This window comes from Gopherus flavomarginatus, chromosome 25 (genome assembly GCF_025201925.1).
Source record: "Gopherus flavomarginatus isolate rGopFla2 chromosome 25, rGopFla2.mat.asm, whole genome shotgun sequence".
Lineage (NCBI taxonomy): Eukaryota > Metazoa > Chordata > Testudines > Testudinidae > Gopherus > Gopherus flavomarginatus.
In genome coordinates, this window is record NC_066641.1 from 9,118,284 (window position 1) to 9,189,629 (window position 71,346).

Consider the following 71,346-nt stretch of genomic DNA (forward strand, 5'->3'; position numbering starts at 1 on the left):
CTGTCGGCGACTGGGGTGGCCAAAGATCCAGCCATCGTGGTCGCTGCAGAAGAAAATGCCACCCCCCAAATCTTAGCGCCCTAGGTGACTGTCTAGGTCACCTAAATGGTTGCACCGGCCCTGAAGGTAGGGGCCACGCTATGGCATCACCCAGTGTTTTCCTAAGGGGATGACAGCACTTCCTGCTTCCATCACCTCTGAAGTGCTCGAAGCACTTTGCAAAGGTGGGGCCCTGTCAGGAAAGTGGGAGGCAAAGTGACTTGGCCAGGGTCTCACTACGTGCCAGAGGCAGAATGACAGCCTGGCTCTCTGATTCCCAGTGCTGCACTCGATTCCCAGTCAGTCCTGCCCGTAGATACTAGACAGCTAGGGTGAAATCCTAGGCCCACTGCAATCAGTGATAAAACTGCCCTCGACATTCATAAAGATAAGATTTCACCCTTGGGCAGAGCTCAGGTATGTTCCCCTGTGTCCTAGGATATTAGGACTGTAAGCTCAGTGGGGCAGAGACTGTCTCTTACTAGGTGTATGGTTTCCCAGCTCCCGGACCTAGATTAAAGCCTGCTCAGCTCTGTGTACATGAGCTGCAGTCTGCAGGGTAGCCAGACCTATGTGTTTATTCAACACCTGGAACAACGGGTCCCTGATTTCCACAGGCGCTTCTGGTTGCTACTGTAACCCATGTAGTAATAATTCAATTCTTGGCATGTGCCTATTTTGATGGTTCTGCTCTGTGATTCCCTTGGGGATTGTTGGGGGAATCTCTGCCCTTTCTTGCCCACCCGCTTCAATCCCATTCTTTAGATTAGAACAAGCGGCCTCTTCAGAATGGAAGCAAAGATGGATGTAAAAGAGTTAACGGGTGAGTGGAGGAGGAAATATGCCTCTCTCTACGCTGCTATTTCACCACATCAATCCTGCCGTCCTCTGCACGGCCCCTGTGTTTATAAGACACTGAGCCGGCCTTTGGGGATGGAGTTTGACGTGAATTTGGCACGCTGCCGCCATGGCGGGCTTTGCGAGCGACCTGCTTTGCATTATTTGGGAATGTGCGTTCTCCTTCACATATGGCAGCCAGATTGTGCCCGGGGGCATGATGGGGAGGCCAGGCTGCTCTGCTCCAGCCTCTGACCCCCGTGCCCCATTTTCCTCTGGCAAAACCAGGTAATAGCCTCAGTGAGGAGAGGCAAAGCTGAGGCCCTTTCGCTTTTGATTACAAATTGCTTCCTATCGTCACCTGGGTGTCAGGAGCTGAGCTATGCCAGGTGCGTTCTGGAGACCAGGGGTGAATCGTGGCTGATGCCACTGCTTTCTGGGGCAGCTCGGAGTTGCTGTATATTCCATCTGAGTGTGCATGTGAGTCAGCGCTAATGTGCTGAGAGGGACCGACACAGACGCTTCGGCAAGATCCAGGAACAGAGGGAGCCAGCAGCAGGAACGAAAGCACAAGGGTATTGTGCTTTGGAAAACTCTGGCCCAAAGCCATGTTGCCAACTCATGCAATTTGCAGCAAAGCCTTGCCAAAGAAAGTTCTCTTCGTAAAGCCCCAGCACCTGGAGTCCTGCTATTTTTGAGAGAATCTCTGCTTTCGTTTAAAAAGAAAAAGGAAGTTTCTAGCTCTCCTGGAGGAGGAAATCTTGGAAATAGGATCCAAGTGCACCTTAAAAGCACAGGAATCAGAAGACAAAATGAACCTATAATGTCATTAAAAAAAAAAAAAACTCATGGGTTTTAAGTGGATCTCATGATATTTTTGGGCCTGACTCACGATTTTTGAACAGTTGAACTTAATGGTTTTGCAGAACCAAAGTGAGAAGGACTTGCCCAGAATAGGGCCCCATTTTATCCATCCCCTGCCCTCATTTCGAGCTGGCTAGGTAAGTCCTTAGGTAAGTGCATGCTATCTGAGCACCCCCTAATTAATAATGGAGTTTACCTCGTAAGGATGCTGAGAGAATTAAATAGAGAAGCATTATGCCCAGAGCAGATTAAGTGACTTGTCCAAGGTCACACAGGGAGTTGGTGGCTGAGCTAGGAATTAGACCCAGATATCTTGACGCCTGGCCCAGTGCAGCATCCACTAGAACATGTATCCTCAGAGAGGGGTCAGCTATGGTCCTGGCTTGGGCCCATCTCTGTCACTACCACCGCCTGGGCTGTGCACGGGGGGAGAAGGTTCTGTGATCTTTGCTTCTGGGATGGGTGAGGGGACTGGGCAAATTGGGTGGGTGCAGATGGAACTGGGGCATGCAGGGTGGCAGATGTCTAGAGAGAACGGTGCCATGAGCTGAGTTAAGGGACATGACAGGGGACATGACAGAGGACACAGCAACAGAAGCAGTGACCTCCCAGCCCTGTGAAGTCAAATGGGAGTTCTAACAGTGATGTCACTGGGGCTGGGATTTCACCTTTGTGCTGGTGGTAGGAAGAATGGACTAAGGATTACTGGCTAAGGCAGATTGGTAGAGTAGGATCTGGGGCTAATCATGAACAGAGAATGCCTTGATAGGGGTGAGTAGGGGAGAGCATGGACGGAAGAGGTACGCAAGGAGGCAGGTGATAGGAGGAATCTTCTGTTGATTTGGCATGAGACTGGGGACACAGAGCTTGGGAAGAGGCCGCGGTTGCAGATGATCTGATGTAGGGTGGCAGCAGGGAATGGGACAAGATTAAGGGGATCTGAGAAATCAGATCTCATCTGTAGCCTGGAAGTCTGGGTCAGGGAATGGAACATGGTGGTCTCAAGAGAGCAGAGGGATGATAGGGCACAGCTGGGGGGGATTTTGTTTGAGGCACAGAGTGGGGGGCTGATGGGTTTAGGAGCTGACAGGGTGCAGCGAATACCAGAGCGTCAATAAACCACTCCCCCAGCCTCCCTCTTTGCCCTCCCCTCCCGCCTGAATAAATTCCATCAGTCGCCTGCCACGAGGCTCGCTGGAGCTCATTACCGCACATGTGTGACTGAGCCAGGGGCCAATTTCTCGCTCCTCGGGGAGCAGTAAACAGCAGAAAGGAAGTTGTCCGAGTCCCTTTCCCCAGCCCCTCTCACCACAGCAATGGGAACCTCAGGCTCCTTTCCAGACCTTATTGTTAATATTTTTCCTCCTGCAATAACCATAAATCAGTTTCGTTTCCTGGGGTGGGGGGGGACATATTACACAGCCATTCCCACGCCTCAAGACCACCTTGCTGAGTCTCCTCCTAGCCCCCCATCTCTCCCAATCAGGGCTCTGCATCCAGGGAAGAGAAGCAGGAGGAAAGGATGCAGTGACCCCCACTTGGAGCCTTGCAGGTGGCGTTGTCACCTTGAAACTTGGGACAAAGAAAATCCAGATCACAGCCCAACCCAACTCATCCACCCGGACCTCTCAAAGACTCCCACCGCCTTCCTATGGGTTTAAGAGGAAGCAGGTTAAAATAATGAATCAACCACAGTTATTCACCATTTTGTTATTTGCCTTGTCAGGAGGAAGGTGCAAACGGAGGGGACTGACAGATCTATAATCTTGAGCTTCACCGCAACGCCCACCAAAGAGAGGGAACTGAGGCAGCTGACAATAAAATCAACTGCATTCAAGACTCCTCTTACATCCCTGGGAGCAGGGCTGCGTACATGCTTCTGTGAGTGAAACCCCACCCCCCCAAAACCTGTGTGCATAAATCCACACCAAAGCCCTGCAAACGCACGGGCAGTCCTACAGCCACATGGCTATAACCACTCTGCACCAAGCACTGCCTTTATTTGAAGGGCATATTTTTTGCTGTGGAGCCCGTGGCTTTTACCAAAGACCTTAGCTTTGCTCTAGGCATGGTAGTTGCTGAGCGTTGGGAATCTGGCCCTTATTTCAGTGGCTAAATGGGAGCAGAAAATCTGGCCTCTGTGGTGGGTGCTGAGCCCCTTTGAAAATCTGGCCCTGAGTTTTTTGGAAAACTGGATCATAACAAATAATAAACTTCGCTCTTATGTTTTTATCAGGTTAGTTCTATGCTCATTGACCTCAGTGGGGCCCTTGCTGGTCAAAGCACAGTGCAAATCTAAAGATGCCCCAAAATAATTTGGGTTGTGTCTATGTAGGCTTCTATTTCATAGCTAAAGACCAGCTGGAAGGTGTTTTGGGGGCAGGAAACATGTTTGTTTTCTCTTTCTTTCTTTCTCTCTTTCTTTCTTTCTTTCTTTCTTAAAGCATTAGAAATACAGGTCTTGTCTGCATTAGAAGATGCTTTGGGGACCAGCTAACTAGTGAAAATGTGAGCACCCACAAGACTGCAACCTGCGGGGCAGTATCTTCGTTCAGATGCTGATTCTGGCACGATCTCTTTAGCACTCATGTCCAATGAACCATTGGGAGAAAAGAAGTCTTTGTTAAAGAGTCCTCAACTCTGCTGCTTTAATTGAGGTGCATGTTCCCACAGTACACATCTGACACTCCCAGGCCATCCTCTCTCCAACTCAATGAAGACCAGACTTTATTCTGCTGATATTTCTAAGGTTAAAAATCAAGCAGGGGGAAAAAAATAAAATAAACAAACCCCCACCTTAAAAGGGACTTGAGAGGGTTTTTATCTTTCATAAACATGGGGGGAAAGGAACACAAGTCTCACTATTTAAAAATCATTTGAAGGTCACCTTCCACTAATTAATCCCAACAGCAATATCATCCTCACTGGGGAAACTGAGGCACAGACTGCTAAGGCAGCTTGACTGGCATTTCAGAGTAAACTCAGTGGTAGAACCACAATTAAAATCCAGGTGTTCCCAATTCAGCTAGACCAAAAAAGCCTCATCTTGAGAGACTGTCCAAGCAATAAAAACACAAAGTCGGGCAAGCACATACCACAGTCCCAAATCCCAGTGCGACACACAAGTGAGGACACAAGCCTACACACACAGAGTATGAAACACCCGTGTACTCACAGGTGCATGCTACCAATCACAACTACATGCTCACACGTCAATGAAGGCAAAGGCAATTGCACACAAAATACATCCAAGACACACCAGCGCTGTATGCTGTTTATTCACGGCTGAACAATACACCAGGATAATTGCCCACACAAGCACAGGTTCATTCACGGCCACACAGACACAACCTGTTGATGCTGGGCCAGATCAGTCAGCCACCCAAACCCCCACTGCGAGTCGCTGACACCAATCACAGCAAAAGGACTAATTGTGTGGTTCCATTACAGGACTATTTATTCACTGTAAGAATTTCTAATAAATTGGCATTTCTCCTATTACAGAGAAACCCGAGGGGCCGGGATAATAACAGGTATTAACAAGAGGAACGTGTTGGCTTTGTACAACAAAACATTATAAAAAGCAACAAAAATCTCCAAGATTATTAACTTTGGCTTAGTTTTTCCTCGTTAGGTTTGTCTCAGAATAGGAAGGTGAAGCATCGCTAAGTCCTTCTTTGCATACTGAACGCTTCAGCATGGAATTTGGTGATGCGCCGAGGTGCTTCTCCTACCTGGCCCTTAGGACCTGAGAGCGTAACTATTTTGCTCTGGTGCGAAGAAAGAGATTTCTGAGCTCAGTAGCGCCAGCTCTGCACACTGAATTGCACCCGGTTAAATGAAAATGCGACTTTAAACCAATTTAGTTTAAGTTGTGCAAAAACCAAACGTGGCCGCTCATCAAGCCATTTAAATCTAATTTCTAACGGTTGAATTTTTACTAGTAAATTTAACAACACAAGTAAAACTGGAAGCCAGTTTTAAGCTGAGCTGAGGGTATGTTTACACCATAGCCACGAAAACAGTATAGCTTTGAAATGGATTTTAATTATAAACCAGTGCCACTTCTGTGTGTGGACAGGCCATAAATCCAGAGGCGTCCCAATGCCAGTGGGTTTGCACATTCAGACAAACTCCGTTGGACTCCATTGGGATTTACATCAGGGAGACTGGGCTCAGAGTCTGGGACAAATTCTCCAAACTGGTTTTGCATGCGCAGTTGACAGCTAAGGCCATCAGCATTTGATGCAGCATGGAAATGGTTCGTCCTTGGAATGGGTCTTTCTGTCTTGTCTACAGAGAGATTTGCATGAACGCAGACGCTTCAGGGCTTAATTCATCCTCTGCTGAGCCTCCTCCTCCTTCTCCTGACAGCTCCACACCCTGCTTCTGACCTCTCTCACTTTCCCCGTGTCCCACTGGGATAGGGCAAGCAGAGGACTATATGGGTGAGATGGAGGCTGCTACTCAGGCAGGAGCCGCCGTGGCTACCACTGCTGAATCCCTCCCTGCCAAAGTGCTCATCCTTCCATGCCCATTGGAGCCATCACGCTGCTCTGAGCCTTCCCCCTCACACAGACGCCATCTCCCCGACTTCATGATGCCACAATGCTCCCTGATCTTTTCTGGATCCCACAGAGGCATCCCTTACACCTAACAGTCTCTCTTCCCCTCCTCCGTTAGAGATTCCCTGCCCCGCACCTCTTCTGCCAGGCTCCTTAGCTGCCTCATCTTTTCCTGTTGTCTTTGCAGAGCCAGCCCGATCTTTCCTTGTTTCCACACCGTGCCCTAAATAACCCCTGAGTCCTCCCTTGTTCCCACCGGAGGCAGGTGCTTTAAACCTCATGTGATCCTTGTACATGACCCTCGCTGACTTGCTTTGGATTCTGGCAGACATCTGGGCCATTTTTTTTTTTTTAGTTTCTCGCTGTAAGGGACAGGCTTTTGCGGGCGGGGGTGTAAATGAGAGCCTTGCTTTAAATTAACCCTTTAACCCTGAATGGAAGGAACACAATGTTTCTCCTACATGACTCCTAAGGATTTACGGGGGGGGGGTGGGTGTTGAATTATTTGGAGATCTGTGACTAATGAGGATGTTTTTGTTCTGTTCTCTGCTTTTAGGATTCACAGTGCAAATAATATAATCAAATACTGCTTTGTGGTGCTGAGTGACTTCTTTTTTAAGAAGGTGGAAGAACATTAACTCATAGAGTCCTGCTTAGACATCAGAACATATAAATCACTCCTCAGAGAGAGATAGCACAGGGTCTGTGTGGTTGCAGGGGAAGCAGGATGGTGATATGCTAGCCTGCGGCACAGGAGAACTGGATTTATTTCCCTTGTTCTTCTATACACTTCCTCTCTGATTTGACACAAGTCATTTAGTCTCCGTGGATCTCAGTTTCTCCATCTGTAAAGTGAGAATAATAGCACTTCCCTGCCTTAAAGAATGGGAGGTGATCAAATAAGAACATAAGAATGGCCCTATGGGGTCAGACCAAAAGTCCAGTGTCCTGTCTTCCAACAGTGGCCAATGCCAGGTGCACCACAGGGAATGAACAGAACAGGTAATCATCAAGTGATCCATCCCCTGTCGTTCATTCCCAGGTTCTGGCAAACAGAGGCTTGGGACACCATCCCTGCACAGATACCACAGTGATGGGAACCATATAAGTACTGCAGACATCTTCCACTGACTTTCAGTGTGTACTTTGCAAATCCCAGCCAAAACCCCAAGATAATCCTGTTTTCATGTAAGTTTCCCATGTGATTAAAAAATTGAGATAACCCAAAATATTGGAGCTCGTTGAAAATCTTCAGCTAAAGTTTTGTTTCAATGTTTTGTAGGACATTTTAAAACAAAACCTGAGAATTTTCATTTAATTCCTATTCAAATATAAATGTTCCCTTTGATGATAATAGAAATTTTCAATTCGTTTCGGTTTTGAACAATCGAAACAAAAATTGCCATCTCAAATGAAGCTAAATGAATATTTTTGTTCTGAAATTTCCCTTGAAAATGAAAATAAAATTTCATGAAAAACTAAATTGTTCTGTGATAACTTTAATTTCTGAGGAAAACCTAATTTTCTGGAGTTTGAAAAATTTAAACCAGCTCTACAACTTAGACATGAGTCTGCATTTGCTTTTCAGAGTTCTCGGCAACGCATTTTTGTCTGAAACACACCACAGGTATGTTACGACTATGATCACCTTCCACATATATAAGGCAACTAAAAAATTAAAGCTGTTACTTCATGTACAATATCTAAACACCACTGGGTTCTGTGAAGAATGCCTGATCTCTTATATAATGCTTCAGTGCTGGCATACAAAAAACATGAGTAATAAGGTCACTATTAACATTTTTTTTAAAAAAAAGCCCTTGCCTGTATTACTAATAATACCACAGAGATTGCTAAAGATAAAAATGTCTGATTCAAATGTGCTTTTTTACTATTTTTAGTCTTTCATCACTTGTTTATAGTTTGACCTAGACTGGTAAGTTTCAGTTTTTGCTTCTCATGCATTAGCCCAATGCTGCTGGCCAAGAGTTCTGCAAATGGCTTGTTATCTGGGGACACCTTAAAGGGGCCTGATTTTCAGGAAGGGCTGAGCACCCACCCTCTGAAAATCAGCCCCTTTTACGGTGTCCTCAGTTGGGTACCTGAAGTCACTAGTCACTTTTGAAAACTTTGGCCATTGTATTTACATTTTCAACCCCAAAGCAGGAGGGATTGGATCAAGATTTTCCGTTTTCCATTGTCTTTTTTTTTTCTTAAAATATCTGGGACATTTCTACTCATATTAAGTTTTCTAAAACTTAAAAAAAATGTACATCTAAACGGGCAACATTTTTCAGAAACGGAGGCCTAAATGATGCACTCCTAAGTCCATAGGTTTCAGAGTAGCAGCCGTGTTAGTCTGTAGCCACAAAAAGAACAGGAGTACTTGTGGCACCTTAGAGACTAACAAATTTATTTCAGCATGAGCTTTCATGAGCTACATCCGAAGAAGTGAGCTGTAGCTCACGAAAGCTCATGCTGAAAAAAAATTATTAGTCTCTAAGGTGCTACAAGTACATCTGTTCTTTTTGTCTAAGTCCATAGTTTGGCACCTGGTTAAGTGGCCTGATTTTCAGGGGTGCGCATTTCCCCACTGACCTCAGTTGCTGAGTGCTCAACCCTAAATCAGGCCATTTAATTACATGCCTACATATGGTCATCATGAGTGTGGGGTTTTCCAAAGCATCTTCAGTGACCTAGAAGCTCAACCCCCATTGAAAGCTGATAGGACTTGTACTCCTAAATCAATCAAAGGTATGAACGTAGCTGGGCATTTTTGTAAATCCCATTCTAGAAGCTCAATTCTTAACAAATTCCCACCCCCCCACAATCTTTTAAAGCACGATGGGTGAAATTTTCCAAAGGAGTTAAGTGCTCAACTTCCATTGACTTTCAATGGGATTTGGGTGCCATCTAATAACCATGGGTACATTTGAAAATTTCAACCTGTCCCTTTAAAATGGCCTGAGGTTCCATCCTGGATCTAATCTCTCCGCTTTCGTCAGTTTCGCATAGCCTTTCAACGCTGCCATCATCAGCAGTGTCATTAAAAAAAAGAAAGTGTGCGTCTGTCAATTTCCCTCTGTCATCTCTTTAAGGCCAGAATCAAGGTTATTATGCAAATACAAGGCTGGTAACGTAAAATTCAACCTGCAGCGCAGAGCCGCGAGCAAACGGATCTTTGCCACCACGCCGTCCGTCAGGAAGATGCTGAGAGGCCAGTCAGTTCATTGGCGCTGAATGGCACCAGTTATAACACCTATAGCTTTGTGGAAGAACAGGTAACAGCTAGACCCCATGCTAAGGCAGCGGTGAGCAGAAGCCTTGTGGAGAAAGCCAAGGCCTCCTGCACTTCAGCACTGTAATCCACTTCACACTTAGAAACATTTAGCAGTGCGTAAAACAAGACAATATTATTTATAATTCTTAGTTGTATCATTTAGGTCCCCCTCCCCTTTCTTCCTCAGTTAACAACAAGATTTCTGGCGGAGCTGGGAGGCAAACAGCAGGTCCTTCACTTATGTAGCTCAGTCTCTCAGATTTCCCTCTTCAGGGACAAGTTCGGCCCCTTTGGAGCAGAGCTGAACCTGGCCCATAGACTTCATTTTCTCTGTGAAATCATGAACAACACCAACACTCAGCTCCTGTAGGCCCTGAACCTGAACGCCTTCCTCCAACAGCGCGCCCATTGCTTTCCAAAGCAAAGCTATTTGCGCAAGAAGGCTAGAATCCAGCTGTTAATGAAGTAGCAGCTCATGTCGGATATACGACATGGACTTACTGGCTTGAGGGCTGGAGGAAGATGCCAGACCAGAGGCACAAAAAGAGGCAGGGTGAGGGGCTCCCTGCCATTTCTGCTACAATTCTTCACTAGCTACCAGTCAGATGAGATTTGATCCTGTGTTGTGAGGGCAGAAGCAGGGTAATATTCTAGAACTGGAGACATTTGAGGCCAGAATCGTACTTGCATTGAACAGTAGAGCTGGTCAGGAATTTGCCAAAGAAACATTTTTGTCCATTGGAAAATGCTGATTCTTTGAAATTGAAACTATTTTTTTTTCAGAAAAGGAACTAAAATTTTCTACCCACCATTTTTTGGGGGAGTGGGAGGGCGGTGGTGATGGTTCAAAATTGTCAATCTTTTATATTGACATTTTCTACCTGAAAAATCATAGTTTTCCAGTTCAAAGTGACTTTTCGCTTAAATTTTTAAGCTAATTCTAGTACCTCCCCCCCAAAAACCCTTAAAATAGTCAAAATTAAAACATGCTTCAAAATTATTGAAACAAAATATTTTGACCTGATCTGAATTTCTTTTGCCAGATTTTTTGATATGCGAGAAACATTGCCATTTAGACTTTTCCTCTCAATTTGGGATGAGAAAATGTTTCAATAACTTGAAAACTTTCATGGGACGGGAAAAATCATTCCCTAGCCAGCTGGGTTTGAATAGCTCCTTATTCAATGAGTCTTCATTGTTGCGGGTTTCCTGGGGAAGCAAGGAGCTATTCAGTGGGAGGAAATAGAATCCAGCCTTCTCCGAAGATCAAAGTGCTGTGAAACAATCTTCTAAGTCATCAAAACTTTTGCTACCAGTTATTGGTCCCTCAAAAGGAGCCAACTCAAGAACGACCTCGTCTCCAGCTTCTAACACTCCCAGGTGTGATCTGAAGTGTAAGTAACCGTTCCTCTCTGGTTGGGCTGATTACAACAGATGCAAGTTCTACAATCACATTCACATTCTGTATTTTTCTGCCTCCTTGCTCCACAGACGGTTGGTAACTTAAGAGTTCTTCCACCTTGGGGTCTCTTGCAGGGACACTTCATTTGTAGCTGCTGGACATCCCTCGAGAAACTTTACTGTTGGTCTGCAGATGTTGGAATGCTGCAGTCCAGGAGTCATCCACCCAAATCTGGAGTGAGGTATGATCACCAGTACTGTCCTTTATATTATTATTGCTCCTGTGCTGTCATTTCCCATCACCTACCAGCCATACTAGGAGTCCGATGGGTCCAGGAGGTAGACCTTCCACTCGGGCAAGGAGGAGGAAGCTTGCAATGCAGGGAAGTTCCGCAGCTCTGGGTGAGGTCTGCCAAACCTCTTAAGGGCTAGAACACTTTGCATAGTTCTCTTGACTTCCTGATGGCTGTCGACAGGTGTGGGAGCCCTTCAGGTGAAGGAAAGGCATTTTTCAAGTCACTCTTCCCATCAGGAGTGTTATATGAAAGGGAACCCTATGGACAGGGCTAAGCTACTCATACCACTTGGCTGCCAGCAACCCTGGGCTCCATTAGAACTTGCCTCTCCTAGGAATACATCTCAGGAACGGGTGGGAAACAGCTGAGTCCTATGATTTGCTGCTTTTTAGGGTCTTCTTCAAAGAAGGAACTTCTAACTGAGGAATGGGCCCAGCTGGTTTGGAAGGAGCAAGATCCACCCCCTCACTCCCCAACACCAGCGTTCACCCAAACCCATTTCTGAGCCTGGGGAAAACTCCATCAAACACACTCCCTGACCCCCTGTTCCTTTAGAAAGGGTGATGCAGCTGCCTCTCCACCTCCTGGGTCTTCCCTGGAAGCCTCAACCTACCCAAAGGAGCCTGTTCTTGGGATGTTTCCAGCTTTGCCAAGACTGAGAGGTTCAGATAATACAGTGAAGCCAGCTGAGCTTCTGGGCGCTTTTCCAAATCACCCTCCTACTCTTTCAAGTTATAGACTTTCCCTGCTTGTCTTTAACGGGACGTTCTGGCTTGCTGAACTTTCCAGACAGTTGCTTGGTAGTATCATACAGCTGTTTCATATTACTGCTGTTTGCTGCCTGCTCATCCACATACTCTTTCTTGTCCTTCCTGATATTCCTCTTAACTGCTCTGTGGGCTTCAGCATACTCTTTTTGAGCTTTGGCCTTTGCTGCTCTAGTCCTGCTGCTGTTGACTGCTGCCTTCTTCTTCTTTCTGTCTTCTTTCTTGATCAAGGTCTCTGCTGTGATCCACTCTTTCTGCTGGTGTTTCTTAATTCCAAGCACTTCCTGGCATACTGACCTAAGTGTCTCTCTCACTTTCTGCCATCTGTTTATTACACTGTCTTCCTCTTCCTCAGACCGATCCTGTAATACTGAAAACTTATTCTTCAGCGTCAGTCCAAATCTTCCTTGGTCTTATGGTCCTTCAGAAGGCTGATGTTGTACTTCACTCTTCTGTCTGACGTGTCTATCCAGTTCTTTTTCAGCTTCAGCTTCAATCTGGCCACCACTAAGTGATGGTCGGATGCCACATCTGCTCCTCTTCTAACTCTAACGTCCTGCAAGGATCTTCTAAACTTCTTGCTAATGCAGACGTGATCCATCTGATTTTCTGTCGTGCCTGCTGGTGATACCCAGGTACTCTTGTGGATCCGCTTGTGAGGAAAGATGCTACCTCCTATGACCAGGTTGTTAAGTGCACACAAATCCACAAAACTCTCTCCATTTTCACTCATCTCTCCCAGAGCGTGGGTTCCCATGACTTGTTCGTATCCTGTGTTGTCAGGTCCAATTTTAGCATTAAAGTCTCCCATAAGGATGATGATGTCTTTGTCTGGGAGAATCTCTAATATTTTCTGGAGTCTGTTGTAAAAATAATCTTTGTCCTCCTCTTCGCTGTCATTAGTTGGAGCATAGCACTGAACAACATTCATCTTAATCCTCTTCATTTTAGTTCTGAAGGATGCTGTGATGATCCTGGGACCATGTGCCTTCCAACCAATCAGTGCTCTCTGTGCTGCTTGGACAACATGAAGCCTACTCCCTGTGCGTGGGGTGCGTCGCTCTCCTCATGTCCTGAATACAGCAACAGCTCTCCTGTCAACAGTCGTCTCTGCCCCGCTTGCGTCCATCTTGTCTCGCTAATGCCTAATAGGGTCAGGTTGTTGCTCCTCATCTCTGCTGCAACCTGTGCTGTCTTTCCTGAGTCGTACATGGTCCTCACGTTCCATGTGCCTATGGTAATCCTCCTGGTTGCAAGAAGGGTAATAGGTTTAGTGGCTTCCTCACGGCTTTTATCACCCAGCGTCATGCATCTTCGAATTGAAGACCCTTCTTTTTCCAGGGTAAATGTCTCTTTTGTCTCTATTGTTGGCGTTTCTGTAGCAGGTTGATTTTTACGGGGTGGAGTTGCTAGCCCCACACCCAACCCTCCTCCTTTATCCTGACTTGGGACAGGCAGATGGCCCCAAAGGACTATAACAGGACTATAACAGGAATAGAACAACAGATGAACAGATGGGTGGAGCACTTTGAGGAACTCCTGAACAGACCAGCACCACCAAATCCACCAGATATCAACTCAGCTAACGAGGCCCTCCCAATTAATTGCGATAAACCAACCAGAGACGAGATCAGAAAAGCCATCACCATGAAGAAGAATAGGAAGGCGGCTGGACCTGATGACATCCCAGCAGAGGCCCTGAAAGCAGACCTGGATGCTTCAGTGGAAATGCTGTACCCCCTCTTTGAGAAGATACGGGAAGAAGAAGTGATTCCAGTAGACTGGAAAGAGGGATATCTCATCAAAATCCCCAAGAAAGGAGACCTTAGCAACTGTGCCAATTATAGAGGAATCACACTCCTGTCGGTACCAGGGAAGGTCTTTAACCAAGTCCTCTTAGAGAGAATGAAGGATGCTGTCGATCCACAGATATGAGATGAACAGGCAGCTTTCCGGCAGAACAGATCATGCACGGACCAGATAGCAATGCTTCGCATCATAGTCGAGCAGTCTATAGAGTGGAACTCCTCGTTGTACATCAGTTTTGTTGACTATGAGAAAGCGTTCGATAGCGTGGATCGAGAGACCCTTTGGAAGCTCCTTCGGCACTACAGCATCCCAGCAAAGGTGGTCAACCTGATCAAGAACTCATATGACAGTATATACTGTAGAGTGATCCAAGGAGGGCAGCTTACTAACAGCTTCCAGGTGCAAACTGGAGTCAGGCAAGGATGCTTGTTGTCACCACTTCTCTTTCTCTTTGTCAGCGATTGGATTATGAAGACATCCACCTACGAGCGTAGGAACGGAATCCAGTGGATGTTGTGGACCCAGCTTGATGACCTGGACTTTGCTGATGACCTTGCACTCCTTTCACACAGTAAACAGCAGATGTAAGAGAAGACCAACGTAGTGGCAGCCACGTCATCACAGGTTGGCCTCAACATTCACAAGGACAAGACCAAGATCCTTAGGATTAACTCCACCAGCAATGACCCAGTCACACTGAATGGAAGCCCCCTGGAAGAAGTGCAGTCCTTCACCTACCTAGGTAGCATCATCGACCAGCAGAGTGGCACAAACGCAGACATCAAAGTAAGGATTGATAAGGCAAGAGCAGCCTTCTTACAGTTCAAGAACATCTGGAGCTCTAGAAAGCTGTCTTTGGCAATAAAAATTTGACTGTTTAACTCCAATGTGAAATCAGTCCTATTGTATGGAGCTGAAACCTGGAGGACAACCAAAACAACCATCAGGAAGATCCAGACCTTCATAAATAGCTGCCTCAGAAGGATTCTCCAGATCTGCTGGCCAGACACCATCAGTAACATCCACCTCTTGGAGAGGACCTGTCAACTCCCAGCAGAGGAGGAAATCAGAAGGAGAAGGTGGGGTTGGATAGGACATACACTAAACAAGCAGCCAACTAACATCACCAGACAGGCATTGCAGTGGAACCCCCAAGGCAAGTGGAAAAGAGGCCGTCCAAGAAACACCTGGTGACGTGACCTTCAGGCTGATAGCAAAAAAATGGGCTATACCTGGAACCAGTTAGAACAAATGGCCCAGGATAGAGGACTCTGGAGATCTGTTGTTGGCGGCCCATACCCTGACTGGGGTGACGGGCATGAGTGAGTGAGTGACTCTTTCAAGCCTCATCTGTACCAGCTCAGATACTACAGTACTGATCATGCTCTAAGAACCCATATAGGATAAAATTGACTCCATCACTAAGGTCGCCCAGCCCCACTTTCCCCTTGCTCGTCGGCTGCTAATGTAGCAGCGTGATATGTTGTAGCCCATAGTGAGTGGCTCACTGATCCGAGGAAGGGCACAGAGCCTGTCTCCTAGTGTCTCACCGGTGCAATAAGGAGAGGTCTGGGATGACAGCAGCTGCTCCAGCTCTCCATGGCAGCACCAGGATTGATGGCTGACCTGCAGCGTGGTGGATGGCAATTGTTTTCTGCTTTCCCAGGCACCGTTAGCGGTTTGCTATTCTCCACTGGAATTTGGTGGCTCTAACAAAGGTGACGTCTGCCCAGGAGAGCTCAGTGCCTGGGAAGGTGCTGGCGATTGACCGCTGAGCACCTAGGGCAGGCAAATGACATTATTCCATAGGTAACTAGATTGTTTCTTAATGTGTTAGACAGTCTGGCTGCTAATGACCAAGGCAAACTCTTCCAAGAATGAGGCATGTGCGTGTCACGGAGGCACGTGGATCTCTTGCCAAAGCGCACGCTGTATGTTTCATGATTCACAGCATAGATTGTGCCTGCTAGAAACAAAGTCCCCTCACCCACTCCCAAGGACAGTGCAGAGGCACAAATGTGTCAGAAGCCCTTTTTCCCCCATGCTGCATCCTTGGGTAGCTCTTTCTAATTACATCCCTCTGCTCCCCACCCTCCATCCCAATGCTCTGTTAATAACATCTTCACTCAAATGTTAGCCCTGAAATCCACCCAGTTCTCTCTGAATTCAGTCGGGTCTGTCCTTCCTGGCTTGGCAGATGCAATTCAAAGGGAGAGCAACTGGTGACCAGGGGCAAACAGAAGGGGGTGGATATTGTGGGGGGCAGAGGAAGATCCTCAGAGGGGGAGTGGAAGAGAGGGAACGAAGCAGACAGAGAAAGAAAGAGGAGAGACCTGAGCAAGAGCAAACGCGGTCATTGTTGCAGCTACTGGAGACGTATTGTTGGGGTTCGAGGGGGTGCACAAGAGATTGTTCTGCTCATACAAGATGCTCCGAAGCCGTCAAGCGCTCCAAGGTCCCAGCAAGACCGAAGGAGGCCACAGCCCCCGGTGGCCTTTGCTCTATCCCTTCTGCTTTAGCATCGGCCAGTCCGCCAGGGGAAAGGGTGATGGAAAAAAGGAGACAATACTGAAAATAAGAGGTCAGTTCGTAAATAGCGGGGGACCCAGGCGGGAACCCCATTTCCTTCACATCTTCTCGCCGGCTGATATCTCCGTGGGGTCGCAGAGGGGCTGGCTGGGAGCGCCTCTCCAACCCCTCCCTTCACACCGGCGACGTGGCGGTTGACTCGCTGTACAAGCTCTCCACAATATCTCCCCGCTGGATTCGACGCAGGGCGGAATAAAGGGCGTCCATGGTGGCGCTGTCCTTGCTGGACCAGTCGGAGAGCAGGGCCCGGACAGGACACTCCTCCTGCGTGAAGGAGTCTATGTGATCCTCCTTGTAGCCCAGCTCCCCCGCCAGGTGACGCCAAGTGTCCTCTGGGGAGCTGTTCAGCAGTTTCTCCACCTCCTCTTGCTTGTTCGGCGGCAGGCTGGTATAGAGGTTCCCGTCTCCTTTCACAGCTGTGCAGGGAAGAGGAGGGACAGAGCAGGGTCACTACAGCCTTTGGGAGGTGAAACTGAACCAGGAGGGGTCAGAAAGCCCAGGAGAGCACCAGGATCGGGGGCGGGCAGCTTAGTGCTTCTTACACACTGGCAAACCGGGGGATGCCTGTGACTTGTACCCTCCTGTGTATCATTTCCCCAGTCTGGACTTGCAGCATCACCCCACTGTTTCAGTCCTGGGCTCCTCACTGCCCCCCTGTTCCAATCTGCAACCCTTGTCCAGCCACTCCTACCCCGATCCTGACCTGCAGCTCCCCTTCCCTGCCATACCATGTCTGACCCTCTCAGCTCCACCAGGGCTCCCCAGCCATGAACTGCAGACTCCTCCTTGCTCTCCCAGCCCCGGGCCCACCCTAGCGCAGCTTGGTGGATGAACCTTACCCTGCACCTGTGCAGTCTGTGTTGGTGGCTGTTGGTCATGAAGGCTCTGGCTGTCCACGGAGATCCCGCTGTCGCTGTGAAGCTTCTCTCCTTCCGGAGAGGGGGTCTGGTTGACAGGGCGGTTGTTGGCACCTTGTTTGTTCTGTTTGCAGCTGTTCCACCTGCAGATGGGACCAGCAAAGAAGAATGAAACAGCCAATTCTGCCGCATCCACCAGCCTCTTACCTGGATCTTATTGTAAGTCAGCCAGAGTCACAGAGCCTCATTCTCCCTGTCCTGCCCCTTTGTGCCCAGTCTGCCTTTGCAGTGCTGGTATAAATGTTGATACGAGGGCAAAGCAGCAGATAGCCAGACCCGCTGGCCTTAGAGATCCAGGCTCCAGCATCGTGACACTGATTACTATGATGTATTGCAGTAACACCTGGAAGCCTTAGTAATGAATCAAGACCCCCCACAGGGTGCTAGGTGCTGTACAATCCCAGAACAAAGAGACTCTCCTTGCCTCAAAGGACTGGCTGTCTAAGTCTCAGCGAGGTATAAATGAGGAGCGAGGGTATGGCTACCCTCCAGATGCACAGTGACAGTGCTGCAGCTGTAGCGCCATACTGTAGACACTTCCCACGCAGGTTCGTCCAACGATGCAGTTAATACACCTCTCTGAGAGATGGCACTTAGCGTTATAGTGGGGTAGAGGTGTATGTAGTACCCACCATATTGATATTATATACATTTATATTATATATGGATGTTAGCACTAAGTTGTATTAGGGTCACGCTTGCCCACTTACATTAAGAGTGATACCTCCCACAATACTTTGCAAAGCGAGAGACGGCATTTAGCATTAGCAAATACAAATCCTGTCCAAATCAAGACACACGCATGTCCTGCTCTGGTACAACGCAGAGCCTGTCTTCATGGCGTGGTGTGGAGTGCTTTGTTCAAAAGGAGCTAAGGGGCACACTCTGGTACCAGGACAAAAAAGGTAAAAAAAGCTGATAGGTGAATGTTAGTCTTGGGTGTTATATTGAAAGCTTTTAACTTGTAAATGGGTCTACCATAAAAATAGGGAGTGATACATAAACATCCTTTTCGTATTGTACTATTTTGTCTTAAGACAATAAATTTCGCTGAGGTTGGTCATAAGGTTGTCCGGCCTTGAGTGCAGGGGACTGGACTAAAAGACCTCTTGCTACGCTTCTATGATTTGCTCTCTTGAATGTTTTTAATAATGGCCAGCAAGTATAGGGCTAATCAAATGGCTGCATTTTGATCAATAATACAGCCATGCTTGTGTGTGCTGATATAAATGCATGTTAAACCATGTGTGCACGCATGTAAAGGCATGTGTTGATGCGCTTTGCTGTGTGCATGTGGAAATGCCTGTGAAACAGCATGTGGGTGTGTGCGTGCGTGTGAAGCATTGCACGGAGCGAAATGCAAAGGTACATGAGATTGTGAGCGCACAGGCAGCTGAAGGTGAATTTAGTGACTCAGTGCACACAGGCAGTTGGGTGAGAATATGCAAACGTAAACTGTGTGGTGTGCATGTGCGAACACGCTTGTGGGTGCGCACATGGGAATGTCTTTGGAGGGGGGTATAGAAGCACCTCTGCTGGCATCACTGATTAGTCAATGGCAGAGAATTCAGCCTCCTCCCTAGGAATAACAGTGATAAGGGATTATTTCCAGCGCGTGGGTATGTGGAGAAGTTGTAGCCCTCTGTGCAAACACTGAACCAGCTGCGACCTGCATAGGCACCAGGTGCAAACCCCAGCACAAAGGGGGTGAGAGGGTGCACGACCCTGAAAGTGACGGCATTGCAGAATGTCTCAGAATTACAAGCAGCCCCCCAAGGGAAAGGAGCAAGCTAAAGAAAGAGCAAGATAGGCGAGAGAGACCATATAGGGCCCCATTCTCCATTGCTCTGCACTGCAGGACAGGTGAGTGCCCAACTCCTCTTGGCCTTCCATAGGAGATGAGTGCCCAACTCCCATAGGTGCCCCTTCAGTGCTGTCATTTACACCAGTGCGAAGTGTAAATCTGTGTAAAACTCGAGATCCGACCCATTATCACCACAGGTCCCAAGACAATCAGGTGCTGCTAGAGAAGGCAGTAACGGCCCTGGGTCTCAGTCTGAGGCCGGCAGCCTCCCCGACTCCTGGATCCCTCCCTCCATCCTAGAATCCCCCAGGGCATTGGCCCCTGCCTACCTTTTGAAAGCAATGTAGGCCACTAGCCCCACCACCACGGCTGCCAGGATGGAGCAGTAGACAGGGATGAGGTTATCAGCAGTGCCGCGGCTCACGACTGGCTGGGAGCTACCCAGGACGGTGGTGACTGTATCTGCGAAAGTGCTGGCGATGCTTTCGGTATCGTACGGGTCTTTGGTGAAAGGCACGGGGCTGTCAGACCCCATCAGGGTTGGGGTCCGAGGTGTCCAGCGTGGGTGCAGATCTGCCAAGGGGAATAAAAATGGAGCTGGCAATTCACCCCACTTCCCTTTCTCCTCTGTAGCACTCAGGAATGGCACCGTACAGAAGGGGGAGGCGAGGCATAACGCCTCCAGAGGCGCTGGGCAGTGAGACTTGTCACCCTTTGGGAGACGGTAGCCAGCAGTCTCCCAATGAAGCTCAGCTGGCACCCAGGGGGAGGAGCCAAGATGAGGCCCTGCCCCCTCCTCACATAGACACACCCCTCTGGAGCCCTTAATAGTGTTAGCCATCTCTCCCCACCATGCCATATGGATGGGCGAGCTATGAAAACAGGTACTGCACAATCATCACCGTTGACGCTCTCCAGTGGGGCTCAGGGCGAGAGGAGCCTTTTATCTCAGGTGTAACTAAACCTGCCCAAAGGCTGTCAGGACTTCCTGGCAGAGGTGGGAGGCCCACAGCCTAAGACCCCTGAATTCTGCAGCCTGAACCCATCTCTAACCACTGTCTGCTAACCCTAAACAGAGCACACCCTTGGTAGTGCTTTGGTTATCATGTGCTGCGCATTGTGTAACTAATCTACCAAGCCTCCCATTCCTCACTCTTATTAGTCCCTCTCATTAGCTCTGGCAGGTCAGCGTCACATATCCCTGCAGGTGGCAGCCTTTGTATGCAGGCATGTAATGCCAGAGAGCGCCGAATATTTTCCATACCCTTTCTCCACCCTGGGATGGCTGATCCTGCCTCCAGCCAGCTCAGAACCATTTTTGCCCTTTGCTCTTTACCAGCTTTTGTTTATTGGAGGCTTTTTTCCTGACGCTCAAGGACCGCAGGGGTTTGACCTGTCACTTTCTAAAGGGCGTGAAATCTGGAGCGCCAAGCAGATCGAAAAGGGCTTCAGAAACGCAGTGCTGCTCCCAAATACCATGGGTGGCATGGAAACTGGGAGCGGCTGACAGCGGGAGGCCAGTCTGCAGTGCGGGAAGCGATTCTGGACTGGGAAGATTAATAAGCCACACGCTCCTTTGTAGCACCGTTGTCTAGGAACATCACATAGAAATTGGCAGCATGGCTATTAGGCTACCCGCTGCCTGGTACACTCAGCACCAGAGCAAATGCATCCCACTATGAAAAGACAGCAACAAGCAGAGCTTCTGGGACTGCAGACTGTGTAGATGAGGCTATGCAAGGGGGGAAGCAGGTCAGGGAAGAGATGAAAGGCAGGGCAGGCAACCGCGATGATCATTTGAGCATGGTTTGCAGTAACCTGATGGCCTCCCTCACAGGTAAGGGTCACCACTGGGGAAGGCTGAAAGCAAAGAAGAAGCAAGCAGTTAGAATGTCTAACAGGACACAGAGCAATGCAGATTCTTAGCAAGAATGTGGGGCACTGTTCATCCAATGGCCATTGCAGTAGAGCATGTAACCAGGAAGCTGTGCACTCATCACTGAAATGCAGCCTCCTCTGGGGTGGAGATGAGGCAGCTTTTTAGTGGTCTGCAAAGTGTTCAGCTCCAACCTCAAACACACCTAAAATTAACCTTGGTTCAGGTTTAGAACTAGGGGCTCATCCAATGAAATGAATAGGCAGAAGGCTTAAAACAAACAAAAGGAAGTATTTCTTCAGACAACGTCAACCTGTGGAACTCCTTGTCAGAGGATGTTCTGAAGGCCAAGACTATAACAGGGTTCAAAAAAGAACTAGATAAATTCATAGAGGATAGGTCCATCAGTGGCTATTAGCCAGGAGGGGCAAGGATGGTGTCCCTAGCCTCTGTTTGTCAGGAGCTGAGAAGGGGTGACAGGGGATGGATCACTTGATGATTCCCTGTTCTGTTCATTCCCTCTGGGGTATCTGGCATTGGCCATTGTCATAAGACAGGATACTGGGTTAGATGGGCCTTTGGTCTGACCCAGTATGGCCATTCTTATGCTCTTATGTTCTTCTTATTTGTATTTCAGTTACCCTGAGGTGAGACCCCCCTATTGCAGGGCAGTGCACAGACACTTAGTAAGAGAAAGTCCCTGCCCGAAGGAGCTTACAATCTAAAGAGACGTGCCAAAGGACAAAGAGGAAGTGGTGTGCCAAAAGTCACCCAGCAGGTAAGTGGGAGAGCGAGGAATAAAAATCAGATCCACTGATTTTCCTCACATTACCTCTCAGAATGGATTCTTTTCACAAATTGTCTATGGCGCAAATGGATTTTGTTCCTGCCCTTCAGTCCCTTCCTCAGAGCTGGCTCTGTACAGCAGCACTGGCCTACAATTTATGGAAGAGAGGAGCCAAGAATACCCATTGCCAGGGGAACATTGAGAAGGAATTTAGGGTGTCAGATTATACTCATCCAAACACAATTCTCTTGAATAAGTAATAACCAAGGTGGGACAGGCCACCTAAAGCCACAACTATGTCAGTATCAAAGAGACTGGTCCAAGAAGTTGTAACTAGACATAACAGGATAGTTAAAAAAAAAAAAAGTAATATGATGCAGGATAAATATCAAGAGAAACATCCTCAACAGTAGGATCTACGTGACTGTGTGATAGTCTTCCAATGGAAGCTCCACCCCTGGAGATATTGACATCTATGCAGGATGACTCACTAGAAGACATTGTCAGGCTCAATCCTGCATGGCAGGAGATTAAATTGCTGTGGCGGTTGAGTTTTGCCAGAACACCGGTTAACATCCCATCTCCTGCTCCTGGGAGATGTGCCCACAGCACATGTGATTATCACGAATGGCCAGGTTTTTTTCCTGCAAGATCTCTCACTATAGTGCTGGCCTGGCCCAACCCCACTTTGCTGATGAAATTTGACTAGATCAGAGCCTGAGGTGAGACATGTTCTTTCTGCTGCTCCTTTTCTCAGCCCTACTTTCCGCCTGGAGCCCGGTTGCGTCGCAGCAGCAGTAACAAACCCTCAGGGGCTGTTCGGTGGATCAACTCCACCCAGGCAACAGAAGCCTAGCATTGCCGGGGTGCTGCACTGTGCATATACATCTCCTTCTCCTGCACAGGAAGGATGGGCTTGTGGGCAGGGGTCCAAGACTTGAGAGAGGGGTTCAGCTCCTAGCCATCTCAGACTGTCCTGTGTGAACTTGAGTCACTCTCTCTGGGCCTCGGTTCGCCATCTGTACAATGGCGATAATACCATTTCTACTGTCTTCCTTGGCTATTTAGGCTGTAGGCCCAAAGCTGTTATGTGCTTAACTCCCACTGAAATCCATGGGAGTTAGGTGCCTAAATACCTTTGCGGATCAGCCCCTTAGCTCATCAGGGCAAGGACTCTCTTACTCTGGGTCTGTACAGGGCCTAGCATAATGGGGCCCCAACCTCAATTAGGGCTCACCATCACACTGGTTTTAATACACAGGACTATTGTGCTATCTAACCTGCAGACATAGCTATCACGCAGCAAACACACATCTGCCGTGAGACCTGTGTACAGGAACGCCACCTGTCTCCACAACAGGCATGGAGTCAGGAACGGAGCTAGGGTCTTCCCTGTTTCACCTGGATCCCCTCCCTCGAGCTCACTGGCACGAGTCATACAGCGAGTAGCCTGCATGCTCATTCAGAGTCAGTGAGTAGCAGGGTTCCCAGTTTGTTCTCTTCTCGTCGGTGCCCAGACGCTCCTACCCTCCATCATGCCTCGTTGCTCTGTCAGCCTGCTGGGACACACCCTGTCCTTCCGGTCCTGGGAGGGAGGAAAACATTTTCCTATTGGCTGGTTCCCCGTGTTCAGCCAAGAACCGCACCTAGGCATGCCAGGTGAAGAAAATGTGTCTCATCTTGTACCTGTGATGCAGGGAGGGCCCTAACCCTTTGTTGCCAGGGAAAAGACAGAAAACAGTCATGGGAAGGTTATGAAAGGTGGCAGGGGAGGCGAGCAGGGCAGGAGAAGGCAAGGCCTGCGGGCCTGTGATTTTATAGTCTCTTGCAAGAAACAGTCTCTGAGGCTTACAGCCAGGGGCGGCTCTAGCTTTTTTGCTCGCAGGGACCAGCAGGGCACCCCCCATGGCTTGCCGCCCCAGGCACGTGCTTGGAGCGCTGGTGCTTGGAGCCTCTGCTGCATACAGCATCCCATTGCCAGGGGAGCATGACAGCTGAGCTGTTTTAACTCTCTCTGGTGCCACCGATCCTCCCAAATCTGCTGCTTTCTCCATTGCCTGATGACCTGTCTGCTACACGAGTATGGAGCGATCCACCTTCTAGCTCTAGCACCGACATTGGGAATAGTCCATGCTGCAGGCTATGGGTTCCAGGGCCAACAGTTGGAATGGTCCATGCTGCAGCCTGGGGTTCTAGCACCAACAATTGGACTAGTCCACACTGCAGTTTGGGGCTCGAATGCCAGCAGTTGGAATGGTTCATTCTGCAGCCTGGGGTTCGAGCACCAGCAGTTGGAATGGTCCATGCTGCAGCCTGGGGTTCGAGCGCCAGCAGTTGGAATGGTCCATGCTGCAGCCTGGGGTTCGAGCACCAGCAGTTGGAATGGTCCGTGCTGCAGCCTGGGGTTCGAGCACCAGCAGTTGGAATGGTCCATGCTGCAGCTTGGGGTTCTAGCGCCAGCAGTTGGAATGGTCCATGCTGCAGCTTGGGGTTCTAGCGCCAGCAGTTGGAATGGTCCATGCTGCAGCCTGGGGTTCTAGTGCCAGCAGTTGGAATGGTCCATGCTGCAGCCTGGGGTTCTAGTCCCAGCAGTTGGAATGGTCCATGCTGCAGCCTGGGGTTCTAGTCCCAGCAGTTGGAATGGTCCATGCTGCTGCCTGTGGCTCTAGACCTTTGGTATCCTTCACTCTAGGCTGCTCATGCGCTCTAAATCAGGACTGACCTCAGCAATCCCCTTCAGGTAGCTGTCCAAGTTCCTGCTCTGCCATGCCCAGCTCAGAGCGCGCCCACGCCAGACTGCCCTCTGAGAGCCGTGTCAGAAACACACTGCAGATGAACCCTTGCTCCAGGAGCAATGCCTGTCCAGAACTGTTAAAAAAAAACCTGCCCATCTGAATGCACACACAGGCCCCTCTGCCATCCCCTCCAGCTAAGGGTGAATCACAATGCAAGCAGGGCCATGGAGCCTGCCGAGTCACCGACCCTTGCCATAGGAACTGTCTAACTAAAGCGCCACACGGGGCCTGGCACAAGAGCAAACCCAGATCCAGAGGTACTTTCTCAGGCTGGCAATTGTTCCTGGTTCAGAAGAAGTGCTTAAAGCAACTGGCAGCCCTCCCTACTCTGCACACCGCCTTCGGCTGGGCTGGGACAGACTCCTCCTGTGGCATCCCACGCTGTCCTTTCAGAGCAAGCCCTTGGGAGGCCTTCCTGGCTATTTCCTGCTGGGCTCTGATCCCACCCCTCATGCCCCTGAACATAAAATCCTGCTAACAAAGCCTGCCCTTTGTGTCTTGACTTCTGGCTCCATTTATTCAACCCTGTAAAGGGATCAGCCAGAAAGGGCTGCCCAGAACTCCCCCTGCCTTGCAGCCGTGAATCAGAGACTCCCATGGCACAATGGTCTCTTCTCTACTTCTGTGCTCCGGGCAGGGAGCATAACTACGTCTCCAACCAAAGGAGGAAACCAGTGCCCTCCCCCACCCCTGCCACCAGCCCATTGGGCCATTCATCCTGCTAATGAGCTTTCTAAATAAAGGGCTGCCCCTTTTGGGAAATCCCTCAGGGAACGGGCCTCTCCGTGAAGTGTCATCAGCATGGCTGGGGCAGTAGAGGACTCAGCCTGGGGGAACATTAGGTTACTGCCAGATGACAGAAGCTGATCCTCTAACAAAGGGAATCAGATCATGTGCGTTGTTGCTCCTCCGATAAATGGCATCCCTTCCCTACACGGGTGACATTTTGTGTAAACCATTACAGTGCTAATCTGCATGTAATTTCGGTTGGCCTGCACCCTGGGGGATTGAACCGGGAACCTTCAGAGCTAAAAAAACCAAAGTAAAAAACCATAAGCTACTGTAGTGTAAGCCCAGTGCCTTAGCTAGGGCTGTAACAGACTCACCTCTTCTGGGACCTGGGACTGGTAGTTCACACCCACCAGTGGGTTACCTTGGACCATAAACTTCCCAGGCCCAGGCCTGCCTCTTCTCTGCCCAGAGTGACTAGGTGGAAGTGAGGAGCTTAAATATCTTTGAGGGGCTGAGGCAAAGTCCCAGGCTGACATTACAGCCGATCCCCAGCTGGCCCTGAGTGCTCATTCCTTACACCAGAGCTCAATCCCTATCCCGATTCCGGATCCCACTGACATGACACGCCAGGACCAGAACTCAACATGGGCATTAGAAGAAACAGCAAAGGAGCTGAGGGACTGAAGCCAACAGGCCAGAGCTTACCATTCCCTGCAGGGCTGCGTGCATTTGCTCTGTCTCACCCCCCAACCCCTCTGGTCTGTTTCCCCTGTCCTGAGATTTGAATCCACAATAATCCCAGGGGAGAACTGAAGCATTATCCCATGCTCCCAATTCCTTACTTCCCTCTTCTTAACACAATTCCCCAGCAAAATGCAGCCCGGCCCTGCACCCCTCCTGAGGGGTGGCACAGCGGAGCCTCAGAAAACAGTCACTGATCCCACATGCCAACTGGCCCAGTTCCAGGGCTGCCCGGGGTGGGGGGGGGGGGCAAGTGGGGAAATTTGCCCCAGGCTCCGCAGGGGCCCCTTGAGCCCTGGCCCGGCGGCGGTCCAGGTCTTTGGCAACATTTCAGCAGCGGGGGGCCCTTCAGTGCTGCCGAAGACGCGGCGCGACTGAAGCACCCCTTGCTGCCGAAATGCCGCCAAAGACCCAGACAGCCACAGGGTGAGTACAAGCGCCGCAGCTTCCCCACATTGCTCCAGGTCCCCTGAATCCTCTGCCCTGCCTGGTTCTGCCAGGCACTGAGCCTCATTGGAGCCAGCAGGTCCTGAACTACATGGGGTTGCTGTAGGATTTTAGGGAGACGTTGTCCCTGGGCCTTGTGCCCCAGGAATCTCAGAGAAGTTGTGTCCGCTCCACATCACCACTCCCCCAAATGAGGCACACTAGCTCCTCGTGGGGCAGTGCAGCCCCTAGGCCTGGCAGCGACTAAGCGTCTCAATTAATTCCCATTAGGGGCCCGCCAGCTGCAAATGCCATTTTGCAGAAGGCCAGGACTGCCAGGCTCCAACTGCCACAAATAAAGCGTCTGAAGCTATTAAACGTCTCCTCTTTGCTCCAGGTTCCTGTAACTACCAGGCAGGCCTATTATTCTTAAATGCAGCCAGCAGAGGCCTCTGGGCACATCCCTCCCCACATGAGCTGGGCTTCACCTTGAAGCCAAGATGCTGCCGTTGCCGGGAAGTCATAGACCCCTTGGAAACACACCAGACCAGCCGCCAGTGCAGGACAGATGTTTGCAAGCCACGTGAGAGCTGGAAGCAGCAGATACAAAGCCACGTGGTCAGAACACCTGAAATCCCCTGAAATCCCCAGGGCTGCATCTGAGACAGTATTTCATCCTCGATTTCCCTGCTAGCCTTGGGGCTGCTGCTTTATTACCCTGATGTGTGCAGAGCCACTGTCCAGAACCAGCACTCTGACCCCAGGCATTCCAGTGGCTGCAGCCTATGATCCACGCTGCTTTCTCTACTATGTGTAGCAGTTTTAATCATAATGTTCAGCACTGAATTAAGCTGATGGATGACCAGTATCAGCCCCGGGGATACAGCAGAGACAGATAGTGCTTTGCATTTATAGCGTCTTTCACTGGAGGATCCCCAAACACCGTAACCCACTGGGTACAGCACCATTATCCCCTTTATCCACATGGGGAAACTGAGGCACAAAGCCACTAAGGGAGTTGGCCAAGCTCACACTCCTCTGATATAATCCCTGGGCCTCCCAGGTGAACACAGATGGGCAGTCAAAGAATTTCCATATGAAAAAACTTCCGTATACCCATTCCCCTGTCTCTGATGCAGAAGCAGCTGCGGGGGGGCTAGCCAGGAGGAGATCTCTCTGACTTGGGGGGATAGCTGCCAAGGCCATGCCGTGGAGGCAGAGTCAGAGAACATGGTGCCTGGTTCCATTGCTCATCTGGGACCTGTTTCTATATTGGCATGGTGACATTGCTGGGGAAGCCAGATCTGTCTGAAATGACAGGTGGAACCATATGGAACAATCAAACCCTGCACGTCCTGCTTTACATTACGTCCCAGAAAGGTGGGGAGCAGGAGCGGAAGGGGGGTTCTTCTAAAGTTCCCAGTTTGCTGGGAGGCCACATTGTCTAGGGGGCTGGGACTGGGAGTCAGGACTCCTGGGTTCTTTTCTAAGCAATTTGAGCAGTGTTATAATCAAAGCAGGGGACTGAATGCCAGGACTCCTGGGTACTCTTTCTAATTTTGACACTGGCTCATACTGTGACCATCGACATATCACTTCACCCTCCTTGTGCTTCAGTTCCCCCTTCAGTAAGGTGAGGCTCATGCTCCAGAACTACCCTTGGGAAAATGCTTTGAGAGGCAGAAATGGAAGGCGTGCTGGGTGACTTATTCCTTTTGACCTGAAAGTCACCAAGGGACAAATCATGAGCCCAAGGAAGCTAAGGGCCAAATTCCCATTGCCTATAATGGGGCTTGATTTGGCCCTAATGTGTTAATCTGAACCACCATGATCCACGCTCCACAGCACAGGGACGCCGGGGCCCATTACCTCTGCACTCGGCGTCGGATATCGGGGTGCACTCCTTGATCATGACCTCGTTCTCCTCACAGATGGTGCAGGGCAAGCAGGGGTCCATGTGGTTGGCTTCATCAGAGAAGGTCCCTTCAGGGCACTCCTCGCAGACCGTGTTCTGAGCGTCCCCGCACGGGAACATCAGCCCGTAGCCCACCTCGCAGACGTCGCATTCCTTGCACTGGCCGCTCCCCTCATCCTGGTAGTAGCCGTAGGCACATTTGCAGACGGCGTCGTCCGACTCCACGCAGGGAGCCGACATGCTCTGCAGGCCCACGCACTCTGTGCACGGCTTGCAGGCCTCCGTGGCGCTGACGGTGTCCGAGTAGGTCACGCCTGCAATGGAGCAGAGAGAGAGAGAGCGAGCGAGAGATCAGTGTGCGGGTAACCCCCCGGTGAGCGAGTGGTACAGGCCTATGCTGAGCCTCATAGGATATGAGTCTGTTACTGCCCTGACTAGGCAGCCTTGGCTTTTTAACTCAAGCAGTAGCAGCTCTGGAAGCTCCTGGTTCTATCTCTGCGGCTTTGGGCAAGAGAGTGGCTGCCACAGCTGTGCCGCCCTGCAGGACAGCCATACAATACCGTTGCTCCTACAGAGACTTATAGAACTATATCGAGCCCCCTGCCACCCTCACCCCAAATTGAGCTACTGGTGGCAATGCAAACTGGCCCAAGGCAGGAGCTGTGGCAGGACAAACACTCTGGGCTCTGTCGTGCCCTAGCACAGTCAACTTCTTTAGCTGTATGCGGCTGTTACCCCAACTGGAACAAGAGGAGATTCAAGAGCCCTTTGCAGCTGCAGCCGAGCTTATAAAAACCCAGGAAATTAAGGGTTTTATTATTAGGAAGCATGTTTAGTGCTGGTGAAAGGTGCCAGATTGACAACCCTGGAGACCCACGTCCCCTCTCCCCAGATCACGGCCCCACACTGTCCTGCCTCTCCCCGAGAGCTCAGGCCCAGATCCTCAAAGGTATTGAGGTTCCTAACTCACCACGGCCCATCCACTCCCCAGCCTGCTCATCGGTGCTAAGGGGATGATAGAGCTCCTTGTCCAGCGGGCGCTGGACCGAGGCCAGTGGCTCGTTTCACAAGCCCTTCCCTCTGGCTGGATTTGAATCAGCAGCCTAGTGGGGGGAAGCTCAGGATTCCAATAGCAAACCCCCAACCCACCCAGCCCCATAAGGAAGGGGAAGCTCAGGAGAGGGAAAGGCACCAACTACCCTAACAACGGGGGTGGGGGTGGGGGGAAGCTGCTGTTAACCCTGTAATCAGAGCAGAACAATTTGCCGCACAAACAGGGGGGCAGCCCCAAGCTGCAGTGGGAGCTTTTTGCTACCCCAGGCGCCCTGAACTCCTGCCCTGTTGGGAGCCCCCAGGACTGTTAGCCACAAGCTCATCTCTGGCATAACGGCCCAGTAATTAGCGTATGTCGTTAATGGGAGAGCGATGTGGGGGGGTGTTTTCTGCACACATTCATTCAGTGCTGCCTCCCTGAGGGTCATGCAGAGAAAGGAAGTGGCGTCATGCCTGGGTGTGAGCCAGGGAGGCTGTTGGAGGGAAGGGCAGGGAGGAAATTTTTCCTAGGGGCAGATTGTCTCATAACACCCTGCTGCAGGGGTTTCTTGCACCTCCCTCTGGCCACGGTCAGAGATAGGGCCCTGGGTTAGACGGATCCCCGTTCTGATTCAGTCTGGCACTGCCTATGTTCCAGCGGCCAGTCCATGCCTTGCTACTTCAGAAGAGTCCACTCACCCCCTTCGCAGCTACCTAGCCCTCCCCAACGACCCCGCAGCCAGCACCCCCCAGCTGCCCACTCTCTCCTGCTACTGCCCCATGACAGAATCATACAGTCATAGGACTGGAAGGAACCTCGAGAGGTCAGCTAGTCCCATGCCCTGCACTCATGGCCAGACTAAGCATTATCTAGACCATCCCTGACACGGGTTTGTCTAACCTGCTCTTAAAAATCTCCAGTGACGGAGATTCCCACAATCTCCCTAGGTAATATATTCCAGTGCTAAACCACCCTGACAGGAAGTTTTTCCTAATGTCCAACCTAAATCTCCCTTGCTGCAGTTTAAGCCCATTGCTTCTTGTCCTATCCTCAGAGGCTATGAAGAACAATTTTTCTTCCTCCTCCTTATAACAACCTTTTGCGTACCTGAAAACTGTTATCATGTCCCCTCTGGGGCTTCTCTTCTCCGGACTAAAGAAAACCTAACCCGCATGGTCCCAGTATGCCAATATTTTTATGGCTGACTTAGAACAATGCTTCCTCAGCTTTTGTCCCCTAACGCCCCTATTCTACTTGTGCTACATTGATAACATCTTCATCATCTGGAGCCATGGAAAAGAAGCCCACCATGATTTCAACAATTTCCATCCCACCATCAACCTCAGCCTGGACCAGTCCACACGAGAGATCCACTTCCTGGACACTACAGTGCTAATAAGCGATGGTCACATAAACATCACCCTATACCAGAAACCTACTGACCGTTATACTTCCCTACATGCCTCCAGCTTTCATCCAGACCACTTCACACGATCCATTGTCTACAACCAAGCTCTAAGCTACAACCGCATTTGCTCCAATCCCTCAGACAGAGACAAATACCTACAAGATCTCTATAAAGCATTCTTACAACTACAATACCCTCCTGCTGAAGTGAAGAAACAGACTGATAGAGCCAGAACAGTACCCAGAAATCACCTACTACAGGACAGGCCCAACAAAGAAAGTAACAGAACGCCACTAGCCGTCACCTTCAGCCCCTAAATAAAACCTCTCCAGAGCATCAGCAGGGATCTACAACTTATCCTGAAGGACGATCCCTCACTCTCACAGATCTTGGGAGACAGGCCAGTCCTCGCTTACAGACAGCCCCCCAACCTGAAGCAAATACTCACCAGCAACCACATACCACACAACAAAAACACTAACACAGGAACCTGTCCTTGCAACAAAGCCTGTTGCCAACTCTGTCCAGATATCTATTCATGGGACACTATCATAGGACCTAATCACATCAGCCACATTATCAGAGGCTCGTTCACCTGCAGATCTACCAATATATGCCATCATGTGCCAGCAATGCCCCTCTGCCATGTACGTTGGCCAAACCAGACAGTCTCTATGCAAAAGAATAAATGGACACAAATCAGATGTTAAGAATTATAACATTCAAAAATCTGTCGGAGAACACTTCAACCTCCCTGGACACTCAGTTACAGACCCAAATGTTGCAGTTCTTCAACAAAAAAAACTTCAAAAACAGACTCCAACAAGAAACTGCAGAACTGGAATTAATTTGCAAACTGGACACCATCAGATTAGGCCTGAATAAAGACTGGGAGTGGATGGATCATTACACAAGCTAAAAACTATTTCCCTAAGCTCAGGAGCAGCGCCAGGGTTTTTGGCGCCCTAGGCGGGGGTCCTTCCACACTCCTGGTCGTTGGTGGCAATTCTGCAGCCGGCGGGTCCTTCCGCGCTCCCGGTCTTCAGGGCATTTCGGCGGTGGGTCCTGGAGCGAGTGAAGGACCCGCCGCAGAATTGCCACTGCCGACCCAGAGTGTGGAAGGACCCCTCACCGCCGAATTACCGCCGAGGGCGGCAAAATGCTGCTCTCCCAAATCCTGGCACCCTAGGCAACGGCCTAGGTCGCCTAAATGGAAGCGCCGGCCCTGCCCATGCTAATTTTTCCCCTACTGTTACTCACACCTTCTTGTCAACTGTTTTGAAATGGGCCATCCTGATTATCACTACAAAAGATTTTTTTCCACCGGCTGATAATAGCCCATCTTAACTGATTAGTCTCCCCCATTTTTTTCATGTTCTCTGTATTTATATACACACATCTTCCTACTGTATTTTCCATTGCATGCATCTGATAAAGTGGGTTTTAGCCCACAAAAGCCTATGCCCAAATAAATTTGTTAGACTCTAAGGTGCCGCAAGTATACCTCATTCTTTTTGCTGATACAGACTAACACGGTACCACTCTGAAACCAGTTTTTTTCAATCTTCCCTCACAGGTCATGTTTTCTAGACTTTTAATTGTTTTTGTTGCTCTTCTCTGGACTTTCTCCAATTTGTCAACATCTTTCCTGAAACATGGTGCCCAGAACTGAACACCATACTCCTGCTAATACATCCCAGAATGATGTTTGCTTGTTTTTGCAGCAGGGCTACACTGTTGACTCATATTCAGCTTGCAATCCACTATCACCCCCAGATCCCTTTCCACAGTACTCCTTCCTAGGCAGCCATTTCCCATTTTGTATGTGTGCAACTGATTGTTCCTAAGTGGAGTACATTAAATCCTGCTGCCCTCTCAATGCTGACACCCCATCCTGTGACCCAACCTGCCCCCCCCCCAGCTGCTAAACTCTGCCCAGATATGGAGTCCACCTCTCATTACTTTGCAGGCCCCCAGCTGTGGGCTTCGATCCATTTAGAGCCACAGGGGCAGGGGAGCAGCTGGCATTAAGCATGTCATAGGGGATGACTGCTGTTGCATGGTGCTGAGGGGCTGCTGTGTTCCACCCCAGAACTGGCCACCCGCCTTCTGTTAAGGGATCCCTCTGAATACAGCCTGTCAAGTGCTTTGTGATCCCAAAGGCGCTATAGGCATTCTCCTCATTATTTATATTACTGTAGGTGCCTGAGGGCCCCAACTGAGATTGGGGCCCCGTTGTGCTAGGCCCCGAACTGACACGGCGTGAGAAAAACAGGCCCAGCCCCTCAAAGCTATTTAGGCACCAAACTCCCATTATCAATCAATTGGAGTTAGACTCCTCAATAGCTTTGAGGATCTCGGCCTCAGTGATTTGGCGTCTACGTCTAGCGGAGATGGGAATTGAACCCGGAATTATTATTATTTTCTATAGTTGTATCATTGTAGTGCCAGAGCCCACTGAGGTTGGTGCTGTACAAACGTAGGACAGAAAGACAGTCCCTGCACCAAAGCATTTACAATTTAAATCTCTAATCCAAGTAAGATATCCTGAATCCCAGCCCAGTGCCTTATCAACAAAGCCAACCTTCCTCTCCTAACACCCTGGAAGCTTTCTCCTCCTTGCCCTGTCGGGGCTGTTTCTGAGGGGTGCTGCCCCCCCCTCCATTCCCCCACCAAACAGCCATTTTCCCCAAACAGAGGCCTCACGCCCCATTTTGTTTAGCTGCATCTGTTTCCCATCCATGACTGATGGAGACCAGGACAGAATCAAGATGCAGGAGTCCAATATAAACACGAGCGTACGATGCTAATTGCTGACTCTCACCCCAGCTTTGGTTCGTTGGTCTCCGGTTTCAGCGGCACCCTGCAGAACTGATTCTTCTGTGTAAATCAATCTCCCCTACATGTATCCCATACTGGCTTCCCTCTCCCCTCACCAGCACCTCCAAGACTCCTGGACTCAGAGACTCTCAGGCCAGAAGGGACCCTCATGATCATCTAGTTCAGCCCCTGGCACATAGCAGGCTGCAGAATCTCATCCACCCTTAACCTCCGGCTGAGCTACTGAACTCAACTCACAAGAGAAAGACTTTGCTGGAGGTGCAGCAGGCTGGAGTCCAGGGGCTAGTTTAAAGGGCTACAAGGCTGTCCTGGGGTAGGGCTGGCTTGCCCCCACAGGCCTTGCTGGACAGAGGAGCTGGGTGATGGGCTGCTCTGAGCTGACCCTAGCAGGGCATAGGCTGCCTGCTCCCCTCTGAGCCTCGTGATATCCTGGCCCCTAACCCCAGAAGCGACGCCAGGGTTTTTGCTGCCCTAGGCAGCAGCGCTCCTCTGAGCATTCGACAGCAGGGGGGTCCTTCCGCTCCACTTCTTTGGGACACTTCGGTGGTGGGTCCCGGAGCGAGTGAAGGACCTGCCGCTGAATTTCCGCTGAAGACCCGGAGTGAAAGGACCCCCCTGCCGCCAAATTTCCACAGAGGGCAGCAAAATGCCGCCCCGCTAATCCTGCCACCCTAAGCGACCGCCTAGGGTCACCTAATGGAAGCGCCAGCCCAGCCTAACCTAGCCCCACAGCAGACAGAGGGGGCCCTGTGGGTTGGGGGAAGAAGAGCCCTTGAGGGCTCCCCGCCCCCCTGGCTACTGGGAAGAACCCCAGTGTCTGAAGTTATTTTTAACCTGGGGAAAAGGAGTTCCTGTAGGGCTGCCGTCACTGTCTCTTCAACTACGTCCTTTGAATTCATTTCCTCTGCTCTGACCTGCCAGGGCCTCCGACCTCCTTCCTCCCTCTGGGCCTTGGAATCTCCCCCCTCGTCGAGGGAGAAAGGTGTCAGAGAAATTAACCCTAATAATGGGCTCAGCCTCCCCCACATTTAGAAAGCGATCCATCCCTGTATTAATCTTTAATTACCTGGGCAATCTCCCGAGGACATTCGCGGGAGACAGCAATTATCCTGCTGAATGACAGGGTATAAAGTGCTCTGCTCGGATTGAGCGCTACCATCACGGCCGCCCTGCTCCCAGAGTCTTGGTTAAACCTGCCCTTTGCTAGTTGCCTGTCTAACGCTGGTACTTAGGGTCCCCGATACTGTAGCCTGAGCTCCTATGAACTGTGAGGCAGGGCAGTGGTGTTATCTCCACTGTACAGATGGAGGCACAGAGAGACTAAGACACCTATCTCCCAGTGCCATTGGAGCTGGGCATCTAAATACCTTTGAGGATCTGAGCCTAAGTGACTTGCCCAAGGCCAGACAGGGAGTCTGTGGCAGAGCCAGGATCTGACTTCAGCTTCATTCGAAATGAACAGTTGAGGGGGGCTGTGGTCTTTTAGCCTTTCTTAGCAGTGCAGAGCCTGGGGCATTGAAGTAAGGAGACTTGGGGGTCATGGTGGGGTCACAGGAGGAGACAGGAGGTAGCTAGATCATGGGCTGAGAACTAAGGGAGTAGAGGAACAAGCCAGATTGCTGCGGAATGACACATCCTGCCCACTCCCCTATGAAACTAGAACAGAAATTATTAGCTGGATGCAGGAATTCCTGCATGAGGTTCGCTGGCTTGTGTTGGGCAGGAGGCCAGACTGGCCTTTTCTGGCTGAACCTCTATGAATAAAGGCACAGAAGTGGGGCTGAGGAAGAAGAAGATGCATCCGTTGGGATTTGTATGCACTATCATCTAGCTAAGGTGGCCCCATTGCCATGTCACCTTATAACCTCACCATCTCTAATATACCGAGCCTCACACCACTGGTGAGACAGTGCATGGTACAGAGGAGAACTGAGGCTAAGTGACAGGCCCAAAGTTCTGGACTTGAATCCAGGTCTCCCTAGTCCTGTGTCCTAACCACTCGGCCACCCTTCCTCTCGAGAAGGCAGCAGCCCATCCAGTGCCCTTGACAATCTTTTAAAAAATAAAGAAACAGACCCATCAGTTCCCACCAAGCCAATCCAACCACCCCACGACAACATAAGCACCATATCACACACGTTCCCCAGAGTCCCACCCATGGCTACCATCCCTACCAACTGCTCATCTCCTCACCAGCCAGGAGAAAAGGTAGGCCCCTGAAGGCCGGCAGGAAGTGAACTCCAAAGGTCCGGAGCCTTCATGGAGAGCACCTTGTGAACCAACCTCGCTCAGTGACACCTCATGGTCAATGGGGTTAAAGGCGGATGACAAATCTAATGGCCTCAGTCCTTCCTGTTCATCCATCATTAGGAGATCATCCACCAGAGTTGTCTGTCTCAGTAACCAGACTGGCCAGGAGATCTGAGCATGGTCTCATCCCAACCTTTTCCCATAAGCTTAACCAAATGTGGAAGACTCGATACAGGGCAAGCGCTCGCAAGATAGTCAGTGCCAAGCAATGAGTTCTGGATAGCCGAGGCCTGCCTGGCAGGACTGTACGGCCCTGAAGGAGAGGTGGCTAAATCACGGGCTTGTGGCATGATGCTGTATTGGCAGGGAGTGGTAGACATGTCTTCCGTGGTAGGATGTGTATTGCCTTGCGGGAGAAGACAATGGTAGCCACAGACTCCATGTTGACCTGTGTAGGTGTGTGATTCGGAGGTGACATGAGTCCCAGACTGGTGACTTTATCACAAGCTGATTTTTCCTTGCACGGACGTGCCACTGGACAGAATTTAACAGGCCGTGTAGTCCCCTCCTCTTCCCCATGGTCTGCATCATGTCAATAAACAGAACACGGTGACCTACCATAGTGTCTACCAGGCTTTGGTGTTTGGGACCAGGTCCAATGGAACTTAGGCACCTTTGAGGGTCCTCGGCCATAATGAATAGCTTGGAGCTGTCCTAGCCATCTGCCAAGAGGTCTGGGAATGGATGGCAGCCAGTCAAGCCCTGCGGCTCCATCTCTGTGCAGCCAGAGGGCTTTTCTTTCAGCAGGACAGTGCGCTGGTTCAGAGAGGCGGAAAGCAGCCGTGGTTTGCTGTTTTAGGCAGCGTCGGCAATAATTCAGAAGCATCAGTTCTCGGGGTCGAAGGATCACCAGAAGGATGCTGCTGCTAGCGATGGGGACTCCTTTGCCTTTCATGTGGCTCAAAGTAGTTGATCGCTATTAGCTAGACTATTAAGGGAAAACATTGGTGTTGGTGAAGAGAGTGCTTCTGGCGGTGGTAAGAGCATCCAGAAAGGTGAGTGTGCCAGGGAGATGTTGCCAATCTTTCCACCTCCATGGCACAGCCTCTTCTGCCAGGCTGTCCATGCACCACCCTGCTGGCAGCGGCCAGGTATTGCCATTCTCCACACCGTCCTCTCCTGCTGTACGGTGTGCTGCCCGGGGGGGGGGGACGACTACCGCCCCCTGCTGGCCCTTGAAAGATGCTTCCATCCTCTGCTTTGTAGCCAAGAGCACCCCCCAAACACACACACCCTGGCACTTCATAGTGTTCCCGTTCGCCACACTCCCATCCTCTCTGGCTCAGTTCAGTCCCAGCCTGCCCAGGAGGCGCTCCTCCGCCCCTTTAACCCCTCAAGGAGTGGATGTGGGTGTGCTGGGGCGGGGGGGAGGGGGAGCATTCTTCTCCTCCTCCTAAATCTGTTGATTTCAGCTTTCCATCCCAGCAGCAGCTCTCTCTTCTGTGCCCACCTCTGCTTTCTTGGCTCCTCCTGCGGCCACCAATTTCACGGTCTTAACTGAACACAGAACGGAGATCAGACCTCCCCAATCTATTTTATTCAGGCCCTGACCCCCATGACCCCCCACCCCCACCCCATCACCAGCTCAGCACAAAGATCTGTGCTCTCTCTCCTCCTCTCACCCGTCCCGCTCCCCCCCCCGCCCACCTCCCATGCCTTTCTGAGCAGTTCCCAGTCAGACACTGAAGTGCACAGCTCCCATTAACCTGGGTTAATTCCTTATATTATTCTGAATTATTGATGGCTGCCATTAGAACGGGGAGCTGGACCGGAAAAGCATATCGGCTGAATGGGCACATTTTCAGTGGCAGCAGGGTATGCGAGCTGAACAATTAGAGCCGAGAATCCAACAGCCCCCATGTAACGATGGATGTTGAGGAGATGAATAAATAAATCATGAGACAGCGGTCGGGAGAAGCTGTCGGTGGAAGGGGGAATGAAGCCAGTTGGGCTAATGCAGGACTCAGGTTGAACTTCAAGATGAAAGGAAACCTGATTTCCCCCCTAGCAGCCAGTGTTGCTTTCTTCTCCACCTGCACAGACTGAGTTTTGCACGGATGGACTTTTGTGCCTTGCTGTTGTCGAATCAGTTGCAATTACATGAGGCCGGCGAGTCAAGAGCAAATCAAAGGAAAGGCTTCTCAGGTGGCACAGGGTGAACTGGAGGAATCTGCGAGCGTGGGCGGTCACCCAGACCAAATGACAAGGCTGGATTATCAGAGGGCTCCATCATGTAATGACCAGCAACCGCACAATTATTCTATATAGCTTTTCTCATGTTAGTTTTTTCCTTATTATTTTCATTAAAGTAGCCCCATTGTGTTAGGTGCTGGACAAACACATAGTAAGAGACAATCTTTGACCTGAAGATTTTACAGTCTAAACAGACAAGTCAAACAAAGGATGGGGAAACTGAGGCATGGAGAGGCGACGTGACCTGCCTAAGCGCATCCAGCAGGTCAGTGGCAGAGTCAGACTAGAACCCAGAGCTCCTATTTTCCAGCCTGCTGCTCTGTTTAGATCAACTGTTCTCAACCAGAGGTCTGGGGCCCCCTGGGGGCTGCGAGCAGGTTTCAGGGGGTCCGCCAAGCAGGGCCACTGTTAGAGTCACTGGAGCCCAGGGCAGAAAGCCGAAGCCCCGCTGTCACGAGCCCCACCACCTGGGGCTGAAGCTGAAGCCTGAGCAACTTAGCTTCATGGTGGCCCCTGTGGCATGGGGCCCCAGGCAATTGCCCTGCTTGCTACCCCCTAATGCCGGCCCTGGCTTTTACGTGCAGAAAACCAGTTGTGGCAGCACTGGTGGGCCATGGAATTTTTATAGCATATTGGAGGAGCTTCAGAAAGAAAAAGGTTCAGACCCCCTGATCTAGACCATACAGTCCCTCTACCCCTAGCCACTCCTGCCTCTGGATTACTTTGTGGCACAGGGGCAGGCAGAAGGGGACATCTCAAGACCCTGTTGATGCATGATTGGTTGCGTAGCTCAGTTCCTCAGGGTGACAAAGCAGAGACCAAACCCAGCCTTTAATCCTGAGTCCTAGCAGCAGGATGGAAATACACACTCCAGCCTGGGACTAATGCAATACAAAGGCATGTCAAGGTCAGCTGGGCACATAAAACAGAAACCCATGTATTTATACACACAGCCACCCACGTGCAGATTAATGGACAGATGCAGCCACCTCCCAGTCGCTCTAGTGCTGCATCCGAGTTCTGATCCTGCTCTCTTAATCCCCACCCCCACCCCCCGCCGCACACATTCCCTGGAACTGGAATGGCTCCATCCCACAGGGAGAATGTGTCCCAGCCGGAAGGATGGGGCGGTTGCAGAAAAATGTCATGCCTCCACTCTGGGATTGTGAGGCTGGAAACGACTCGAAAGCCCAGAGTGAAGAGCGAACATGTGTCCATGAGGATTAATATCGACATCTGTGAAAGAGTCTGGGAGCCTGGCATTCAGCACGACGCAAGCACAAAGCCTCCGCCGCATGGAAAAGCCAACAGCATGCACACCACAAACACAGCTATGGTCCACAGAGACAGCATGCAAACACTTGCACACGGAGCCACCCCCATGAGTGGTTAACCTGTAGCTAGACAGCACAGACTTGAGCTAACGGAGCAACATCACTAACCAGCAGCAGTAGTAGGCTGTTGTCCTCAGGGAACCAGCCACAAAAGGTGGGGGCACGACACACACTTGTGCAAGCACAGAGCCAGAGTCATGATACACCCATCAGCCTGCACAAACAAGTGTGATCCAAGGACACGTGCATGTCCATTCACATCCACTCAACATTTACTGCATACGCACTCCCTTCATTACCCAGGTGGGAATTATTTTATCTTCTTCTCAAGCCACATTTCCTTCTGGAATGAAGAGCTGGCATGTCCCTCTGGGACCTGATTCACCCAGCATGTGCTCTGTGTGATTGTAAAGGCGCATCAGTATGGAATCTCTGCTCAGGGAGTTACCTGGTGAGAGACCTAAAGAGAATGCTGCAGAGAGTTACCAGCCTATTCTCAGGGCAGGGTTTGCTCCCTGGTAGAAGCTGCTTTGCACAGCGTTAACACACGTCTCCTCCAAGGTCAGACAGCAGGGCTGGTATTCAATATCCAGAGTCTTTACTGCCGTTCACTCCGAGGTTAAGTGGCATTCATTGATTTTGAAGGAAGGTTGATATTTTTAGCTGGTGTGCTGCAGAACTGTGACTGGCCATGGAGCCAGATCACCTGCCCAGAGCCTCCTCCCAGTCAGCACCCTTTCCTCCACCAGTCCTCTCTCTTCCAAAAACTGTTTTCAGGAGACACCTGCCCCAAGGAGCTCTCCTCCACAGGGGAAGCCTTATAATAATAAATAGAGTTATACACCTATCTCCTAGAACTGGAAGGGACCTTGGAAGGTCATTGAGTCCAACCCCCTGTCTTCACTAGGCAGGACCTAGTATTGATTTTTGCCCCAGATGGCCCCCTCAGGTATTGAACTCACAGCCCTGTGTTTAGCAGGCCAATACTCAAACCCCTGAGCTATCCTGCCCCAGCCTTGCCCTCAAGGATGGCTTTCCCCCCCCCCACAGCATTTTCAGTTTTGCTCTGGGTCACAATAATAATAATTGTGAAACAAACCATCATGCAGCCCTTCACCACCGTGTTTTGGCTTGGGCGGATTTCGCTGCAAACAGTTGGAACCAGCAGCATTTTGGCACTTTCCTGCCATGGTACATATTTGGAGGGCAAGCTGCTCTGGTAGGGGAGGGTTGCGGGGGGGCTGGTGCTTTTATTTTCTCTGCAAAGCACCGTGCACAGCCATGGCACTACAGAACTAATTGCTCAATCATTTCATCACTACGTGTGCACCCAGGTCACTAGCACATGTACTCTACCAGGGCCTATGAAGCATCTGATGTTGACAAAATGCCGTCATCCATCCGTGATATAACAGCCGGTTTCCTTGTCCTACTGGGGTTACACCTTGTTCTCATCCCCTGCTAAATGGTCAGTCTAATACTACTTTTTTATAACACTGTAAAAGACACAGGAGGGACCATTGGAAAACGTCCCACTGGGCACCCCGTACAGCTAAGCAAGAGATAGATAATTTCCCAAACGTATGAGAGGACCAAGGAACTGCCATCGGCCGGTGCAAGCCCAGGGGTAGGGGCTGAATGGGTGTGGAGGGGAATAGAGACCCCAAGGAAGCCAGGAATGCCAGTGGAAGAAAACGCACAGAGTCAGGATCTCAGAACAGGGCTCGGGGGGCGAAGTCCCACAAACCCCTTTGCGTTTGGATGTGCAAGTTAGTTGGTACGTGCAGACTGGGAGCTGGCTGATCAGATTCCGAGGCCGCATCGGCCAACTTCAGTTGACAGGCTTCAGTGACAGTAGCTGGCGTGTTTGTGGAGTGTATGTTCTGTTTGTTATATCCCACCTGCTGCGGGATACAATGGGTTTAATTGATATAAAGGGAGACCAGATACCGTAGTAACAGGCACATTAGAAATTGCAGGTGAGAGCAATTGGCTAGATCGGGCGCAAGCCGATACCCGAGTGAGAATTGTACCAAAAGGGAGGACACAGCAAAGGGGAGACCCATTTTTTTCAAAGTGCACCCTGTATTGTAGTCATGAGAAGACAATACATACGCAATGATCCAAAGGACTTTTCAACCCAGACATCTCACCCCTCTACTGGAATCTCCCTTCCCTCCAGCTTTATCCTCAGTGCAGTAGGCAGCAGGCGGTTTCCACCCACCCCCAAAGCTCGCTGCGAGGGTGACATCAAGGACAAGCTACTTACTGTCCAGGCATGGCTCACAGACCGTCTGATTCACCCCACAGGGCTGCGCTACCCCTTCTCCCAGGTTGCAGGCTTTGCAGCACTCCCCGCTGGTGGTGTAACTCTTGGTGAGACACTTCTCCTTCGCGGCCCATGCCGGCCCCTGCCACGGGAGGGAAACAGAGTGAGCGGGTCGGTCTCTTTGTTGGGCAGGTGGGGTGGGTGAGAAACTAAGAAACTAACTAAATTCAGTCCCACAAGCAGGAGGGGTGTCCAGCATGATCAAACGCCCCCGCCTAAAATGCACGTGATTGGAAACATCTGGGCTTAAGATGAGCTCACCTACCAACTATTATTGACATCAAAGACTTGGGAGAAGAAAGGGATTAAACAGTGTCGTTCCTCCCCTCCACCTCCCCCAGATTTCCATTCCCCAAAAGCATTAGAGTGACATCAGCTAGGAGAGCAACCAAATGCCTGGATTCAGGCTTCCACCAGCACAGCACATCCGGGGGGACGAGGAGGGGAGGGCTGGGTTCTTCTGGGTGCCTATTGCACTCCCTAGTCGCACTCCTATAGAGCCTTTCACCAAAGGATCTCAAAGCACTACCATCCCAAACCCTCGCCTAGTTAGGGTGACCAAACTGTGTGAAAAATTGGGAGGGGGATGGGAGGGTAATAGGCACCTGTGTAAGACAAAACCCCAACTATCGGGACTGTCCCTATAAAATCGGAACATCTGGTCACCCTACTCCTAGCGCACCGTGGTTTACTTGCGCTCCAGTACTTGCATTCTGAGGACTGATAATGAAAGCGCACACTTTGAAGTGCTTGGTAATTATGGTGCCAAGGGATTCGGCTGCATCACCGTCTAATGGAAGCAACAATACTGTATTTGCTTTCTAAATAAAAGCTGCCCCGGCATATGGAAGCAATAACACGCCACAAGTTGTGCGGTTAGGACAGAGCTGCACATGCATCATGAGGGTTTGGTAAACAGCAGATGAGCGAGGCCAATCTTCCTGAGAAGTGGGAGGGCTGGGTGCTTTAACTTCACCAAGTGCTTCTTGCTGCGAAGCACCTTCCCTAGCAACGCGGCATCTGCTTCCTTAGAAGAGACAGCTAGCGTCTGAGTGTCGGCAAAGGTTACGTTGTACAAAGGCTAGTATTTTTTCCCTGCTGCAATGCTCGTTGGTAGAAGGATCCTGCAGGTTTGTATGAGCTGTGGTAACAAAAAGAAGAAGAGAAGGATTGGACGGCTCAGGGCATGGTAACGAGATTCAGAACCTTCCACCAATGGGAGCTGGGCACCTAAATACTTTTGAGGCTCTGGGCCCCAGTGCAAATCTAGCTCAGGCAGGGACCAAAAGGTGCTACTATCTGGCGGTTGTTTGGCATTCTGTATGAAATGAGCTCGGCAGCATCAAGCCGCTTTCCATTCTGCACGTCACAAACCAACCACCACTGGCGCTAACTGTTGACCGAGTCTACGGTCTCAACAGAAAGGCCCGGGAATACATGGGAGAGAGAGGCTGAAATACCTAGCTCCTTGTCCTGAGCATGGTCCCGCAAGGTCGTCGATAAACACAACTATACTTGAACAATCCTCTTGGCTAGTGCTGAATGGGAAACATTTCCTGGGGGTGGGGTATTTTCGAAAAGCGACCACTCAGTGCAACAAAAATACATCTGCTCACAGCACTGCAGGCTGGGAACTTGCTACTTTATTCAACTGCATCACAACAGAGTGGGGTGGGGATGCTTCCATTGACTAAAACAGGAAGTAAGGGTGAGGTGGAGCATGGCTTCAACTCATAATACTCTGAATTAATCCCTTGATAACCATCTCCTACTTCGACCATGTCACTAATGAAGAGGTCCGTAACATTATTACCCAACGCACTGGGTCATATGAAGACCTCCTGATGACCGTGAAGAAGCACAAGCTGAAGTGATATGACCATATAACAAGATCATCTAGCCTATCCAACATCATCGTCCAAGGGACAGTATAGGGGAAGAGAAGAAGTAGACAGAAGAAGAGATGGATTAACAACATAAAAGAGTGGACAGGAATGGACTTTGCCGAAACTCAAGCACTGACACACAATCATCAGGGTAGAAGACAATCGGTTGATTGCTTATCAATGGTGCTGCCCCAATGACCAATGCGGTTATGGGAGTGATAATGATGAGAGGCATAAATCAACAATCTCTACGCAATTTAAGATTCTCTTTTTTTAAAAAAAAATAATTCTGTTTCTAGCTTTTCGGTTTCTGAATACAACCTCCCAAATGGGAATGGATGCAGCATTGTCTTCCTGAGTCTGCAGACAGATAGCTCGCCTGCTCCTCACTGCTTCTTCAAACAGCAGCAGAGTGAAACCTACAAGCTGGTCAGTTTCAAGGCCTCTGGGAGCAAGAATCATGTCAGTTTTAGTCTGCTGCTCTGGGCAGCAGCACAAGAAAGCATTGGAGTTATTCATGAAGCAAGACTCGAAGTGTGGCGCTTGGAGAGAGGGAGAGTAGCAGAAATCTGACCTCTCCAGCAGCATCAAGTAAGAGTGTGGGAGGAAGAGAAAAAAAGTTCTTCCTTCCTGCCAGCAAACATAGGAAATTCACATTTATCTGCCACCAATAGCCAGAAGCAGCTACACAAGATGGAGCAGAGTCTAGGAAGAGCATCACCTGAAGGAATCCCAGTCCTATCCACGTTCCAGCAACCAGGAGAGGAGCTCCTGGATTTTCACCATCACACTCCCTCTTGACTTCCATAGTATCAGCCTCTAACGAGTAGGTTTACTCTTGTGCCGGGGAAGTGTCTGGGACAGTTATCGAGCCCATCAGGACTCTAAGGCAGCATCTCCCTACTGTGCCTTTCATGAGCAATACAATTCATACTAGAAATGAAAATACAGCATTGAAAAAACATCCCTCAAAACAAACCCTGCCAGGAAAAGAAAAACCGAGGCAGGGAAGACGCTTTCCCGACAGTTTCTCTTTCCCGCACGCCCCTTGTCACACAAGGGAGACAAGCTGGGCTAAGGAGCCCAGTGCCTTCACAAGCCAGCTCAGCTCCCTGCACAGTGGGAGGCACTTCCCTCAGTGTCCACTTGATAAACTCTGTGCTCTGTCTGTTACAGATGCTGGCGTTAGACAAGGGAGCGCCAGTTACAGGCATCTGAATGACAAAAGGCTCCAATTATCCAGCGCTTGAGAGCATGTGGGCACTGGCGCTGCATTTGGCAGCACAATTAACTAGCGAGGGCCTTGGGGTGACTCTCTCTGGGCAAGACTGCACTAAAAGACTGACGGCACCAAGGCTCGGAGGCTGCATCAAGTGACTCCAGCTCATGGGGCTCAAAGCAGCAATGTAGGCATTGTTGCTTGGGCTGGACCCTGGGCTTTGAAACTCTGTGAAGCGGGTGGCTCGGAGTCTGCCCACCAGCCTGATCCTGAACACCCCCATGGCTATTTCTAGTCCCACAGCCTAAGCCCCACGAACTCGAGTCAGTTGACCCAGACTCTGATGCTCGGTGTGGCAGGTTTTTCTTTGCAGGGTACACATACTCTCTTGTAAATGTTGCATTGCACCAGTGACCCCAAGAGATGGGGCTTCATGCTTCAGCCAGCACCTCCAGGCTAAGAAGGGTCCCTGGCAAGCAAAGTAGTAACTGCAAGCTACTCACAGGCTCCTGTATCATTATTTTAGGGCCGTGGTTCTCAATGGTTTTGGGCTCAGGCAGGGCTGGCCAGAGGATTCAGGGGGCCTAGGGCAAAGCCGGGAAGCTGCAGTGCTTGTACTCACCCAGCGGCAGTCTGGGTCTTTGGAGGCATTTCGGTGGTGGGGAGCCCTTCAGTCGCTCCATGTCTTCGGCAGCACTGAAGGGCCCTCCACTGCCGAAATGGTGCCAAAGACCTGGAGCGACTGAAGGGCCCCCCGCCTCCAAAATGCCACCGAAGTCCTGGAGCGACTGAAGGGCCCCCCAAAATGCCAGCGAAGACCTGGACCACAACTGGACCAGGGCTCATGGGGACACTGTGGGGCCTGGGGCAAATTGCCCCACTTGCCCTCCCCCCCCCAGGTGACCCTGGGCTCAGGACCCATTTGTAAACTCTTATAGCCTTTTGCGATCCAGTAAATAGTCTGGGGGTGGAGGCCCTGGGGTGGTTTTGGTCAGATCCTGCCCCCTGCAAGGGTTGGGTCCTGCCTGGCACTCACCCCACAGTGGCGGCTCCTGCAGCTCCTGTGCTGTGGGGCTGGCTGGGCTTAGCTTTCCACTCCAGGCATTGCAACCTGCAGGATTGCAACCTGCCTAGGTTTGCCCCCACCACCCAACTGGACCAAGTTGGTGTGAGTAGAGTTGTGCCCTGGCTCATGGGGTTGCAGTGCCACTCACTCAAATTTAGCTTGCCCAGACTCCCGCCAGCATGACAGCTCGGCCAAACTAGAGCGACACTGGGACTCCAGAGCCTGCAGGGAGGCGAGCCCAGCCACTCCGTGGGACAGGAGCTGCCCTTTGAAACAGTCTGGTGACCCAGTGTCGGGTGCCACCTCACGGGTTGAGAAACCCTGGTCTAGTGCAGCTCTGCTGGGTGAGGTTGGGAGCGGAAAAGCTGTGGGGTCCCCCTCCACAGCCAGCACTGTCACATCATTCGACAGTACCCCCTGCTGGAAGAAGATCAGAGTTAAACGAAGGCGGGCTGGAAGACAATAACTTCATTTGGTGAAAAATGTTGAGGTTCCAAAATGTGTTTACATTCCGCCTTGGAATGAAACTGAAACCTTTCGAAACTGTCCACAAAACATGAGAGAGAGAGAAAAAAGCCAAGGGCCCTGTGACTAGGGAGGTGAAACACCCTGACTCAAGGCTTTCTTCTGCCTGTCTCCACCAGCTTCAGAAGCAGCCTCCCTTGACTTGATTTGAACCTGGGCCACCCCCTGCAGCCCAGCTGGGTGCCCTAACCACTGAGCTTATCACATAGCAAGGGGTTTGCTTTTGTTTTGCTCAGAAATTCCATCCTGACCCAAGGAATCTGCCTGGTGAAAGTTTCATTAAAACTGGTAAATTTCCACCAAAGAGTTTTGACCAATTTCCCCATTTCTCCTCATTAGGCTTTTGGCCTACAACAGGGGTTGGGGGAGCGGGGAGTGTCGTCAAAAAATTCCCAAATGACTCCAAACAAAATTGCTTTAAGTGCCATTATACCCAGCTCACCTCTAGGATGACCAGATAGAAAGTGTGAAAAATTGGGATGGGGGGTGGGGGGATAATCAGTCCCTATATAAGAAAAAGCCCCAAATATCGGGACTATCCCTATAAAATGGAGACATCTGCTCACCCTATTCACCTCCTGCATCACCCGACAATGACCCCTTCTGAGAGGAGCAAGAACTGCAGCAGTTGGGTCACCATTTAGTTACTTCTCCTGCAGCCTTTCCAGCAGTGATGCCTCTTCCCAGAGGCTGCGGCTGGGGTGACAAACCAGCTGCTCATATTTCTTACTATGAATAGCTCTGGGAATGAATGGGACCACAGCAACTGTGCTCTCGGCCCCAATCTGCTCAGGTCGGCTGGGACTGAAGGAAGTGGGTTACCAAGAGCCAGGCTCTCACCCCAGCCTCTGCCAGGGTTTCCTAGAAGATGGAAGTGAAATATACAGGCTTTCCTGCTACCAGGAAAGGAGCTTGGAGAGGAGCAGCTGTGAGATATGGCCAGTCCCTCGCAATCTGATTTCCGGGGAGGACCACTGACTGGCAGCCCGCACTCTGCATCCTCTGTTGTAATTCTTGCCAGGGAAGGTAAGAAGAAATTAGCAATGCCCCCTGCTCCTTGACAATCCCTCCCCTCAGTGCTACTAAATGGTGTGGAAAATATAACTTCCATTCCCAGGTTCCAGAACCCACCCTCCCCGCCAGCCTGCGTTTCCCTTTCCGCTCTGGGTCCTGAGCCCTGAAAACTCCCGTAAAGATTAGCACATTTATGGGAGGGCACATGGTCTACATTAGTCCAGCGAAATGTGCATGTTATTAACACAACTCCTGTTGACAAAGCCGCAGGTATTAACCCCATAAAGCATTTTGACAGCTGGAACAAGAAGGGGAGAGTGACACCTCCGTGAGCTTTTAATTGCTTTTTAAGTTGTGCGGGTGTATGTGTGTGGGGGGTGTGTGTGTGTGTGTTTTGTTTTGTTTTTTTAAGGAAGAGAATGATTGATCATTAACTCCCGAATATACACAGGACATGGTAGCAGGGCACATTATCAGTAAATCTCTGGCATGAAAAAGATTTCATCCTGAACAGGAGACCTGGAGCAGACTTTGACCTGGAGATGGGCCCCAAATCCCGGAGCCGTACTGTCTCGCAGCCTTGGCACATTCCATGGCTACTTGACTCACTGTCCACAACCAGCGGAACCAAAATGCCAGCTCAGAACAACCCTCCCCCCCCCATTTTGGGGACATCTGAAATCTGCATCTGAATTCTGTAGTCTGGGTCATTCGCAAGTCACAGCACCATATGGGCAGTTCCTCTCTGGATCCTGCCACTTGAGAACCAAACCAAAGAGCCGATGAGCTCCTCTTCCCTTCCTAGTCCTCCCAAGGAGTTTATCTGCTGCTTGGGGTTGGTAATAGGTCACTGAGATTTTCAGCACTAAGTAAGTGGTTCTGATCCAGCACAGCTCAGGGATGACTGAAAGTTATTGCCATCTGTCCGGTGGCCTGTGTGAAGTTAGCTGATGGGTGTCTCTCTAACTTCTAGGGGCAGATGTTCTCATTGCAGTCCACTACTGCCTGCCCCCCACCCTGCTTGGCTGACTGTCTCAGCAGAGAATCAAGGGTGCAAACAAACTCCCCTCTGAGCCCTAGAGGTGATCCCTCCGGATCACGGCTGAGCAGGGAGAGCGTTGGGGGTGCCTGGCCTGTATCTGCTCCGTAGATTAAGTTGTGAGCTGAGGAGGCACTTCTCACTGGCGCAAAATGGCTTTAAACAAATGAGGTTGGCTCAAGCCCCAAAGCATGAGGGTTAAAATCCTCTCCAAGCTGTGCCCAGCAGTAACTCTCATAACTCTGGATATTCCTGATATCCACACAAACATCCACACCTGCCCAGGCTGCAGATCTGAGCAGGGCTAGCAATTCCTCTGTCCCTAGGATCTATAATTTACCTCTGTCTAGGAGCCTTTTCTTCTGCTCAGTCACTGGCTTTGGTTTGTGAATATTTCATTGGCCTTTTGCACTCTCCCCTGTGCAACGCTTTTAACGGTTGCCTCCTATCGTATTGTAATGTCTGGTGCTCCCCAAGAACCCAGGGAGGGTGGAGGAGGGGGTGCTTTAGCAAAAAAAAAGCATAATTTCTCTCTGATCCTGTAGCTCCTGCTCAGGTGGGAGCCCTGATCTCATGGGAGTAGGTGCCCCCTCCCCAGACTAGAGGAGAAACCACTGGCCCTCTGCTAGGCCCTTCTGCTATGTGTGAAGGTCACAGAGGTCCGGGCGCTTGGGCTGCTACCCAGGCTAAGGGTGAGGTTAGCTGAGCTGAGCCAGCTGTGGGAAGTTGCCTGCAGGCGGAGACCTTCCCTGGGCTGCGGCTTCCCCTCTCTCTGGCGGGGGTGGCTTCCAGAGCACCCCAAGCAGGGACATTGGAACCTGCCATGACGCTCCGGCAGACTCCTGCGGGTGGGGGAGAGATTTTACCCCCACCCCTATCCCTGGGAATGAGGTAGTGGGGGGGAGGAAGGGGAGTGTTTGGAAAGGGGCATGGGGGGAGGTTCAGGAGGTGGATGGGTGGGTGGATAGGCTGGAGGGAAGAGAAGGGAAGGGATGAGGGATGGGTGACACCCCTCCGCTCCTTTGCCCAGCTGCCCACTGCTTTGCATCCCTCCCGCCTGGCCATCCTCCACCCCTGCACCCCTCCCCTCGGCTAACCACCCCCCTGGCCTGGGTACCCCTCCCCAATCCCCCTTCCCCTGGCTAACCACTCCCCCCATCCCTTGTACCCGGGTACCTGCACCCCCTCTCGGCTAACCACTCCCCTGCCCCTCCAGATACCTCTGCATCCCTCCCCCCACTAACCACTTCTGTTCCCCCCATACCTGGGTACCCCTGGCACCCCTCCCCTACCACTCCCCTGCTGCCCTGTGCCCGAGTACTGCACCCCTCTCCATTATCTACTCCCCTTCCGCCATGTGCCCGGGTACCCCCCTGAACCCCTGCCCCGTTAACCACTCCCCTGCCACCCTGTGCCCGGGTACCGCACCCCTCTCCATTATCCACTGCCCTGCCCCTCCCTGCACCCCTTCCCCGCTAACCACTCCCCTTCCCCCCTGTACCTGGCTACCCTCCTGTACCCCTTCCCCGCTAACCACTCCCCTTCCCCCTGTACCCGGGTACCCCGCCCCACACCCCTTCTGCCCAGCCGCCCCTCTGACCCGCTACACCCCTTGTCTCCATCCCTAGATCCGGCTGCCTCCTCCCGCTGTCCCGCCTGTGCCCGGACACCCGTCCCGTGTCCCGCTACACCACCCGCGTCCGGCTGCCCCCTGCTCCCGCCTACCCCCTGCTCCACCCCTCTGCCCGGTCCTCACCCCTCTGCCTCCCTCCCCGTCCGCCACCCCGGGGTGCCTCCTCCTCTGGGGCTCTCCGCGCGCACGGTCCCCCCGGGACCCCTTCCCCGGCATCGGGGAGCAGGCAGAGCCCGCAGGTTCACTCACCCCTGGGACCAGCAGCAGCAGCAGCAGCAGCGGCAGCATCGGCGGCTTCTTCTCCATGGTCTTTCCCGTGTGTGCGACAAGGCAAAAGCGAGCGGCCGGGGATGGGAAGGCGCTTCTCGCAGCCCCTCAGCCTCTCACCTCCCCGGCGGGCTCAGGTTAGAAGAAGGACGCAGCCTGGCTGGCTGCGGGACAGCACCTGCCTCTGAGCCTGAAGCTCAGCCCTGTTTTATTAAAAGGATCGATGCTGCCCTCCCACTGGCTGGGTGGCTTTTCAAAAATCCAAGTCACTGCAGCTGCCCCTCCTCCCTGTGCCCCCCCCTTTCCCTCCACCCCCAGGAATAGTATCGCACACAGACACACACACAGCTGGCATCTGCCTGCTCAGCCAGAGACTCTTTGGAAAGGAGCCTGGGAGACAATTAGCCGGGAAATACACAAAACTGCAATAGAACCAGAATGCAACTTCCAGCTCCCTTCCCTTTCGCCAGCTGCCATTCATCGCCCTGGAAAAGCTGAATGAGACACAGTTTACTTGACTGGGTGTCCGGGAGAAGTGCTACACACAGCGCCGATAAGCTGGCTGGACTGGTTTCATTGGGGTCCTTCTGTATTATCCACCTACGGTATATACCCCCGCCCCCCAAATCTATCTACCCATCCATCTCATCCACAACCCAACATCCATCCCCTCTGCCCATCTATCTGTCCATCTCTGCTCCTGTAGCACGGAGAAGCCTCCATCGGGGTGATGCCCCTGGGTGAGGCAGCCTGAGAAAGCCCAAAGAGGAAGATGACACGCAGACTAAATTCCCCCTTTCACCTGCCCATCCCTCTGGTCCTCTTTTAAGTCAGAGACTGTTGGTATGGAGAGGGCTGCCCAGATGAGAATGAATGCTGGAGGCTGCTGTTATGCAACAAGGGTCCGAAAGGAGTCAGGGTCCCTCCTTTAAAAGCTATTCTACAAGAATGGTCCAAAATGTTTGGGCCAGACCCTCCGTTACAGCTGATATGTGTCCAGTACAGTTTGTGGGGTGGAGGGGAGCAAGGAAGTGTCTTTCCCCCCCTCCCAAAACTAGGCCAGCTCCGTGCAGCTTGGGTGTGCGGCATAATTCAGAGCAGCTTGAAGGTTGCTCTAAACGATTGCAGCTGGCAGCGGTCCCCAGGGGCTGATACATCAACCAGGGACTGCCAGTCAGTCACATTCCTTTTCCCTCCAGTCCCTGTCCATACATCGGCAGCAGGAAGGGGTGCGGAGGCGGAACTACCCAGGCCCTAACTTCCAGAGAATTGTCCTCTATCAGGCCAAGCAATTCCCCTATACTGCCCTGGGATGCTGGCATTAGGGTTGCTGGGCCCAAAGTCTTTGTCAGAGTACCCATGTTGCAGGGAAGAATCAGAAGAATCCTGTCTCAGAGGCTACCATAGTGTCCGGAGAGATTATGGTAATGTACTGTATTAATCAAACATTGTAACTACACTGGAGAGCACTGCAGTGCCATTGTTATTAAGGTAAAATCCCCCTTGTCCCTCACTGCAAGCGAGGAAGGATGGTCTTGGGGCTACTGCACTGCTCTGGGGCACAGGAGATCTGGGCTAATTTCCGAGGGTCTGCTGCCTCAGTTTCCCCATTTGTAAAGCAGGAGCAATATAACACTCCATTTGTCTATTTGAATTGCCAGTTCTTTGGAGCAGAGGCTGTCTGCTGTTATGGGCTTGTACAGCCCCTAGCACACAGGTGCCTTGAATTCCGTTGGGGTCAGGAGGTGCTACTATAATACACATAAGAAAGAAAAAGGTGAGTGATTCCTTGATTCGCAGCAAGTTCCTCCATCTTTGCACAGACCTGGTTTCTGCAGCCTCACTCTGGCCGGGCACTCTTCTCTTCTGCCTCCGAGTTTGAGTTTATCAAAAGAAAACCCTGTCTTGCTTCCTCCCCTGCCTTGACCCTGTGGCCGCTGACTAGCGAATTGTGCACTGGTGAGAGCAGGCAGTTGAAATGGCTGCTTCTCCTCCATCTCAGCAGCAATCTTACACCTCAGAGCAGGGAGCTGACATCTAGCACGACTCAGCGGAGCATGACAGTGGCCGAATGCTCTCTGTGGTGCTCATCGTGCAGCTTTGGTAACGGATGTCAGTTTGAGAATTACCCAGCACACACTGGCTGTTCCTGTCCCCTCCTGAAATGTCCTCTCACCCCCGGGGACAAGGAGCTGTCTGAGTTCAGCTGGCTCCAGCTGGCAGGGCAAGGCAAGGGGGAATGTGAGACTGATCCCTAAAGTAAAGTGGAGAATTAGGATGAAACTCAAGGGGGTGTGTCACAGGGAAGGGGGGGAGGGGAACGTTGTGACTTCCTTTCTGCCTCCTCAACCTATGTGCCCGATCCTCCCCAGTCCTTACTGGGAGGCAATAGGATTTTGGCCTAGGAAAGCAGTTAAGGATCTGGCCCCGCTCTGGAGTTGGCTGTAAATGGCTGAATGAAAAACCAAGCCAAAGGAGGAGAATGACCTTAATTAAGATACTGTCCTGCTCTCCAGCCACGACGCACAGCCTGGTGGCATCCAAGAAGGCCAAATCCTCCCACACGTAGGTGAGTTCTGTGGAATTTTTGCCTGAGTGAGAACCAGTGGTGGTGGCCCACAGAAATTAAAGACGGCAAAGATCTGCTGGGCATCCCAGGTCCACCCCCAGCTGGTGCACGAGTTTCCCCCTCCTCCATCTAGTCTCCAGTCCACTGCCCAGTTTAGTTTTCAGGCTCTCCAGGAGGCTGTTTCACTGCCCCATGGCATCAGCATGCAGATATCCCATTCCTAAAAGACATCCCATCACGTGCGAGTTATCGTCCTTCGCTGGTTTCCTACCAATTGCACATCCCATCGCTCCTTATTAAACCCACCCCTAATGCATTCTGCCCCTTTCCGATATTTTCAGGCGGATACCAGGTTCCTGCAGAGCAGTTGCTGAGCGAAGATATTTAAATTCTTTTGATCTTTCCTCACAAATCAAGCCCTGCAGCTCCTCGATTGTTTTTCAGCGCTGTCCTTTGAACTGCCTCCAGTTGAATCTATCTTCCTGGCCCACCACTGAAGGCAGTAGCACGACTGCGGGTGCGTTTTTCAGATGATGACCATAGCACTGGTTTATAACTGGCTGCAATATGCAGCATGACTGGCTTCACCTTGCTAAGAGAGACTAGGCATTCGCCCAGATGTTAAATACCTCTCCTTAACTGTAATGAAGAGGTGGTCCATCCCTGCAGATGGCTCCGGGCTGCCTCCCTGCCATTGCCAGCCTTCATGCTGCTGCTGGAGTAAGGACTTTGCCATATTGATTGGTTCAGGCTGTGTTTCCTCTCACAAAACGCGAGCTATCGACCCGCTGAAGCAGATGGGGTCAAAGAGCATGACTGGGGCGGCTGTATTCTTCTGGGCAGCTCAGTCTGTTCTGATGAGCAGCTACAAAGGATCTTTAGGAACGTCCCTCTTTCGCAGCCTTTCGCTCAAGTCAAATAAAATTAAACAAAGGATACGGTTTGTTCTTCATCAGTCAGATGTAGCATCACAAGTGCATCCCACCACAGGGCAGGCTCTGCAGTTTGGTTTGCTGGCTCTGCTCAATTGTCTGCCCCGGGGTGAAGTTTGGGAGCAGGGTCCTCAGCTGAGTATCCGCTTGGCAGAGCTGGTCTTTGAGACATGAGCCCAGTGCCCACTCAAGGATCAAACCATTGGAGCTGGAAGCAGTGGGTGATAAACCAAGTTTTTCTTTTGCTAATGCAGAGAAGATTGCGATGGGGAGGTGTGTCTGGTTGTAGGGCAAAGGGGTGTGGATTCAGTGTGGGAGATCCGGAACAAGGAGATGACTAATCTCTTGCTTCCCACTCCAAGCAAATCCACATGCCTCTAGTAATACATAAGGCCCTTGCTGCTCCCTGGGAATGCATTCCACACTCTTGAGAGTTTACAAATTGACTTCAGGTGTCATGGATCCTGAAACAACCCTGCATCCTCAGAGGCCCCCATGCAGAGGTGATGTGCAAGGTGGGGCTGGAGGCACCTAAGGTGGTGTAACTTACATGCTCCGGGGCTGGAAATGAGCAGCACATCAGGGAAAGAAGCTGAGAGGAAGGTGTAAGTTAAATTATCTTTCCTCTCCTTAACTCCCACCTCCTCCAAGCCCAACAGTGTGTAAATTCTATGGAACTTCCACTTCCCCAGCTATAATCCACGCATCCTCTCTGAATCTGACCTTCAAATCTGAGGGACCCAGCCCTAGGCACTGTAGAAGCCACTGCAAGAGCTCTGGATCTGGACTGCATTAGAATGGAAATCACAGGGAAACCCCTCGACGTCAGGGGTTCTGGAACTAAACCCCTTGGGCCTGATTCGGACCTCACACCCATGCAAATCAGGAGTCAAGGGACTTAGATTGGGGTGAGCGTGTGGAGGACTGGGCCTCTTGTCTCCATTATCCTTGGGCTAACACTTTTCTCTCCGGGGTTCTGAGCTCGAATAACCCACCCTCTCAGGCACTGACTGCCCCGGCTCTCAGGCTGTCGGCTTGATCCTCAGAACTCGACAGAAAGCAGGAGCCCCTTTCTGTTAGATTTGTGATCTCCCCTCCCGCCAACCCCCATACGCTCTACCCTCCAGGGATAATCAATACTCGAAAGCCCGATGCCTCTTCCTAGGCCCATGTACAGCTCTCTGCTCAGCCCTCAGTGACCAGCCTGACACTGATGGAGCAATTGGCCTGGGGGAGGTGGGAGGAGGGAGAATATATAATAGTGGTTTGAAGCAGAGTCAGGCAGACAGAGACACCCGGTCAGATGGGTTATAGCTGCAGTTGGGTTGGGAGACAGCTAAAGTAAGTCAAAACTTCTGCTCCCACTGTAACCTTCTTTGGTGCCTTTGATAACTGTGTTAGCTAGGGCTGCTGAATAACGTGTTTTGCTGTCGCACAGGGGGTGGCAGCCCTTCCTGGCTCTGTGTCATGACAAAGTTCCTCGTACAGGCCAAGGGGCACCACTCAATGGAAGCTAATGGCTGGAGGGGGTCAGAAGTTAATGGCTGGGATGGGGGAGATGAGGGTCTGGACCCCAAGGAACCCCAGGGCTTTGATCTTTAAGAGACTGACATCCAAGGGTTAACACCCAGGTCCCGGCTGACTTCCTGGGGTCCTGCGGGAGCCCAGGGGACTCTGTCCAAGGGGGAAAGTTTAGGATCCAGCCTATCTGGTCTCCAAGGAGATGAGGCCTCTAAAAGAGAGGGAGGCCCTGCCCTGCCCCCACAACTACCCTCCTGCTGTGCCCGGAACCCGCAGCTTCACTGCCTGTTCCTGACCCTCCCTTGGGCTAGGGCAGTCAAGAATGGGGCAGGAAGGAACCCATATGGAGACTGCCGTGGGGGCAGGGAAGCTGATAGACGAGAGAGATGCGGCTCTTCCCAGGTCTGAGGTGCATCTTCAAAGGCCACCGCTAAAATGCTCCAGCCATCTGCTCAAGCCTCATCTCTCAGGGGTTCGGTAGTGTCCTCCCGTTCTGGATCCCTCCAGCCCCATGATAGCTCATCAGAAGCACTGGAGAGAGGGGGCTGGAGAGGGAGGGACTCGAACATGGCCTGAAATAGCTGCCATGCTGATGGCCATCTGGGCATCCTGCAAAAAGCCATCTGCTAGGGTTTTAGCAGGACATTGCTAAGGAGTTGAGGGCAAAAGGGGCTTTGCTGTTGCTTTGATTTATTGATTGGCTAAGCTCATTAGTCCCTGCCTGTGATTTTCTCATACTACTGGGTAGTCATCCTTATGGGATTGCAGGTCTAAGTGATTGTTAACCCACCAGAACTTTATATATGGGCATTTGCATCTAAATAATTAGCTCTAGGGACCACGCAGGACTAAAACCCAGGCAGGAGGTGCTGAACGCCGATCCACAGTTTTATGGGAGGTGGAAGTTGCTGGTCTCATATAAATTAGACAGCAGTTCAAGCAGCAAAATTCAGGCCCAGATTTGTAACACTCTGAACCTCAGGAGGGAGTTTGGCTCAGGGGAGCTGAGTTGGGCCAATTCACAGGAGGGTTGGGACATTCCTTTACCAGGCAAGAATAAAACAGTTCCTAGTCACCGACTCTGCTAATCTGAGTAGCTCAGCCGTGCGGCTAGCAAGCCAGCTAGGCTGTCTGTGTCTCTGCGTATGTTGATCTAACAGAAGGGGAAGCCCTTCTTTCATCGTATATGAGCCATATGTCATTCTAGCCAGCTTTCCTGGGGAGAGAGAGATTCTGCCTGCTTCAAGGAAGGAGTGTCAGGGGCTGAGCTCAGCCATGCGGTGGCAATCCAGCTGCAGGGCCCCCCTGTGCTGCAGCAGGAAGACGTGGGTATGGGGCTCATCGCATTTTGAATTCATCAGCTACTGAGTCAGCACTTAGCCATCAGGGAGGGGATAAGAGGGCAGGGTTCAGAGAGAGAATGAAACAGCAGTAAGAAAGGGGAGGAGAAAGACGGCAGAAGAATGAATGGTTAGAGAGATGCACATCAGGAAATCGTGGCTGCATTTGTGTGCACGCAAGACAGCCAGATGCTGGGTTTTATCCTGCTGACAGTTCCACGCAAATCTGGGGTGATCCCATTGCTTTCAGTGGGATTCAGAGCAAAATTTGGGCCCCCAACAACAACAACTCTTCTATGGTGTTGTACAGAATATTAGGGTAAACTAACTCGGAATAAGAGTTTCTTTCTGGAAAAAAGCATCCTCATAAGGAGTTAGGGTCTGTCCATAAATTACATTACTTTTTTTTGGTGATTTTCAAGACCGATCCACCCTCTCGCAACACTGAAACATACACCCTGAATTAAGGACCCTTCCACCCCCCTAAAGCATTACATCATTTATGGACAGCCTCTTATTCTGGAATAGCTATTCAGGAATACTCCCCATGTAGAAAAGCCCACAGACACCTCCCTCAGAGGAGTTTTCTAAGGATGAATTAGTCAGTGCCTAGGCAGGGCTTTGTATGTACAAAGTGCTCTATTCAGCATTTCTCAAGGATGGAGCCGAAGTACACGGCCTGCCTGGAGCGAGTTTTCATCAGAGCGGTCTCTCTCTCTGAATTTAGTTTTTATCCAAGCCATCTCCAGACACCAACAAGGGGTAAAACCGTGGCCTGCTTTCCTCCCACCACGCATGAGTGTCACGTGAATGCAGAGCCCACCCCTCCCCGAAATAGCTACGTTAAACACTGCGTGAATTCCTGCCTTCAAAATTTTTATTGATTTTACTCAAAAGCAATAGGTAATTACAGACCTGACAAAGACGGTAACACATTACAGTAAGTTATAAATAATGATGAATAAATAATACATACACACACGGAAAAAGATAATACTAGTATGCACAGCTGGAACTGAAATGAAATCAGGTTGCTTAGCATCAGGTTCGCTTCCATCTTCATTGAGATTGTACATGTAAAATGGAGAGTGAGACCATTTATGGACAGAAGAATTCAGCTCTGGATCTCCAAAAGCACCTAGGGCCCAGATCCTATAAAGAGACAGGTGTCTAGCTCTCCTCTCCTATTGAAACCAATGGGAGTTGGGTACCTAAAAGCCTCTGGGGATCTGGGCCTATATAACTTCAGAAGACAGGTCAATGGGGTTTGTGCTTCTAAGTCATGGAAAACTCTGGGGGAAAATAAATCAGGCCCGAGGTGTCTCAGATAGACCCCCAGTCATTAAGGTACCCCAAATTAGTCATCATCTTTAGACTCATTTGTTTAGCCCATGTGGTAGCAAGCTGACCTTTGGTGTTAAAGGCCCTGGGTCAAGCCCCTGCCTTGTTGGGCTAACAAGAGAAAAGAAATTAAAGCATTTGCCTCTGGCCTGCATTGGGCATTAGTTCTTTCTGATTTTGAAATTATGAACCTGTCAAGGAGGGAGTGTGAATTTGTACAGTGCCTGGCACACTGAGGTTCTGGGGCAAGACTGGTGTCCCCGGGTACTGACTAAATGCAAAGAATAAGTCCAAATCTATGAAATTCTGCTCCCAGATACAGTACAAGGGTATCAGATAACTCCATTAAAATGTCCTGTGGCACCTTATAGACTAACAGATGTATTGGAGCATGAACTTTCATGGGTGAATACCCACTTCGTTGGATGCATCCAGCGAAGTGGGTATTCACCCACAAAAGCTCATGCTCCAATACGTCTGTTAGTCTATAAGGTGTCACAGGACTCTTTGCTGCTTTTACAGATCCAGACTATCACGGCTACCCCTTTGACTCCATTAAAATGCTTGATTTTCAAATTAGATTGTAAAAAACAGGATTTTTGATTTGTTTATTTAAACTGAATATATTTGAAAAAACAAATTTTAAACTGTTCGAATTAAAAAAAAGGCAGAAACCCAGTTTTTTTTGTTTTACAGGAGTTGAAATAAATTTATTTTTTGATGCTTTTGGATGAATTTTCATCCATTTTCAGAAACACATACTCAATGATAATGGTCTGCTACTTTGTTTTGGTATCTGTCTATATCCAGTCATTTCTTTAAATGTATCAGTAATGGAGACAACAGCTAGTTGGAAATCCAGTGTTTATCCCCATGAAAAGTTGTTGTTCAAAATTTGGTTTCCCAGAGGACGTTTCAACCTGAGTCAAGAAACAATTTTGATCCAAATCGACTTAGTTTAAAACCATTGTTTTGCTTTGGTCTATTTAAACCAAAAAGAAACAACATGTGAAGTAAATGACAAGCGAAAACCTTCAGTTTTGAAATTTCATGTTGGAAATATAGAGACACAAGGGGGTGTGGTAATATCCTTTATTGGACCAGTTTAAACTTGTCTCTTTCACCAACAGAAGCTGGTCCAATACAAAGATATTACCTCACCCACCATGTCTCTCATGTCCTGGGAACATGGATACAACATTGGGGGCATGGGGGGAGGGAGGTGGAGAATCATTTTTCCCCACAAAAACTTTGGTTTTAACAAATCCATATTTTCCAGAAGGAAAACATTCCACATGAAGTGTTTCATCTAGCTCTAATAAAGACCATGCAGATGTCAACAAAAATTGCAGGGTTTTAGAAATATTGGTTTTCTGTAATCTACCAACGAAAACTATTCATGGAAATGTGTTTTATGATGTGACAATTTGCAAAAAATAAATAAAAAAAATATAAAACTCCTATTTGCTTTCTCTTTTTATAAAACCAGTCCTAAACTCTGCAGCGTTCCAATTTATGCAGCACAAGTATTTGCATTCTGAAGTCACAACCTGCGAGGGTTTTTTGCCTGATGTTTTAGATGAATCTATTTTGTTCTTGTCTTGCTCGCCAACAGAAGTCGGTCCAATAAAAGATATTACCTCACCCGCACTGTCTCTAATACCCTGGGACTGACATAGCTACAACTACACTGCAGACTGTAGGTACAGAACAGTCTGAATTGCTCAAGGAATTTATAATGACATATAGGCCCTGATAAGTTACACATGTTGAAATCAATGGGACTTAAGCATGTGCTTAAAGTTAAGCAGATTCTGGGCTTGGCTGGGGACTGTCTGTCTGTTATAAAGAGCTGGTCTAATTTATGCTGCCTCCAATGGTTCCCAGTGGAGCTGTCCAGCAACACAGAAAAGCCAGAGTTTAGGGCACTCCAGACACACTCCTTCCCACCTCTGACATGCCTTTTCCTGCCCCTGGTTCCAGCTGCATTTGCAAAGGGGAGGGTTGTGTGGAGAGGTTACGCTGCCTGGGGAAACCTCACCCTGCATCAGGGAGCAGCCCGGATTCCGGCACCTATACACTGCTGGATTTGCACGAATAAGGCAGAGGCAGACCCGAATCCTCTCCCACCTCTAGAGGTGGGCTCTGCCGATCAAGACTGAGATGCAGAGGTGGGGCCACGTGCTGGATCTTGGGATGTCTCGCTGCTTCTCTGGGGATAAATGTAGGACTTCAGTCACGCTGGTACCTATCATGTGATGAATAACCGAGATCAATTTGTACCCCATGGCCATGACTTTGGGGAGGTAAATGGGTCTAACATTCCCTTAACTCTGACTTCCATCGATGTGAGAGTGTGCGGGGGGGGTGGGGAAGGGGCAGTCATTTAGTGCATGAAATGAATCTTCAGTTCCTTATAAGGAGCAAGGATGGGGTCTGCCAGGACCACAGTGTCCAAGAAAGATGATCCACGAACGGGGTAGAACAATGGTCAAATAGAGAGACATAAAAAGAGAACATGAGTCTCCCCCACCCCCTGAGCAAAAAGAGTTTACAAAAAAAAAAATCAAAAACATACTAAATTCAGGGGACGTTCCTCCTGGTGTGTATAATTAGGGGCATAAATATGTCTGCTGCAGCAGCTTGGAGACTGCATTATCAATATTTTTCTATTTAAGGTATTGATCGATTCCACATGCCAAGGGCATGGCAGGCTTTCTTCTCACCGGCTCCGGTTTTGGGAACTGATTGATTCAGTTATTTTGTTGATAAACCAGGAATCCTGCTGGTGGAAGGAAATGAACTTCAGGTCCTTTGTTGCCTAGATACAAAGGGAAAAAAGGGCAGGCACTGGACATGGAGTCAGGACTCCTGTGTTCTGCTCCTGGCTTTGGGCAAGTCACAGCTACATTTTTCAATAGCGGCCTCTGAGTTTGGTGGCCTCAGTTTCCCGCCTGATGGGAGGTGCCTTGAGGTCTGATTTTCAGGTGTGCCAAGCACATCTCAAACTGGAAGTCAAGGGAGGCAGTGCCTCTGCAAGCCAGACTGAAAAGGTTTCAAGCTGTGACCACAAATCAGTGGCCGCTTTTGACATTTTGGCTGCTAACTTCTCTGTGTCATGGTTTCCCCCTCTGTAATGTGGGAATAATATTTGCCTTGCTTGCAGGTCTCTTGGGAGTCTGAATGCAGGTTTGCAAAGCACTTAGAGAGCCTGTGATGAAAGGCAGGGTAGAATTAATTATTCTGGAGTTACTTGCTCGAAATCATGATTGTCCTTTCAGTTTGGGGATCAAGGTGTGGCTTGCTCTGTTCTCTACTATGCTGTTATCTTTTGTCTCTGAAGTATCTTCAGGTAGGATGGAGAGGAGGTTTCCACACAGCACAGGGACAAGTGTGGGTCTCTACCATCTAAACAGAGCACAAGAGCGGCCATACTGGATCAGACCAATGGTCCATCTAGCGAAGTATCCTGTCTTCCAACAATGGCCAATGCCAGGTGGCCCAGAGGCAGTGAACAGAGGCAATCATCAAGTGATCCATCCCTTGTCATCCATCTTCTGGCAATCAGAGGCTAGGGACACCCAGAGTATGGATTGCATCTCTGGCCATCTAGGCTAACAGCCATTGATGGTCCTATCCTCCATGAACTTATCTAATTTTTATTCAAAGCCCATTATAGTTTTGGCCTTCACAACATCCCCTGGCAAGGAGTTCCACAGGTTGACTGTGCCTTATGTGGAGAAGTACTTCCTTTTGTTTGCTTTAAGCCTGCTGCCTCTTAATATCATTGGTGACCCCTAGTTCTTGGGTTATGTTTAATGGGAAAGGGAAAGGCTGGTCTTCACAGGGGATAGGTGCACCAGTAAAGCTAAAGTGTAGCCCTCCTTATGTGTCAAATGAGGTGTGCACCGTTGTGACCTAACCAGTTTCAAACTACCTCAGCTTCAAATTGCCTTTTACGCTGTCTAGTGGCCAGAACCACAGAGGCTTCCTCCAGGTCATCTGTAATATTTCTAAGGCACCGATTGCCTTGGTAGCAAAGCGCCCAAGAATGACTCAGAGTCCGCCTGGTTGCCAGTCCTTTGCTCTAACCACTAGACAACACAGCCTCAACAGCTCTCTGGGATTTTGCTCCAAGTGGAAAGAAGTGTGCATATTTGTGCTTTCAGCCTCCCATTTCCAGACTGTACCCTTTACCAGGCTTGTTTTCACTGCCAAGGTGAGTCAAGTGTTGCCTCTCCTAATGAGCCCTGTCCACAAACTGAAACTTTTCACCTGAGAGTGGGAGTGCTTTTAACTCCATTTGGCTGGCCCGTAAGGGGCTATAGGCTAAAACTCAAATGAGCACAACCCGTCAGCTGTGACCATGATCATTTGACAGCATGGATGCCGGTTAGCTTTACTCGAGCACTTCTAGTCCTCCAATACCTTCCCACAATTCCCCCCTGTGCACCCAGAAAGGACAGACACATTCTCCCACAATTCACTGGGAAAGAAGTCCTAGAGCGGGACAGCTTGCTGCGGCACAAGGGACCATGGGATGCGCTCCCAGAAGTCTCAGCACCGCACACGAGTAAGCGCAGTAGCAGCAGTGTGGACGCAGCAGCTCAAGTGTTCTCTCGCAGTGGGGCCGCTCTGGCTCGAGCTAGGCTAACTTGAGGGGGACCAACCCATGTGCTAATAACTCTGGTGAACGTTTCACTGAAGACAGACCCTTCCTAGGCATCTCTTCTTTCCCTCCCCACTGGGCAGCCCCCACCTGGCTTTGCCTTGGGTCTGCTCTGTGCATTCTTTCTCTCTGGTCCTCTGTGCTAAGCCAAAGGCCCAGTGGTGGCTCTAAGAAGCAGGAAGACTCCATCTGCTGTGCTGTGTCCAGCCCCCATGGACCTGTGGACCCTAGCATTTCTCAGGAGGCAGGCAACACCTTTCCCTTCCCAACCCAGCTCCCAAGCCCAACCTTAGCTCTGCTTGGGCCAAACCCTGCCAAGTACCATCCAGCACCTCTCATTCCCACCAGCAGCCCTCTGCAAACAAGCTGCCTTTAAAGCCCTGGCCTTCACTTTCTAATCCCTTTTCTGGGCTTTGCACCCTTTTATCAGGTGGTGTGTTTTGCTTTAACGACCCCAATCAGCCCCAGCAGACTCCCTGCACTGAGTCTTTTCCTCGTTAAAGACCAGATCTCAATTGACACCTGGGGAAATAACCTTACAAATGATCCTTGAGCTTTGTGACATCTTAACAGCCCTTTGGCAGGGAGCAGGGGGTCCAGCTTGGTCCTCCTTGGAATTTCCCTGGCAGCTGGTTTCACTTGACTGGTATTTCCCTCCATCTGCTCTGAAAACTGCTCTGAAAACTGTTCTTCCTTGCACCATCCCATATCCTTACCGCTCTCTAGACAGACATTTCACTCTGTCAGGACTGATTCTCCATCTGCTACCAAGAGGATGGGGGGGTGGGAGTAGGAGTCGCGAGTAGCAGGCGGACCCTCTCCTGCATTCTCTTCAGTGGCAGTCAGGAAATGGCTTAGATTTCAGTTTGGAATGAGATTCCCATCCTCCCGCTCTGAAATAGTTTCCTACAAGATTCATTAAATCACAGGCCACCGTCTTCCCATGGACAGCTGTACATTGCAGAGCGTTTGCCTCCTGCTGCTTGAACATAGCCAGAAATGCTGCAACCCAGCAGCCTCCAGACAGCAAGATTCATTAATATGACTGACTCCGAGTCCATTACTCATTCTCTCTGCTGGGTCACTGGCCTCACGGTCCCCGCTCTTTAAATCAGGTTTATTTCCCCTCTCTGCTCCCCCTTTCATTGCCTCCTCAAAGCATTTCTGACGTGGGCACCGGACATCCGGGGCAAGCAAAGCGGGATTGTCCGTTTCAGAGAAGCAGCCAGGTCAGGGCACCATATGTGTGAGAAGGAGAAAAGAGGCATTTGAGTGACACCGAGTTCTGATCCACATCCCAACTTGTGGGGGGGGGGGAATGGGGGTGTCAAGGGTGGCAGGTGAACCTCCCCTTTGCAGAGGCTGGCCCTCAGCCCTGCCCTTTCCACCCAAGGCCCTCCCCTGGTAGCCAGAGCCCTGAGCCCCCCCACGGCCAGAGTAACCCCAGCTGGCCCGAGCACCAGCCTGACCCCTGGACTGCTAGCCAGCCCGAGCTGCTACTGACCACGTCTGCCCTCTAGCTAGAGGAGAGCCTCCACCAGTTTCAGGGGAGAGGGGCAGTGAGGGTAGGGCCTCGGGGCAGAGCATAGGCGGGGCCACGGTCTGTATTAGGGCAGGCTTAGCCTGCCCTGCCCTATGATACCCCTCCCCCATGGGGGATGTTGCCCTTTCAGGTCCATCCCAGAGAGCAGCAGCTTCCTCTAGCGCATGGAAAAAAGGGGGCTGCAGACTCATGTTTTTAACCTGCCATCGTTGTGTGGCTCAGCCCCCCGGCTCAATCCTGAGCTGCTTTCATTCACTCTTATGCCCTCCTCGATTCAGCTCCAACCAAAGCCAGTGACTAAACCTCCACTGTCTTCAACAGCCCTCCTCTAGCAAAACGCCCTTGCGAGAGAGACCTTCTTTCTGGCTTTTGGGGAGGGGAGTCCCACAAATGCTCAGCACCAGCTGATGTCTCCCCATCCCCCCACTCCCCAAGTCAATGGGAGTTGTATCGCTGACATTGATTGGGGCAGAACTTAGGCCAGTGCTGCATGCTTTTGATTTACAGAATTTGGCCCAAGCAGACCTAAGGTGGGGCTTAGATTATAAACACTTCAAGGCAGGAAGCATCATTGCACTCTGTGTTTGCACAGCACCTGGCACAATTGAGCCTTGGTCCATGAGTGGGTGGAGGAGCTACCATAATACATCTAAAAGCAATACAAATGTACAGCACCTAATGCCTACTCACCCTGTCACAGGGTCTTCAGTTGCCAGATGCTGCTTTTCCCAAGGTCCAGTGCAGTGGTGCTTTAGCCTCCTGGCTATGGAAGGCTTGAATTAGCCAGGGTATTACATTTAAAAAGGAAAGGAATGCTCTGAACTCAAAAACAGGGTTATCTGAGGAGCCTTTGGCAAGATCCTGCCTTCCTACTCAGGGTTAGTCTTCAAGCAGCCAGTGCTGTGGGTAGTCTCCCTGGGACTGGTCATCCCATGCCCTGGAGGCTCATCCAGGCAGTATGTGGTCTGTGACTCTTAGCTGAACCCTGGCTTCCCTCGCCAAAGGAGAAGCAGAGGTCTGCTGTCTTGCTTGGTCAATCCCAAACTGATCTGGGCCTTCTCCTTTTGCCTCCCCTCTCCACACCTGATGCAGGTGTGGCAGAGCTGGGCCAGGTGGGGCCTCAGGCCTTCATTAACCCCCTCCTGGCCAGGGTGGGGCCTGCATGCCCCAGCACACCCACCTATATATACATCACCAGTGTTATTGCTCTAGGTTTTCCACCCCCGGTTTGGCCTATGTATCGCTCAGTCCCTTCATACAACATGTGGGAAAGTTGCTTTACAGATTACGTTGAGATGGATTCAGCACAGGTGCTTCGGGTCTGATCCTCCCTTGCCTCAGACCCTGTGGCCATGCTCATGCCTTTGCAAATAGCTACCACTCTGCCTTTGCACTGGTGTAAGTGACCACACAATGGGCAAGGTAGCACTAGCACTAGGGGAGGCCATATAGCCTATAAGGTGAGTGCACTAGGCTTCAGAAGACCAGAGTTCTGATCCCAGCTCTGCTCTGTGAGTGTGGCTGGTTTTTTGGGGGGAAAGGACTGTCTCTCATTCTGTGTACATACCACACCTACCACAATGAGGCCCTGATCTCAGCCAGCATTTCTAGGTCCTACTATCAAAAACTAATTCACGATAGTAACAAGGCAGCAAAGAATCAAGCCGTTTAGATGCAGATTTCATAGGAATCTAAATTCAAGGTCTTCAGATCTGAATTCCAGTCCCACTGAGATCCACATGGCTTTTGCCACTAGCATCGGTGGAGCTGGGAGGCCAGTTTGGATGCAGCTTTGGATTTCAACTCCCCCTTGAAAAACAGAGGTGTCTGGATCCAGGATTTTCATTTGGGCCCAACTCAAAAATCAAGAAAGATTTTTCCGATGAGATGTGAAAGCAATGTCCTTGCCGTTAGAGAAATCATTGGCTGGCTCGCTCTCCACTTTCCCTTATGTATGTCTTTTCCCCTCTCTCCCCGCTGCTGCCTTGTTAATGTCTTGCGTCAGGAAGTTCGAAAAGTGTCCTGCGCTGTAGCATGTGACGCTGCAATTTTCTCCTCGCAATTAAGTTTTGTAAAGTTGATCATATTACTGCCTTATTAGAAGCTTAAAACATTTCTGATGACAGAACAGAGCCAGAGCCGAGGGATTTAATATCCCATCTGATGGCTGAGTGCTTTTCAGCAGAAGGCAACCATCTTCAAATTAGCTCATCCTCTAAATATTTAATTATCTCACTAGGTTTGAACCGAAAAAGATGGTGCCTTTGAGTTTAAAGCCATCATTTCCAGCCCTGGGAGACAACAATCAGAGAGGAGACGGCCGTTTGGAGACGCGCTCTCTGTCTTCCTCTTGCTGTATCATTGGACATGGCTTATTGCTACCCGGCCCCAGGCGACCCTGGAATGAGACGAACAAGGAGAGAGGTTCCCTTGACAATGGGGGAGCTGCTTAGAAAGGCTCCTGCTCTGTGGCCAGCTCTTCAGCAGCATATCTGGCAGCTTCCTATGGAGGCAGGATATGGTCGCATTGGGACACAGATGGTTCTCAACCATTTCCTGTTGTAAACAAAGAGAGGGAAGATGGTGGCACCTCTTCCACCCTTGCAGGTTAACAACCCTTGGATAATGGACATCCAGTGGCCAACACAGCTCAGGTAAAGGGGTCCCCAGGAGCAGTGCTCATGGCCTGCTGTCTACTTCTGGGTGAAAAGGCCACTTTAACGGGGGTGGTTCCTCTGCAGGTCTCCCCCTTGCAAAGCCCATTCAGCTGCTACTGGCCCGCGGAGAACAGAGGTGTGGGTTGAAAAAGGGATCTTCCTTTATTCCCTTGGAGAGACGACAGAACAGCTCAATAAATGACAAGGATTCCCTATCTACCTGTGCCCTGTCTGTGATCTACCCAGGCTCCTCTCCCTCCCAGCCTTCGCTTACTTATCTCCCTGCTTTCCCCAGGCTCCCCAGCACTGCCTGTGCGACCCTGCCTTCCTCATGCTCTGCACCCCCGGCCCGCGACTTCTTGGCCAGCTCCCCGTCCCGAGAGCCAGTCTCTTCGCAGGCTTTTTGCTCATGTCCCAAAACTCCTGCCTGGAAGCTCCTAGATTCATTTCCTTCCCCTGACAAGTCGCCAGCAGCCCTAAGTCAAATCTCCCATGAGAGAACTCCCTTCAGGGTCCAACCGACCCAGGTGTCCCTGCCTGGGGGTCCTACCCCTGCTGCTGGGAGCTGCCCTCCAACATTGACTCAGTTTCCCTTAACCAGGCCGGTTCTTCCCCTTGTCCCCAAGAGCCTCCGCACAAGCACTTCTGTAACTTGGCAGGGAGGTTGGGCCAGCCCTCCCCAACAATGGTCACCACCTATTCTCCTTCCCCAGCACTCTCTGTACCAGCTCCTCCCCACAGCTCCTGTTTCTCCCGGGGTCTCTCCTTTTGCTCCTTGGGCACCTCTCACCCACCCCGTCCTAACTGACTTGCCACTATCCGAGTTGTTCTCGTTTATATGGCCCAGGTGCCATCTCTTAAGTCCAACTGGGAGGCAGCTGACGAGTCATGGGAGCACTGGACCCCGCTCCCTCTTTAAGGGACCAGGCACTCTGTGACACCCAGCTTCCGGCACTCTTGTGTGTTCCCTTGCAGGGGCACCAGAATGGGAGGTTCGGGGGCCGCAGCCCCCCCTTTTTATTGGCCATAAGGACAAGTGATGGGGGAGGGGACAGAGAGGAGCAAGAGAGGGTGGGGTCTTGGGGGAAGAGGCTATATGGGCGCAGGGACTCAGGGGAAGGGACAGCATGGGGACGGGATCTCAGGGGGAAGGGGCAGTGGGGGGGGGCGAGGCCAGGGTTTGGGTGCCTGTGGTACCCCCACTTTTAGGGTGCTTCTGCCACTCCTGTTCCCTTGTGCTCCCCAACAATTCCCCACGCTCCCCTATGTTTCCTTGTGTTCCCATATTTCCCTGCACGTTCCATGCATTCCTCTTCTCCAGGCTGCCCTGTGCCACCCTGCAGGTCCTCTGCCCCATGAACCCCAGCCAGCTCCCTCACACCAGCCCCAATAACCGAAATGAGACCAAAGCGTGACAGCTCACAGGAGACAAGACTGTTATGTGCCTTGGGTTTTCGACCAGAACACCCGGTCAAAAAGGGACACTGGCAGCTCTGGTGAACACCGCTGACCAGGCCACTAAAAGTCTGGTCAGCAGCAATGTGGGGCTAAGGCAGTCTAGCTGCCTGCCCTGGCTCTCTGCAGCTCCTTAAAGCAGCCAACATGTCTGGCTCCTAGGCACAGGGACATCCAACTCACTCCGCCCGCCCAGTGCTCTGGTCGGGGTGCGGGGACTTGCCCCTTTCCCTGCTCCACCTGGCATTCCTGCCAGGGACTGTGGTGGGGCCTTGCTCCACTCCACCTGTCTGCCGCTCCTGCCAGGGAGCAGGGGAAGCGCCCACACCCCGACTCCGCCAGGAGTGCTGGGCGGAGGGGCAGAGCAAGCCCCTGCACCCTAACCCCATTTCCCCAGCAGGAGCGTGGGGGAATGGGAGGAGTGCAGGTGGAAGGGGTGGGGAGGGGCCCCCACTTGCTTTGGCCCAGGGCCCAGAAATCCATAATCCACCTCTGGTTGTATGCATGTGCACACCTATGCGTTTGTGACTGCATGCCGTGGTGGAGGTGGGGGGAGCGGGGAGGGGGATTATGTAATTTTGATTTTTTTTTCCTGTTCTGAAATGCAAACCCAAACGTTTCGAAATTTCCCACAATGCAAAATGCTGAAAAGAATTTATTTTGGGCCGATCGAAACATTTCGTTCTGATTGCCACCCTTTGAAAACTGTTTAGCTAGACCTATAAACAATGACATCCATGTGACACCGTCATTTCATCATGAAAAATCAAAACAAGCCATTGCAAAAATGGGCCATGTCAACATTACTCTGTGCACGGGGGAAGGGAGGTGTTTTCAAAACAAAATCCCACTCTCAAACAACACATTTTTTTCGAAACAGCCTTCTTCATTGAAAAACTGGTTCAATGAAAAATTTCCGACCAGCTCTAGCTGGAATTTTCAAATGAGCCCAAGGGGATTAGGCACCCAACTTCCCCTGAATTCTTTTAGGTTTCTTTGAAAATCCCAGCCACCGTGTGTGACTGTCCTCCTAGGCCTGAGGATGCCTGTGTGTGTGGCTGGGTGTTTGTGAGTGCATGTGCCCATCCACCTTCTTGCAACTAGTTATGGCTGTATATGGAGCCATGTGAGTGCTAGTGCAAACATTGTGTGCCTGGCTGCATTGTGTGTGATTGTGCAGCCAGGCACGGGAGCCCCTCTGTGTACGGGACACGGTGAGTGTGTTCACTTTGGATCTTCCAACCCTCAAACCCACTAATGGTTATCTTGCCCCAGGTATCAATCCTTGGGGGGGCACTAGGGTCGGCTTCAAACTCTCCCCTTTAATCAGCCCATTCGCAGGCTGTCTGCCTTTATTTCCTTTTCCCCGCTCTGGTGCTCCAGCCCCCTTCCCTTCCTTTCATCAGAGGGTACCATTCTTTGCAGAGCTGTCTGTCTGCATTTCCCTTCCTTGCCTCCTCCCACTCCGTTCTCTCCTTCCCACTCACCCCATTTGTCAAATCCACTCCCCTCTGATGGGCTCCTTGTGGCTGGCTCTAAGCTTTAATCAAGGCAATGGGTTTCCTATCGAGACATTGAGGCCCTCTGCCCTTGCCCTGCTACATCTATTGAACACCAGCCAGCAGAGCCCTGCTATGCCAGACAGGGAAGATTTGGTTACCAAAGCCCCGAGAGATCTGGCAGCACCAATGAATTCAGCTCCCAAAAAGATATGAAGAGGGATACATAAGAAGGCAAGCAAAGCAAGCAAAACAAAAGCAAACAAAAAGATAGCAAACAAGGCTTACTTGCCATTAGAGGTATCATCTCTATGGCAATTGCTTTCTGCAGCATCCTCTTCTCTTTGTCTCCTTTTCCATGCATCAGTGGCGCAGAAGACTGGGTCTTCCACCCAACAGGTTTAGGCCAAAAAGGAGGCCTCATGAGGGTAAAGAGAGAAACCTGGGAGGTTGGGTGGGGGAGATCCCATTTCACACCAGCAATCGCTGGGACTAAGAGAAGAGCCCACGATCTCTTTATCTCTAGAGAACCTTACAGAAGTTATGCTGGCCGGGGTCGGAGATGGGGAGTTGGGGAGGGAAGTATCCTGAAGGGTTATTTATCCACCCAGAACTCAGCAGCATTTTCTTCTAAAGATCCAATGAACTTCTGAGAGAGATTTTGGACCCAGTGTTGTTCCCACTGAATTTTGTGTTAATAAAGACTTCAGGGTTTGGCTTTCAGGTACGATGGTTTAAGCCTGGTGTAACTATTGATTTCAGTGGAGTATTCTGGATTTACCCTGGCGTGACTGGGAGGGCAATTTGTTCCTTTGTTCTCCACATTCTCTTTTTGTGGCAACAGCATTTCAGGCATGCTAAGCCCTCCTTTTAGTGGGAGATGTAACGGCAAGTGATTGCAACTAGCAAGTGTGTAGCAGGGACCACCAGCCATTGGGATTCTCCTTGTTCTACCTGAAAAAAAGGACAAAGCTGGTCCTCACCTCCTGAGCCATCCAAGCACGGCCTTCTCCTGCCCTGACTTGTCTTGCCTTTGGTGAACACAGAGTCATAGATTCCAAGACCAGAAAGGCCCAATGTGATCATCTACACTGACCTCCTGAATAACTTAAGCTATAGAACTTTCCTGTTAGAAAAGCACCCGAGCTTGATTAAAAAATTGTCAGCGATGGAGAATCTGCCACCACCCTTGGTAAATTGTTCCAGTGATTAATTACCTGCACAGTTAAAAATCTATGTCTTATCTTCATCTTCCAGCCTTTAGATCATGTAATACCTTTGTC

At 50.6% G+C, this 71,346-nt stretch overlaps 1 protein-coding gene across 1 annotated transcript; it reads right to left on the reverse strand.

Moving 5' to 3' along the window:
* Window positions 1-14,335: 14,335 nt before the first annotated feature.
* NGFR (nerve growth factor receptor) lies at window positions 14,336-50,757 on the reverse strand. The gene is made up of 6 exons (XM_050935202.1): window positions 50,520-50,757; window positions 41,829-41,970; window positions 28,395-28,754; window positions 19,498-19,741; window positions 17,287-17,447; window positions 14,336-16,863 (listed from the first exon to the last, which is right to left on the reverse strand). The coding sequence occupies exons 1-6, from the start codon at window positions 50,574-50,576 to the stop codon at window positions 16,562-16,564; spliced, it is 1,266 nt and encodes a 421-aa protein (XP_050791159.1). The 5' UTR covers window positions 50,577-50,757; the 3' UTR covers window positions 14,336-16,561.
* Between the last annotated feature and the right edge of the window lie 20,589 nt (window positions 50,758-71,346).

Coding starts and splice junctions, on each gene's coding strand:
- NGFR (XM_050935202.1), bottom strand. CDS start 50,576: ATGGAGAAGAAGCCGCCGATGCTGCCGCTGCTGCTGCTGCTGCTGCTG. Junction 41,971..50,519: donor TGCTGCTGCTGGTCCCAGGG/GTGAGTGAACCT, acceptor CTCCCGTGGCAG/GGGCCGGCATGGGCCGCGAA. Junction 28,755..41,828: donor CTGTGAGCCATGCCTGGACA/GTAAGTAGCTTG, acceptor GCTCCATTGCAG/GCGTGACCTACTCGGACACC.